This window comes from Otolemur garnettii, unplaced genomic scaffold (assembly GCF_000181295.1).
Source record: "Otolemur garnettii isolate 467f Iridium unplaced genomic scaffold, OtoGar3 scaffold00001, whole genome shotgun sequence".
NCBI classification, from domain to species: Eukaryota; Metazoa; Chordata; class Mammalia; order Primates; family Galagidae; genus Otolemur; species Otolemur garnettii.
The window spans coordinates 57,051,907-57,123,995 of NW_003852396.1; the positions used below are offsets into that span (position 1 = coordinate 57,051,907).

The following is a 72,089-nucleotide window of genomic DNA, read 5'->3' on the forward strand; positions in this document are numbered from 1 at the left end:
CTGTTAGGAGCTGACAATAGGCACTAGTTATCTATGCATGATGAACCGCCTCGCATCGAGTTGCTCTGTGGAAATGACTTGCTGTTTATATAAAGACTTACACACTGATCCTTAAGACTCAAAAGCTCTCTTTTATTTCTAAGGCTAAAAATCCCCATATTGCTTGAAATTGGTAATGACTTCTGGATAACTGAGAGCCGATTCCACTTACAGCCCCAGTGACATTTGGCTCAACCCTAATTCATGGTGCTGCCTTAAAGTCTAGAGGAGTGACTCACAGAACAGTAAAAACATACTCAAGGAAATTATGCTCTCAGTAGCTTACCACTAAAAAAGAACGGAATTGTATGTACTTGTTAAAAAATCTGAACAAACTCAAATTACCAACATTCTATTACACTAATTGATGTGACACCGGTCGTGACTGGATTAATGCTTTGGATTCTTTTCTCCCTCCTCGCCAGAAATAGCTTCTGATCAACATTTTCTATTGAATCGTTTCATGTCACAGACTTCATATATTGTCTTTGTCTGATTTTATACTTAACTCAAAAACATAGACATGATTTGAAGTTTCTACAGTCCATATATTGCCCTGCACAGAGCAGAGTCCAGGGTGTAAGGGAGAGAAATATAAAAGACACAGTCCCTGTTCTCAAAGAGGATTATCCATCAGGCTATGATCTCCTCTCCCCCATGCGTTACACAGTGTGATTGATACAAAGTTACATGAAAGCAAACACACAAGCCTTATGAATGTAAGCATACGCTTACAAGTAGCTTTGACACAAATTTCTCTTCTTTATTTTCTGCCTAGGAATCTACAGTCTCCTCTGTCCTAATATAACAATGAGAAAACAATATTCTGTACACATATTTGAATCAGCTTTTTTTATTGTCTTCAAATGCAGTCACTTAATTATAAAGCCACAGGCGCTGAATTTACAGTTGTACAGCTCTAGTAGATTTTGCGTCCTCACATCATAGAGCTAGGATACATACCTTGTTATAGCGTCAGAGCCAGCCATCTAAAATTTTTTTTTAATGGTGGACACAAGAGAAGCCCAAAAGATTATACACAACTCACAAATGGGCGATAGCGCACTCCAGTTCTTTATCCTGACTTCCTGTGACCAAGTCAGAAAAGCTCTTATGTATACGAGTAACAAGAAAATAAAACAGAGCAAAACAATAGACACCAACAACACAAAAACGGATACACAAGAATACAACACAGGTGCCCAGTGAATTTTATGTCACTATTTTTAAAATATAGTTTATAGTTGAATGAATCACTGGATAATTTGAATGTTTATATATTTTTACATCGGGCATCTAGTGAATCTCTTCTGATCTAACAAACTGAACATATAAACACATAAAAAAATCCTAATTGTTATCGTTGTTAATGATTTATTACACAATTCTAGACTATAATAAAAATCATGACTTAGATTTAATCTAAAATCCTTCATATGACCGAGAATTAAACAACAGCTTAACTTTGTAACAACAATGAAGGAAGTGTTTGTAATCAAAGTCGCAGTGTATTTCATCTCCGGAAAAGACTTTTAATGATTCTGTCAATTGTATGCAAATAGGAGTTTATGACTCTAAGCATAGCTTAACTGATTCACTGTAACAGGACCTCTATTAGGGAGAATCTGTTAGCAAGGCATTCGAGGAGTAATCAATCTGAACACTGAGCAGAGGCTTAAAGGAATAACGTTGCATTTATTTTTAGTACAATGCAGGTATTTCACTGGAATCTTGACCCAGTTACTCTGAGCTCAAAGCCTGAAAAGCAATTGTGATGCTGAAGAAAATAAAACCGCATTCGAAACAAAGAATTTATATAAGAATAGCCTTGACCAAAATTTAAGTACTTGACAACGGACACTAAACAAATCAGAGTGAAAAGACCATCTGTTGACAATGTAGTCGAGTGAAACTCAGTGCTTTATCAGAGACAGCAAATACACATTTCAACCCCTGTGGGGATATTTCCCTTCCCGTGCCCAGGACAGGCACTATGAAACTAATGTGTCGCTTTTTCTTATCAAGATCAGACCATATCCTTAGAATCTCTCTATAGACATCCCTATAAACACAGTACCCCCAAAATGTACACACACTTGAAGAGAAAAGGCTATTCTATTCTTGCCTGCCACCCAGTAATGCTAGCAATCATGAGATTAATGCCATCTTTTGAGTGAATATCATACGACACGTTGCTACTTGAACTTCAAAAAGCAACACATAGATATTTTGCTTACAGTGTGGATACATTTTTTGGCAAACCTGGTATATTAAGGGAAAAAAGAAGTGAAAAAACAAGCTTCATGTGTTACTCCAGCCATAAAGAATTCAAACCCCTTCTGAATCACTGATCAATCTTCATAGAGAAAGTCACTTAAATTTTTGTCCTAGGTTGGGTGCACAAGTGTTGAGACAGGTAAAGGGTTAAATGAATACGCCTAACCAAGCATTCTACGCAAGTATTTCCCATTCACAGTTATTGATTACAGAATAAAGTTGTAAAATTCTCCTACCAGGGACTTCTCAAAAGCCATGGACTATTTGAGGCAGGCACAGTGTCAAAGCACACAGCTATTTGTTATTTTGTTATGAATCTATGATTATATGTATATCAATCATAGTCAGGAAAATGTATAAGGAAAAATAAATAGAGTATAAGTAATATATGTAAGTCATATACAAATAATATGGCTTACATAGTAACTACTTACTGAGTTCCAACTTCCAGCGCCCTAAGGCAGGCATCCTCAAACTACGGCCCATGGGCCACATGTGACCCGCCTAGGACATTTATCCGGCCCGCCAGGTGTTTTTGCCGCCGCTGCCTGTCCTGCTGAGCAGCAGACTCGTCCCAGGGCCCACAGTCCGGCCCTCCAACAGTCTGAGAGACAGTGAACTGGCCCCCTGTTTAAAAACTTTGAGGACCTCTGCCCTAAGGGGAAGCCTCTCCAACCAGCTCACCTCCTGGCTCCAAGTGGCAGGGACCACCTTTAACACTTTTCATCTGGGAAGGCCTTTAGCCCACCTAAAGCTTTACCACTAAAAGTACAGGCCAACCCCCAGCAGCATCAGTATCACCTGGGAACTTGTTACAAATGCAAAATCTCCCCGTTCCCATTAAGAACAACTGAAGCGAATTCTGCAAATTAATCAAGATACCCAACGAATTTACAGGCACATTAAAGTGTTAGAAGCATTTACCTAGACCAGTGGTTCTCAACCTCCCTGATGCCGCGGCCCTTAATACAGTTCCTGTGGGTCGCGACCCACCGGTTGGCAATCCCTAATCTAGACCTAAAAGCTTAGATACAGGAGGTATTCCATAGAATTTTAGCCAAAAAAAAAAGAAAGAAAGAAAAGAAAAAGAAAACATTCAAAAATACTCATTTCTAATCCCATACGCAGCACTGACCAAATTCTGTTCTTTATAACAAAAATCAGGTAAGATGCCCTCCCAAAATATAAAAGGGAAGGGGGGAATTATGTTTTAAAATATGAGGAAGTCCACACATTATCCTCTTAGAAATTCACTATACACGTTAGCAGATTGTAGGCTTCAGAAAGTACCACCACAAAGAAACCAGTTTTCCTTTTTTCAATCTTTCCAGAATAATCACTTCTTTTTTTCAACTAACAATTGTTAACGGCCTATGGAAAGCCTCTGGGAAAACTGCTACAGACTATCATTTCCTCCAGCCGACAGAAGGGTGCAGCGCACAGAGGCCTCTATGACTTCATTCGTGGGATGCATGTGGTGTGGAGACTGAGGCAGCCTCAAATCCTTTTAGCATATCTGGTTAAAACTCAAAAAGTAAAAGCAGAATGAAAATCTTGGCCAGGGCCCCAGAATAACCTTATCAAAGTGAATTTTTGCTACAGCCTTCACAAGGCTCCTATATCTTTGCCTGGAGTCAAAGTACAGACAGATCCGGAGTTTGAAAATGACCCATTTCGATACAGCAGCACATCCTTAAAGAATGAGGAAAAAAGGATTTTGAGGCCCTCAACCCATGTTTTAGAGTTAGGAGTTCTTAGAGTGTATTGCTCCAGATGATGCACACACACTGAGAACAGGGTTCTGTCCTCATTGGTGAATATTTTTATGGATCCTCACTATGAATATAATTATTCTCTGAAAATTATAATCAGTTAATTAGTCCAATATAAGGTACCAGCCAACACTCAACTGGACTAACCATTCAGTACCACCCAGATCCATGTATTTAAAGAAAGCAGACAGAATAGGATGCAGGGTAAAACTACCACCGAATGAGAAACTGGGGGGAAAGTAGGAGGAAAAAACCATTCTGGGTTCCTTTTTTATTTTTTTGTAGAGACAAAGTTGCCCTTTGTCGCCCTAGGCAGAGTGCTGTGGTGTCACAGCACACAGCAACCTCCTGCTCTTAGTCTTAAGCGATCCTCTTGCTTCAGCCTCTGTAGTAGCTGGAACTACAGGCACCCGCCACAACGCCCAGCTATTTTTGGCTGCAGTTTGGCTGGGGTCAGGTTCCAACTGGCCACCCTCGTATATGGGGCTGGCGCCCTGCTCACTGAGCCACAGGCGCTGCCCCATTCTGGGTTCCTTTATTCCCTCCCTCCCCCTCCCCCACGCTAATACAAGTCAAAGCTTAATTATTTCGATCACATATATTCATCTCAAGTTCTCAGTTTCCACCTCATCTAAAAGATGTATCAAATGAGTTCCAGACTTTCACAAAGCCTCAATATTTTGTTGATTTTTACTTTTATCTTCTAGACAGTTAACCTAAAACCAAACCGCCACCTGTTGTTAAGTGTAGCAAGGGCCCCCAGGGAAACCCCCCCACACACACCTGCAATCCCTACATCACTAATCTCCCCACTCGGATGAGCCACACCTGATCGCCGGATCAAGCCCAGAGTCTTTTCCCTCCTTATAAACCGAACCTCTACTTGTCGGAGCCCAAATGCAGACAGGGACAAAATAATGCCCCAGGCTCCTTCGTAGAGAAGCAGATATTGCCTCTCTGAATATTCATCACCAAGATCTCAGAGATAGTGATTTTAGAGTAGAGAATTTCTTTAATGGGAATTAATTCTCAGCCAAGAATGAAGGAACAAGCCAAGCTGGCAAACAACTGCTTGATCCCACCAGACACAGAGCCCCCTTGTGTGTTTTATGAGGAAGGGACAACCACCCTAAAGACATTTTCCCACATCATCGACAGCTATGAGGAACTAGTAAGAACTCTTAATACCTTACACTCTAATCAGATTTACGCATCTGGGGCCAAAAGTTCAGGGATGCAATTTAAAGGATACTGAACATTTTTTTTTTTAAGACTAAAGCAGGAGAGAGTGTCCACTTATGTAATAGTAATATAGGCACAATAATTAACCAAGTTTGAGCCGTAATATATGCACATATACATACCTACGTGTATTTACACACAAACACACATAAACACATTAGATACATTAGGCCCCAGCATTATATATTATGTCACATAATATATTCCAAGTTTTGATTCAGAAAATATGGTCATTTGAACATCAGCAAGGGTATGAGAAATATTTTCAATAGAATTTGGTAAAGGTTATATGCTGTTGAAAGTAATTAAAGGGGAAATGCCACATGTGAACTCTCAATCTAGTTCAAGTTGTAAGTCACTAGAAGACAGAGACAGCAGCTCCAAATAGCTGCTCAGTAGCCTGTGCAAAATGAGTCAGTTTTCTAAATCAGGTCTGCAGAGGCCAATGAAGGTCACACCACTCTGAGGATGGGCCACGGCGCCGAGTCACACAGGTGGAGCCAGCTGTGTGAGCAACTGTCAGAGGCAGGACTTCCAGAACCACACAATCTAGAAGGGAAAAAATCATCTGACAATAGCCTTTTCTTTTCCCCCTCAGAAAGAAAACCTTGATTCCATGGGCCATGACTAATTCCCATCAAGAGCATCTCTAAAAATTAGCCTAGATGTCCGCAAACCAACCACATGAGATTAATCCAACCCATCTCTGTACCAGAAGTTATTTTGAGAAGAAACACGACTTGCCTCTTAAAACATAAATAAAATTATTCTATTTATATTACATATATCTTTGAGAAGCATCAAAGCACTAACAGAGAGTGCCCCTGCAGGAAAGGCAATGAACCCTTGATAACACTCAGGCATGGTTAAAAGTTACATTGAAAAGAGACAACACCATAAATCCCAAGCACTGGAATGTGGGAAATATGGCATAGGAGGTGAGGAAACAAGAGCATAAACCACAGGGCCCGGAGCTCTACAAGCCTAAATCCTCTTCCTTTTTTAACAGCCGGCTAAAATGCCATGAAAATGCTTCAAAGGGCCTTCTCGGATCCTTCCAACATAGTTCATCGCTGAACTCCAACAGCTTCTTATCTGAACGGCTCTCATCCCTCTTTTACCACTTTTGCCTTGTACTACAGTTATTTATAGACTTCTCATCATCCCTACTAGACTGGGAGCTCTTTGAAGAAGGAAACTAACATTTATGAAGCACTTGCTCTGTCCAGGCATTGTATTATATTTAGTGTTTTCACAGACATTACGTCAATCTAATCCTTAGAACATCCCTGGGAGGTGGGTGGGTCTCATTTTCCCACTTCTAGAGGTAAGGAAACAGGCTCGAGACGTAGCCGCTACATTCCCTGTTTTACAAAGGGCTAAAAATAGAGATAAGAATTAAAGTTCAATCTGAAGTTGATGACCTTTCTACTACAAACGGTTGTGTCTAATTCATCTTGGTATCCCCACCGTGGTTCTTCGAACACAAAAGGGACTCAACAAAACTTTGCTTACTGGGTTAAGTAATTCAAAAACGTCTAGTGAAAATGAAGGATCAGATTAGCTGCCCAGAAAATAAAACAGCACCAAAGTGACCAAATGTATACTCTATAGACTGTAAAAATTCAAACCATAAAAAGAGTAAAAAAAGAAAAAGGAAACAGAGGCAGTGAGCCAGTTTCTAATTTATTCTTGAGTTGGTTCCATAAAAATTACATAGATTGTACATAAGAACAGGCTGTTCTAATTGATGATAGCATCCTCGTACACAATGCTGATGAAACACAGAAAATCAAATGGTACCCAAAGTTTTCTCAACAGTTCATTAAATAGTCTATCTAAATAGACAATGGTACGGCTCTTAGAATGCTTTCTGTTCATTAAAATCAATCGTTTGCCTTTTTGTTCTTTCTGGGCAGCACCGGTGGCTCAAAGGAGTAGGGCGCTAGCCCCATATGCCAGAGGTAGCGGGTTCAAACCCAGCCTTGGCCAAAAAAAAAAAAGAAAAAGAAAGGTTCTTTCCAGCAGGACACATCTTTACAATCTTTACAATGACAAACTACAAAACACAACTAACACTATTTAAAGAATATCAAAATAGGGGCGGTGCCTGTGGCTCAAAGGAGTAGGGTGCCAGCCCCATATGCTGGAGGTGGTGGGTTCAAACCCAGCCCTGGCCAAAAAACTGCAAAAAAAAAAAAAAAAGAATATCAAAATAACAGTTCTAAATATATATTTGCAATAATTTAAAAAATAAATATAACCACAAGTTCAAAATTTGTGTGTTTTTCCCCTAAATAAGAGGCTCCCTAAAGCAATGCAATAAATGAGTTTAGCTAACTAAATTAGTTCTCTTTCCCCCATGGATTTTCCACAAGGATCTGTTTTAAAAGAAAAGGCAAGTCAGTGAATTTAAGATCCACATGGCACTGGGTATTCACTTTCATTAGCATATTTCACAACCTACCACCACTACCTGCTGCCATATCTTTCTCCTGCACAAGACTGCAACCTCATGGGTGGGGAGGCGTGTCTTCTTGATTTGTGTGCATCTCCATAACATTAAATATTTGTTGGCTCACTAAGGAGTGCCCATGGGTACTCTGTAAGAGTCTTTTGAATGACAGGCTAATAAATTCATTCCAAAGACTTTGACCTAAACGTACACTGAACCCAACAAAATGTCTCATTGGTGTCTCCGACACAGAACAGTGTTCTGCATACAGTGTAGACTCTAAATATTGATCAAAGACAATTAAGGAACAATTATACCATATGATATTAACAGTGTTTTAGAATTTCAAGATCAGTGACACTTATCAAATTATAACCATTTTACAACACCAGTAACTATCCATTAGCCCATCTGACGTATTAACATTTTCTCCCTACTGGAAGAGTCAATGCTAATGTGGTTGTAAAACCCATAAGGAACGGCAATTTTCTTTTGCTAATGCTTAAAGACAACTCACCCCAACCTATCGATACCTCTGTTGCTACTTCTCCCACTGCTCATTCACCCACCCACTTAGCCAACTGGTTCACCAGGGACCCAGCCTGTATTTAGAAACAGAAGTAGAACTGCCTAATTGTTATATCATCATGACTAAGCTAAAGTATGCTGTGATTCTGTGATTAGGTTAGCATGAGATGGAATGAGATAGAATCCCAGGAGCCTCACACAGTCAGTACAGTCAAAGCAAGTATGAGTAGGAGGGAGAAGATGCTATTGGGGTAGAAGATGAAGGTGCTTTGGGGGGGCTTAGTTTTTCAGAGAGGTGTGTGTGTGTACATGTGTGTGCACGCGCACATTTACAAACACAGTATATGTGTATATATACATACACACATATGTTTGTGTTCTATGTATATTATATCTGTGTGTATATATACATATATAACCTTTACATTGATTCAGTGGTCAAGTATAATGCTTTGGGAAAACATTTTAAGGAGATGCATTTGGCTAGAATTCTTTTAGGAAAGCAAACTGACTGATGCTACAAAGATCTTAAGGAAGCTTCTAAGAGAGAAATCCCACTGGGCCCAGTTCTAGGAACTTTGCCAGGGTATAGAATACAGAACTGGCTCCAACACTATCATTGAGATTTCTGTGTTAAGAAAGCAAAATTTCATAGGCAAGATGGTCAAAGCAGAGCTGAAAAAAGAATTTCTCTTTTGGCGCCCAATCCTTCCCTAGAGGATCTTTGTGGCTAAAGGGAGGATAGAGAGAGGGAAAAAGAGAGGGGGAGAGAGGTCAGGAGGGAGAAAAATGACAAAAAAATAGATGGAAAATGAGGAAGGAAGAAAACTAGAGGGAGAGAGGAGAGGAGAGAGGACTGGAAAGAAGATGGACCCACGGAACTTAAAAATGGGAATGTACCTAGATGTTAGTATTAGATTGAGGAGGCTAAGTTGGAAAATTTAAAAGAACTGTCTAACCTCACATTGCTCCTAACTTTAATAGCTATGCTGAGGTTGGCAGGAGCAAAACTGATCTTCCTAAATTTGCCTTAGTGGAGAGGCTGCTGCTCCCATAGTGAATGCAACTTCCAGCTCAGATGATTGTCACATTGGAAAAATTAATAAAACTCAGAAAGCTTTTTGAATTGGGAACATAGAAAACCTTTCATCTCAGTTATCAACTTTTATAACTAAAGTGCTCCTAAATGTCATGTACTGTTTCTTAGAATCAAGAAAGTGCCATGTTGAAAGACGGCTGGTCTGCTTAGATGTCAACGCTCTATAGGAATCCTCACCATTGCTACCATCACAGTGACAATGCATGGCCCAGAGTTTAAAAAGTGTCCTCTGAAGAAAAAAAAAAAATTATACACTCTTGATTAGAAGCAATTTACTTTGGAAAAGAAATCATTAAGAGCCCATATATTTTTAAAGTCATAAATAATTTACCTTAAATATTCATGTCTCTGTAAACTATTCTTCACAATTGGTTGTCTTGTAGTACATAGAGAAACTATATATCCAAATAATATAGTAAATGACAAAAATATAAATGAAATTTAGATTTAAGGACATGAAACAATTAGCAGGTGGAACTAAGAACAAGATTTAGTTAAAAAAATATTAAAAAAGAATAAATGAAATATTCATCAAGAGATAAAGGGATAAACAAAATGTGAGATATCTATGTAACTAAATACTACTCAGTAATGAAAGAAATGAAGGACTGACACGCACAGCAAGATGGATGAAGCGATAACGTCATGCTGAGTGAAAGCAGCCGGGAACAAAAGAGCTCATAGTACCTGATTCTACTTACACAAAATTCTACAAATTGCAAACTCATCTAGAAAGATACAATGAGGATTTCACTGGTTGCTGGATCCAGACATCAGATGAAAAACAGACAGAAAAGGAAACTTAGGAGATGACAGAATTCTGCATGTTGATTGGAATGGTGGATTTATGGGTATATATATTTGTCAAAATTCATTGAATTGTATATTGTTATATTTCAAAAAGATAATTTTATAAGAAAAAATAATAAAAAATAGGTTTTCATTCTGCTCTTGATATTTTTTCCAAGATAAATTAGCAAGCCATTTAAAATTCATAACCATAGTAGGATTAACAAGTTGAATTTTGTATGATGGGGCCTTTCTTCCCAGAGCTTCACCTGTCATTTCTGGTACTTCACACCTATTGTGGAAGCAGGAGGGTCAAATGTGATTGATCCCCACCGTCAAAAGGAAGGAGACAGGTACAGAAGACCTCATGAACAGGATAGACTTGCAGATGACTATAGTATAACCGATAAGCATTAAATGAAGAGAATTCTTATTCCTCTTTTGCTTTAGAATGTGATTATTCATATTTTATAATGATGTGAAAAGATTTACCTAAAGGTCCCATCAACTTGGTAAAGGATCCAAAACAAAAGTGTAAGTCTGGCAAGTTGTGGTTGACAAATATTCTACATTCCAAACTCCTTCAGATCCCTCAATCTTCATCCCCATCTGCTCTTTTTTGGAAATTTATTTTCTAACTTTAATATTAGCAACCACATCAATGGGCAAAGAGCATGCAAGAAATGCCCTGTAAATATGCCATATGTTTCTTTTAGAAAAGCTAAGCAAATGCTCAATAGGAAGAAAACACATGAGTTCATAAAGTAAATTTTGACTACCACTATCCTCTCTTATTAAACACAAACTTTATACAATTTATACCAAATTCTAGAAGTTGCAGATTCATCTATAGTGATAAAAATGAATGTCCCCTAGGAATCCCTGAAAACAGAACAATAAACTAAGTTACTCGGGCTAAGGAGTGGATATGCCTATTTCCTGGCTAATACGTATTTAGAAAATCATATTCATTCTAATTATTATTCAAAAACTTTATATATACCCAGAAAACACTAAAAGAACTCTGTTACATTGTGTATATAGAGAAGTGGTTCTGCAAGACATTTAACTGATGAAGGTAACCACATAAAAGGATTGTCTTTAGTTATCAATGAACCCTGATATTACCCAAAGCACTGACTTTACTGTCTAACAGCTATTTGGAAATGAAAAGGCAATTCTTGGGTATAAAATTTAAACATAACAAAGGAAGCATTCAAAACATTTTATGGATATAAACAAAGAATTTAGACTATTGAGCAATGGGAAAAAATAGACAGTTACATACATGTTGATACAGCCACAGCAATGGAAATAATTAAGCATAATTTATTACATGAGTGTGGATAGTAATGAAAACTTTTCTAATCAGATGGATTTATCTATTCCACCAGTTATACTTCCCAAACTTCCTGGAAGATTATTTGAAATTTGCTAATAGATAAGACTATCAGATGCATTTGGAAAGACATCTTTATACCATGAGGAGGGGAAAGAATATATTAATTCTCAAGTTATTTCTTTACAGGTACCTTAGACAAAAATCTGCTTCTTTTTCCTATGAGTATAACACATCTAGTATGAACATGGCTAGAGAAGCATCAGGTTTATCATAATTATTATGGATGTCAGCAATTAACCAATGTGAATACTCTGGAATCACCTGAAAATTTGTTACCAAATTGCTACTGCACTTAATAGATGCCAAGTTGAGTATATTTCAATTGGTCTGTAGGGTAGAAATTGTAGTATCAACTGTTTCATACTCATCATAGTAGAACTCATCTACTAGTTAGAGACATTCACATGGTCCACAAATAAAGAGAATCCAAATTAGGCATGCACTTCCTAATCAAATCCTACAGGAGATATGCTTTAAATTCATAAGAGGAAGCAATGTTCCTGGCTCAAGATTCAAGGCACAAACAGGTAGTAGAGACTTCTTAATGCAAAGAATTTTTCAAATAACTGTTGTTAACAATTACTAAAACCAATGAAGAATCACATAAAAATTTAACAAAAAGATATAATCATGCTTAATGTCAAATGCTCATCTATGACTAGTCAGGGGAGCCATAATTTAGCCAATAACACTGTGTCTGGGCCCTTAGACTAGGAAAGAATACCAAAAGAAACAGTGAATCTTTTATCTCTTAAAACTCACAATTTTCTCAGGAAGGAAAGAAATTTAAAAAGAAAAAACCAAAACAAAAATAAAAATAACTTTTAAATACATTTTATAAAAGACTATCTTCATGTATATACAAATCAAGAGTCCATAGATGTTTTGAGGTTCATCAGGGCAGAAGAGAGTTTTAAAAACAGGCTAAATTAAAATATTTTATCTTTTGTCCAGACATTCTTTTCATGTATGGGAATAGCTATTGCTAAAATATTTGTTTGGGGGGGTGGATTCTTCATGAAAAGAAATATGGCCACAAGCTGTTATAAAGTGAAGAAAATGGCCACAAATATTTTATAGCTTCTCTCATTGGAAAGGGAAACCTATTGCCCAATCCCTTGTTTGGATATTCGAACATTAACGGGAGCAAACAGAGGCTTAAGCCTGCATCTTGTTTACCCTCTCTTGCTGCTTTTGGAATCCACCTGCCATGTGAAGAAGCCCAAGCTATCCTTCTGGAACCTGGAGATAACATGCTTGGTCACTCTATCAATTTCCAGAAATGTGCTTGAGGCCATCTGGGACTAAGGAACCAGAAGACCTCCAAACTGCCCAACTAACTATAGCCACAAGGGATGCTCTAGTGATACCAGAAGAAGAATCACACCGCTGAACACAGCCGAAATTGATCACTTAGTAAACTCTACAGCATCAGATGCTACTAATCAATACAAACTCATTTTACAAGTTAACTGGCACAGCCATGCCAGTGCACAAAAATCAGCCCCAAACACACTCAATGAGGTCTCAAAAATAAAAGCCTTATTGATAATTCAGTTGTCTCACCTACCTAGTTTAAATGTTCTAATTTCTTTGTTTGCATATTTATTTTAAAACCTGAAATTCAGCTTCTGGCTTTCCTACCTCGTTATTGAAATGACTGACCTCTAAGACACCACAGTTATGGTTTAGGATACCAAGAACTCACTCTCTGACAAGACAAAGTACAATTAGAAGAACCGTAGTTAGCAAGCTGTCTACAGTATTATAAATTGATTCAAATATTTAAAAGGGAAAAAAACTGTTTATTTCTACAATGTCTCACTAGCATAAGAGGTGCCTTCAGCAATAATTGGAAATAGCTCTAATTGAATTGGATCAATGCCCTCAAACCATCAATGATAAGCAGATAATAAAAAACACAATAAAGACTTAAGAGCTCCGAGTTTAAAATAAGCAGAATTTTCAATAAAAGATTCCAGAAATCTTTTCAGGAGCGATGGAAAAAATGAGGTGAAAATATGCTTATAACAGTGATGCGAAAGAAACAAAATGATTATCTATTCTTTCCTTCCAGCTTTTTTTCATTAAAATGTTGAACCCAGGAAGCTGGTCAGGCAGAAATTACTCCTCAAGAGCAGGAATTATTATTCCCAGGAATATCCTGTATTCTTTCCAGTGACAATGCCAACAAGAATATAATGTTTTTTTCTCTATAAAACCTAGTAGTCTATGTAGCTCAATTATTTTACTTGGAGGCGGACTGGTACGATTTCATCTGAACAGTTAGTTTTAAGCTCTTCTTCTAAAATATCTTCCAATTCCAAGTAGGTGAAAAAAAAAAAAAGTGAGCAGAGGGTTTCCCATTTGTTACTTGTCCCTCAATATTGAAACATCAACTGAGAAAAAATTGAGATATTTTATTCTTTGAAGTGTGAAGAAAAGGAATTGAAAAAGGAGAAGGAAGAAGAAAATAAAGAGGAGAAATAGGAGAAACAGAACTGGAGATAAAACCTGTGTCCAGTTATTAAATATCCCTTCACGAAATAATTATAAAACTATTCCCAAACCCTACAGAGATAGGCAAGTCAGGACATTATGTTGTCTTAAGGACAAATCAAGGACTTGAGCAATGGCAGAGTTAAGAGGCAAGACCTTCAGCTACCAGAGAGAGAGGGGCATATAATTAACCTGAGGACTGTGAGCCAAGGGAAAAGGTACCGGGTTCTGCTTGCAGTAGGTGAACAGGAAACTAATACAATCCACTTTGTCATCAGCTATTCAAGCAACATTTATCATCTAAAACAATTTGCTATACGAATAGGCAAAGCTGAGGTCAACATATATGCATTACACTATGGATAACACTCAAATGATTAATGCCTACTAACCTAAAGAGAACAGCAAATAAAGTTATTTCTTGACCCACTAAAGTATTAATATAGCATATCATATTGTAAAAGAATGCAATGTCATTTAAAATTAAAATCCCTTTATTTTAAAATAAACAACTCTCTCTGGGAAGCCAGCCTGAAAAATAGTTTTAAGAAAAGAGTTTTAAATATTAACTTGACGAAGATATCCATCATAGTTTTATTTATAATAAATAAAAGTAAAGCAACATAGAAAATATTCCATATATGGGCATGACAAAAAAACAAACCTACGTACATTGACTGGCATAGAGAGTCATTGCCAAAAATAAAATAAAAATAAAAGCCACGTAGCATCACTAAGAAAAAGGTTATGAGATTATGTTCAGAGAAAAACACAATTCAGATTATAAATACAGTAGCCGCCCCCCATATCCTCAGGTTTGCTTTTCACATTTTTTTTTCAGTTCCCACAGTCAACTATGGTCCCAAAATAGGTGGGTACAGTACAATAAGATATTGAGAGAGAAAGAGAGAAACAGAGACAAATCACATTCACATCATTTTTGCTGTAGTATACTGTTATAATTGTTCTAATTTTATATTATGTTACCGTTGTTAATCTCTTACTGTGCCTAGTTTATAAATTAAACTAGGTACATATGTATAGGGGGAAAAATACATATATATGTTATGGTTCAGTACTATCAATAGTCTTAGACATCCCCTGGGATCCCAGAACATATCCTCAGATAGGGGTGACCTCAGTATGTATGATGTAGGATCAAGATGCAGTTAAAGAGAATCCAGAAAACCAAACTTATTTGCCACTTTTCTCTATGTTACACGTTGAAAACATAGTACAGTAATATTATAGTAAAAAACCACTTTCACTTCTTTGGCCTTAATTATAAGAACTGTTACTCCTTTTCACTATGAGTCCATCCCATCATGGTTATATGTGATCGTTATTATTGATAGTATTTATTGTATTACTATCATAAGTTTAACATACTTCAAGACTGCTTTTTAAAAAACATATATACTCAGCACTCTGAGAGGCCAAGGCGGGCAGATTGCTCAAGGTCAGGAGTTCAAGACCAGCCTGAGCAAGAGCAAGACCCCATCTCTAAAAAATAGCCTGGTGTTGTGATAGGAGCCTGTAGTACCAGCTACCTGGGAGGCTGAGGCAAGAGAATCACTTGAGCCCAGGAGTTTGAGGTTGCTGTGAGCTGTGACACCATAGCATTTACCCCCAGAGCAACTGAGTAAGGCTCTGCCTCAAAACATTTACATATATATATTATATATATATAATATATATATATATTATATATAAGCAACAATTTCACAGTGTTCACAGAAACAGTAAGTAAATAATTTAATCAGTGCCATCAATATAAAGGCATAATTCAAATGCTCCAAGAGCATCTTACAAATTGCTGCAGTGCATGGAGCACACCCCACTCCCTTGGGTCTCTCTTGGGCCTCAATCTAAGCCAGGCTGAGTCTAAGTTTATCTTTCAATAGCATGAATACAAAGAAGACTCTTTTCTCAGTCATATATGAGTCTCTTTTAAAACACTCCACCCAGAAAAGAATTATTCATTGACCACTTTATCCAGTGAAGGACTGTATGCCTTGATCTGAAGACAAACAAAAAAACCTAAGTCACCAAAACTATGAAAATGTACAACTGTTTCTTCAAAACACTCTCTGGCCACGCGATCTCCATTTTAAAACCAGAATAGAAAAAAAATTAAACTCTCTTCTCTGAGAATCTGAGAAATAATAAAATATATTTAAAACACTTTAAGCATAAATCCACATATATCCATGCTACTACAGTGATGGACGGTAGGAAGCTTTGTGACTGTCTGCCCACCAACCAGCTCTTAGCTAGCTAGCCATGTTTGCCCCCAGCTAGCTGTGTTTACCTCCTAGGCATCCCTGGAAATTAACAAATTATTAAAATGTGATGATATTAACAGGTTAATGATAAAAATTATAGGGTATTAGGTTTGTATTACAGTCACTAACACAAACACACAAAGGCAAATTTTACTTATTCATCATTAATCTAGCTTTGAACTTCTTGCTCCTGTTGCATGTTAATTAGAAAACCAAGAATTACCTATAATTAGGACTTGCTTATAAGGGTAGCAGTGCTGTCAAAATTACAATAAAAATATTTTATTCAAAAGCAAGACCCTCTACACTGCTATACTTTATCCCTAATTTTTCATTTGACCATTCGCTGGTAATTAACTGCTGGCAACTAAGGTAATTTAAAGATTAGAGCTATGGCAACGCTGAACTTCCTAGGAATATGTATATGTGTGTATATATATACATATATATATGTTAATTTGTTAATTTCCAGGGATGCTTAGGAGGGAATATATAGCTGTTATATATATATTTATGTCTACTTGTGTGTGTGTGTATATACTTTTTTATAAAATGGAATCACTTAAGTTGCCTGTACTTTCCATCAAATACCCACTCTGGGCTGCCTATAACACTGTCCTTGAATACCTGCCATGGAACTATCTTTCTGGTGAAAGTTTGATTATAAGAAGCTTTTAATACTATTCTATGGAGGCCAAGAGGTTTTCCTCTCCCTGCCAAATGCTCAGATTTTGACAAATAGTATGACTAGCCTGGAAGAAATATTTAGTAAAATAATGTATTTGAAATGTTTAAAAAGTAGAAAAATGGGATTAATGAGAAATTGCTTTAAATGGTCAGTAAAAAGACAAATGTCGTTTCACGTGCTAATTTCTGTAGGGGTCAACCTGCACAGATTATTCGTTCCTCCTGTTTTTAATATAAAGTGTCATACCTCTAATAGATGTAATTAATTAATAATTAGATAGGGCCAGGCAAACAATCCATTTGACTACAGAAAAAGTGAAACCTACTGCCAAATTACAAGATCAAGATCTAAAACAAAAGTTAAAGATAATTAGGGCAATATATTCATATTCAAGTGTGTCCAGAAAGAGGCATTTCCCCCGGAAAGCATAACTGCTATCCTAGGAAGGCAGACTTTCAAATTGTCAAACTCTATTCTGAGGACATCCATGGATCACCTCCTAGGGTATATCCTATGCTAGAAAAAAAGAGAACAGGGCCTAAACCGGAGTATTATATGACACAAATTTATTTAAAATCTCAGGAATGTAATCTACTTAGTGTAATATCATGTTTCCAAATTACATTTTTTGTTCAGGTGCAGAAAATTCTGGTTTTGATCATATATTTACAAATCATAGTTGTATATATTTATGGCATAGAAATGTTTTAATACAATATGGGATAATTAAATCAAGCTAATTAACCTATCCCTTCGAATATTTAAAATTTTTGTGATGAGAACAGTTGAAATTTACTCTTAGTGATACTAAAATTTACAGTACTCAGTTATTTACTGTATTCACCATGTTGTGCAATTGATCGCAAGAAAACATCAAATTTATTTCTCCTATTGGAGGTGTTGTTTCCTGTGACTATTACATATATTTTAAATCCATTTGGCTTTCATTATAGGACTTCTGAATGAATCACACAGAACATTTTGTTATCCATTACCTTTAGTCTCTTTCAGAAATTGTAAATAAACATGGGCCCGTCCATTTTTAATTTCCAGGGTGTAAAAATTGTGTAAGTCATTTCCTCCATCATAAGGCAATAATAATAATAAGCCACTCAGTTATTTCCCTAAAAACTTCAAATATTAATGATGTATCAGATAACAAAGGCTAAGGTACATTTTCAAGTTTGTGACTACTTTCCTGAAAACTTGTGAAGGGAAAATTGTTGTAAGCAATCAGATAAATGACGGTTTCATTGCATTTTTAATACACAGAAGGTCATATTTCTAAGGCACAAAGAACAGCGGCAGCTTACCAAAGTAAAAACTAAAAATTCCACAAGGTAATGGTTTTACAATTAAAAATACTTTCCTGACAAAATAGATAGCAATTGAAAAATGCCCAGATTTCCAGAGAATCCAGATGTGTTTCCATCTAATGGCTTTAATGAAGCAGAATTGAATCAAAGGCTTCATGATACCAGACAAGCAGCTCCGCTTTTTTTTTTTTTCCTTTTTTTCACTGACTCCACCAATTGTTTTGGCTTCCACTAGAAGCAGCTTCAATTAAAGATAATGGCTGTTTGGCTTGAATGAAGACTAAAAGCCAGGCCTCTCAAGTAAGTCCTGAAACACTCAGAAAACAAACAAGGCAATTCTTAAGATACATTGCACAGGAAAAGTCTGAGTTGTTCTTAAGAAATTAACACTAGTTGGAGAGAGCTTCAAATGTTAGTGGAATGCATTTCAAATGTTAAAGCCTTAACTCCAAGACAGGCGTCTCAGATATTGTCTTGAAAGAAATAGAAACCTGAACTAACATCTGTTGAATCTGATCATCGGAGACAGAAGGCACCTTAGAAAAATCCCTAAAGTTCACCTCACCTGCCCTGATGTGGCCACGTAAAGGATGCAATTCCCTTTGGCTTGCCTAGGTAGAAACACGCACAAAACAAACAACCAACAACAACAACAACAAAATATTTGTAAATGTACCATCAAGGGCACTCACATCTTCCCCCCACGAGACAGATATAGATGGGTATGCTTTTTTTAAAAAAAAAAAAAATGTTTTCGTGGAGAAAGAAGAGGAATCAGGGTCCTAAAAAAACTACTTCAAGATTTTTAAAAAATGATTATTGTTTACAGCTTCACAGATGTTTAATGTTTTCAGTTAAATTGGCTTCTCTTTCTCTTTCTCCTTCTCTCTGATTTATAATTTAATCATATGCTACTGAATAGAAGAAATAGAAATTCTATGGATGAAAAGGAGCAAATACTGTGTCTACAATCACCTCTGCTATTTTGCAAACACTGACTATTGTTCTTGCTCAAGCAAGAATCATAAAAAAAAAAAAAAAAATTGGCAAGCTGGATTCGGGTCCATTTACTATGCAGTTTATGCAGAAGCTCCTGCAGAAAACAAAACACGCAACAGAAAACAGGTAACATTTTTAAAAGTTATTATTAAAGGACCATTGCCTGGCAATTCACTCTCCAGCCACACATCCAGATTTTGAGGGGTAAAGGAAGGGAAGCCATAATAACAAGAAACAAAAATCCTGCCCTTTAGAAAAATGAATCTTTTCCTATCTCAAAAAAATCCTTCTACAGGGACCGTGATTCTCTGAAATGTGCGTATATTTAGAGACAGAGTACACAGAACAGCCCAGCCGCCCAGCATAAGCTTAACACACATCTGTTGAAAGAATAATTGGTGGAAAAAAGTCTGTGCACCCTTTTTGATTCTAATTTTAGCCCTGGGTAAGAAACCAACAAACAGCACCTGAATTAAATGTGTCACTTTCACAATACCCTACAGTTTTATAAATCTGCAAATGGCAATAATAAAACATTTCATCGTCTCTGAATTTCAACCCCTCCAGTCAGGGATGAAGTCAGTCGCGAAGGGACCGACCTAAAAATAGACTCTCTGGTGAGTGAGTGGACTGTAGCTTGCCTGCCTCTGTCAGCTCCCCTTGCCAGCAGTGAATGGAAAACTCAGGTGATGTCTCATTGCGTGTAGACATTTCCCCTTAAGCAAATAAATGTAGCAGCCAAAGCATAGCTTCAGTAGCTTAAGGATTCATGGAAAAAGCATCTTCAAAGTTGGTACATCGACAGCTTTGCCTAGGAACAGAAATCAGGATGCTGTATCAAACAACATGTTTGTAAAGCAAACAGGACTCAGAGCTGTTTGCCCTTAATTTTCTTGATTCAATTCCTAATAACAACAGTTGCATCAGAGCAGATTTTTGCTATTATACTCCCAGGTCGTTCCAGACTGGGGTTGTTTCCACACAGTAATAAAGCATCTGGGTGAAAAATGGAAAAAAAACGCAACTAATCATCCAGCTGTTTCTAAAATCCCAGCTGTTCAGTAATAGGCAGAAAATAGCATAATAACAGAACATAACAGACCTCCATGGCAGGTGATCATGGAAGCTTTCTGGGTACACACTGGCGTGACCTGATTTATAAAATGGGAAGACATTGACTTGAATCCCACAAAAAAAAAAAAAAAAAAAAAAAAGCTCTCTCCCTGAGAAATCTGTGTACAGGGGACTGCAGAAGCCTTCCCGATCTGGGCTTTTATTGAAGCAAAAGCGAGTGGGATGAGGTGGGGTGGAGAGAAAGGGGGAAAGCCAAGCATTTTACATGTCTATCTCTGCAGTTATAAAAATAAAAACCTTAGTAACTGGAGGAAGGGAGAGGGGGACTGAAGGAGGATCTAATAAGGAGATCAGTGGATGTTTTACTTTGACCAAGCTCCTGTTTGCCCTGAACTTGTATTAAACTCCTCTACTTCAAATTTCCTTCCAAAATCCTTGCAGGAAGGCAACCAAAATGTTACAGGTCGCGAGACTTTTCTCATCTCTCTTGCAGAGTTTATAATGCAACGACAGTTTTTCATAACTGATATGAGGAAAGAAATGTTTCCAGCATAGAATTTTCAGCTTGTTTTAGCAGGACTGAGAGGATTTACCCCCTGCTAGAGTAGACAGATCTCTCACTGTGATACCATGGACATACATACACTGCAATTCCTGAACAGAGCCACTCCCATCCGAAGATTCTACTCAGTCCCTTGAGTGAGTAAAAATAGTCTGGTGTCACAAGATGATTCACACCTTAAAATACTGTAGGTTGCCTCATCCTTATCTATCTAATCTAACCCTTCTTGTCTCCACTGTTTCTCACACTGCCTTGAAACCTGTGAAGTATGTGGATTCTAGTAGTGAAATGACACCTCTTCTCTCTGTGCAGCCACTAAATCAGCAAGGAGCCGATGACAGCAGAGTTCTAATGAGGTTGCAAAAATTTTATGATTTCTGCATTCTTCTGAGTTGGAGTTGCACACCAGCGATCACCAAACCCAGCACCTCACTCAGCTCTGTGTCAGGGACGTTCATTCCCAGGCTTCTACTCGTTGCTTAATTCCATCTGAGTTTTAATGCACTGCCTTGGTGACATTCGATATTAGAATCAGGATAATTCTCACCCTTTAAACTATAAGTACCCAAGTAGTAATCTCCTAAAGACATGAAAGAGCCCTGTGCTGAGGGGAAAGGTGAGTTGTGTCCTTAATGAGCCAGGCATCTTTAATTCTCAGCCGCAGTTTCATGGTTTTGTATACAAAACCCTGCCCTCAAAGACTAAGGGGGAAAGGAACATGTATACACACACACGCCAACTCTAAGAGATCAAGTCACTTTCCCGGGTTCTCTGGGATAACAAAAATTTAGTAGCATTATCAAATCAAAGAGTTTTTAGACTGATCTAGCTATGCTCACCATCAAATTAACAACTTCATGGAGGCATAACTCTTTGCCTCTTGCCTACCTCCCTCTCGCACCCACTTGGCACTGATGGTGCCTGTATCTTGTGGCTATTCCAAGAAAAGAAGCATTTTGCTAACTTCTCATTGGCTGAATCAAATCTAGAGGACATAGGTCAAGAGCTTTGAGAATACTTCCAAGAATTCAGAAAAAAACTTATTCCTAATATTCCTGCTCTGTTATTGAGATAGTAACCCATGGATGCTACGTGGGCATTTCCCTGCATGGGAATTCACATACACTGAAATCCCTTTCTAAACTGATTAAAAGCAAATGCTACAAAAAAAAAAGAAAGAAAGAAAGAAAGAACTATCAAACTGTGTTGTCATCCTCTAATCAGTTTGTAGCCACATCCTTTCACTTGGTTTACTAGAAGATGTCATATTTATAGGAAATCCACCAATTTAAATGTAAATGTGGAAAAGTCGGGGGGGGGAAAGAAGAAAAAATATAGGTGCCATTCTTTTCTCAAGAAATCTGAATAAATGAATCATTATTTATTGGATAAATCTTTCTTCAAATACATATTGCAATCTTCAACTCTCACTGATTTCTTAAAATATTTAACTAGGGATAGTCCTAATAAAATAGGCCAATACTTATAATTCCAAATTTTTTAAATCAAAAGTCATTTTAATAGTAAGTGGATCATCCTAAAATTAAAATCTTGCCCCGACAACCCTGACACCACCTAGGAGTGGCAAATTAATAAATAAATAAAAATCCTAATGCATTCCCGAAAGATTCCATCACCTCTTGATAGATTTCAATCCAGTGGGAGCTTCATTAATTATTTCCTACTCTGCCTCATAGCAAATGAAAGCCTCATTAGGATTATGATCCCCACCAATTGAGTGGAGAAAAAAAGGCTCACTCAGGTGCTATCAACACCATGAGTGTTCTTTGGGGAAATCATCATTCCATTCAGGTACAAGTGTACTAAGTTTATAAATAGCACAACATGCACCCTCCACGTTAACTAATGTGGCTACTATCGTGGGATAGCAGATAGTAGATAATAATGCCCTGCTGTCCAGGAGAGATGGTCTTTTCCAACTATTTACTGTTTTTTTGGTTTTTGGTTTTTTTTTAATGCAAGTGTCCTCAAAGGATAAGAGAGAGATTAGAACATTCACCAAAAGCAACAATAACCTGAAACTTTTTAATGCTGTAATTGAACCTGAGAGAATTAAGGAAATCACAAGTACAACAAAAATACAGAAAGATACTGGCTTTTGGTAAGTCTCTTTCTGCAGGACACAGATCTGCATGCCGTGTAGTCTAGCTTCCATGCTACATGCATCCTTTACATCCGGGGAATATTGTGCACGAAAAACAGCATCAACATGTGGCATATCCATAAAGCACATTCTCCTGGAAAGGAAACTCTATATACACTTTTACCCCCAGGGAATGTCTCAGAGCTTAGCTGTAGTGCTTTTGTGGTTATAAGGCACAAAACTCCTTTCTGAAGTGTAAAGAAAGGCTTTTTAATCCTCAAGTTTTACCATTTCTCCAAACACACACATTTGCCTACGAATGGAAATTACATACTTTCACAGCATTTCAAGAATTCTCTTTCCATATCTCAGACCATTCATTTTGCTTGTATATCTTTTGCCAGAATAATGGCAGAACATAAAGTACATAATATGTGAACACATCAATTATGTTACATATTCACATCATAATTATTTTGAAACAAATATAATTCTTTGGCTCAGAACTGGCATAGCTTTAGTCAATGTGCACAGGAACTATTTATTTAAATGCTTTGACTGATGTAAGAGGTGACCACCCTCTTGATAGGCAATAGCTTAAGAAACTGTAGATAAAAATCTCTTTACGCTCTTTGACTGAAAATAGCCCTTGGTCTATAGAATCATGAGAAAACAATCCAAATACATTTCCACATAATGCCAATAACTGGGGAAAAAAACAGCATGCTTTCTATATTTATCAGTTATTCTTAATAATTACTATTAAAACCTCTGCTAAGGTAAGTTGGTACTTCTATCATTCACACAAAATCTGAATTTGTATATACGCTGAGTAGCTTATTTCTGGTTTATGACATCCACAACAGTCACCTCTCAGTTATGATTACTAACAAATCCTCCATATTTAGCCAACATATGAGATAGGTTAAACAACACACTTGGCTTCCCAGTTGAGTTTGCTTGGCTTTCTAGTTGTGGTGTTTTTGTTGGTTTATTTGTTCTGTCTTGTTTTGCCTTTTTATGATTTTGTCTTTTGGAGACTGGCTATTGAACAGGAGAAAATGGGGTTAGGAATCTGAGTAAAGCCAGCCTCGGGTTTGAAACCAACTATAGATAAGCTAAAAACAGATCATTTGCAGGGGAGGAAGCAAGAGTTGACCATCTGCAAATCAGCTACCAAAAACATTTAGCTCCTGGGATTCTGAACACAAATTCTCCTTCTAAGACACCAAGACAACAAACGGATCAAAAACTGAACCTTAGGTCAGCAACCCCACAGCCAATGAATTTGGGAACATGCTTTCCAGATGACAGCAAGACTCCACATATACATTTTTTGTCTTAAACATCTCTTCTCTTCCCACAGACCTGAGAAGGGGATGCTTGACTCTCTTAGAGCTACTGTTCATCACATATGTGCCATGTTTTTTCAAAGCCACCAACTTATGCCCTGGAATTAATGTTTTTAGCTATAAATAAGGTGACCATATTTCTAAACCTCAAATTGAGCCATATTGGCATACTTTTACAAAGAAGATACTGTGAGAAATAGGGACTGCTATGGAAACAAAACCAAGCCAGAAATAAAACTCATATCGCAGTCCTCATCTTAATTTACTTTTCAGAAGAACACAGTCCCATTTACTGCAAAAATAGCTCTGCTTCCTTCAGCCTTGAACACAAACCATACTCAATCAACCTTCTTTCACAAAGAAATACTGATTTCCATACTAGAATACAGGATTGTCTTCTAACCTGTAGCTACGCTGGTCTGGAAAATCTTGTGCTTAGAGTCAAATTTCTTTTCAGGCAGGAAAACCAAGAGGTACCTGGCATCCACATCAAATGTCCCTTGCAGAATTCAGAATGACTTTTGGGTCAAGGAGATTTCCTGGAACAGGCCCCTTTGTCACTGAATGACACCCCGTAATCATTCTAAACTGTATCAGTAAAAAAAAGTAAAAAAAAAAAAAAAAAAAAAACATAAAGAGGATGTTACACTCTGCTCCCTGGACGTGAGTACATCACTACAGGTTCCCTTAAAAATATAAACTAGATCTACCTGTAGTTCCCACTTGACCTAGGACTAGCCACAAAAGATGCATCAGAATCCTGAAAACGAACAACAGTGGGGAACACCATTTCTGTTTGGAGGTGCGAGTGTTACTGTTCATGAGTCTAATGCAATTAGAAATAATTTTCCATTGGGTAATGTTGACTTAAAAAATGGGAAAATATATATTTTAGTGCACAGTATTTTCCTCAGGTGTTTCCTATTCATATACTGGGTTCTAGTTCAATGCAGGCTGAATGAAAAGATTTCCACAAAGCTTCAGGGATCCTATTTAAAACAAATTTGACAAGGAAAGCAGTAGCACTTGTAAAAATACTACAAGTGTCTCGGCACAAAATAAAGTAAGTTCCCCGGGATAGGTTGAAACAGAGTTTACTGACAAGACTGCACAATACCAAAGCAAGACATCAAAGTGTTTACTTACCAACTTTCACCAATGCATTCGGCTGGAGACTGAGGAGTTATGTTTCATTAAATGAATCCCTTCCCTTTAGAACAAACAGCTTCAAAATGCATCCTATTCATTCAGCTTAGTGCATGTTCTAAAAAAACTCAAACTCCCGGTCCTGCCAGGTTAGACGGTGAGATTGTTAAACTACCTGTCTCTTATTACTTAACTACAAAATTGAAGCTAGTACAGCTGGTGAGGTACCGAGGAAACATCAGGCTATCCTAATACTTTCTTCAACTCCACAGTGGAGTTTTGGTGCTGCAAGGAAACAGGTGAGAATGTAGCCCAATATCCTGGTTCTACACTAAAAAAATAAAAATCCTGATAATCAAGGAGATGACATGATTTACCCACATGGAACAAGCCCGCTCTCTTGGCTCCCTAGACCAGTGTCAGCCCTCTAGCACCCACCGGCTCCCTTTTACAGAAATTTTACAAATATATTTATTTTCCCACTCTTCCCCACAACTGTTACAGGTAACTGTTTCCTTGCCAAGTGTTTGCAAGAGAAAACAATACATCCACCTTGAAAAGATCCTGATTAGAATGACCCTCAAACAGTGTGCTTTTGGTCAGATTTGTTATTATCTGAAAGGCAACAAAACAATGCCAGATCCCTGGAATTCAGACCTCTATAGGGAGTCACTTCTCTTTTATCTTATAACCAAATATGTCCGGTGGTCTCTAAGAAGACGCAGTTGCCTAAATTAGTTACAGATGGCCCCTGGAAGCACATACTTATGTATGAAATTTTCACAAATGGTTCTATAGCCCTCTACCTAGCTCTGTCTTGGAAAAATGCTATAAATCCACAGCTGCCCTGGACGTCCCACTGTACAAGTTCTCTGTAAGAGAGGCGTATCATAAAGAAGTGTCCCTATACACATCTTAAGGGCTTAAAAGCGTCTTTCTCAGCCTGGGATCATGATCCCAACACCCCCAAATAAATGCATTTTACGGGGGGAAAATATGCACTTAGAGACAATCTACTAATACTTGTTTTAAAAGTTCATGACGTCACACTTATTGACTTTCTTACCCTAAGAAAAACTTGTTAAATAAAGGCAAGCCCTAGGAGGTCCAAACTGCATTTGCTGGATTCTCATAATTATGAATACAACATGTATCATCAATTCAATGATATCTATATATATATATATATAACTTTCCAGTTTTTAAAAAAGAGGTATCATAGAAACAGTAAAATACAGTACATTTTCCTTTCCAAACATAGCCAAATGATTGCTATTGCTATTATAGAAAGTTCAATAAACCCCTTCTGCTAGAAAACCCTTAAATTCTATTAAGATAGAATCTTACTTAGCTGGCTATATCATAAGATACATGGTACCTTGTTCAGGGTCAACTTTTTACACCATGACATACTCAGTCTACTGATGAGAGACTATCTTGTGTCTGTACATCAACGTCTTGTAAGGACCTCAAAGTTAAAGAAATTACCCATCACTCTTTACAGCATCTGACTAAGTAGATGTATGCTCATGGCTTCTTAATTCCTTTTTCTCTCAGAGAAAGATTAGACCATTAAGACATAATGTCAGGCATTTTTATGGAACTCAACATTTCAGAGTTTTTGCATATTCTCCTTTGCTTTCCATGACTCTGTAAAGTAACATACTTTCTGTGCTGGCTTTTTTACTAATGAAGAAATGTGGATACAGAGGTGTTAACGTGACTTTTCTAAAGAAATGGTGACCAGCCTAAATAGCCTCCCCCCGGGTCTAAGGCTTATTGCATTTTTGCCCAAAATCCGAAATATGTTAAAATGCTATCTTTGAAGTCATATTCTAAGACAGCATTTTCTGGTTTTGTCATTCGCTACTGTCCACGATTGATCATTGATCTTTGGTTTTCACATTTAAAAAAAAAAAAAAAAAAAAAAAACTCCTGTTTGCTGTGTTTTGTTCTCCAAATGGTGTTCCAGAAAAGTGTTTCTCTATAAATTGTGGGGAAAGGGTGGAAAGAAGGGCATAGCTTTACTTTTAACCCTAATGTTGGGTTTACTTGGAGTTTTAAATAACGTTAAAGGAGAGGTAAGATTCATATAATTATTAAATGATGGCCTGGGTTTAAAAAAAAAAAAAAAAAAAGCTTGAGAAAGGCCATTCTAAGTCATTTTCTCTGTTGGTTTGTTTTTGGTTCATAATTGTCAGAGTTCATTATGGGCAGGAATAGTCTATATGCAGTATTTGTTTTTCCAGAGCTCAGGAAAACCATTTTATAAAGAACAAAAGTTAAACATGGGAGAGTCATCCTCTTATGTATTCCAAGTTTTCTAGTCTATATCTCATCATGACTTCATAGAGCAAAGCCCATCGCTAGTTGTTACCTCATACCCTAGAACATCTTGTCATGAGTTAAACGCATTATATGTGTCATAAATTCCTTTTATGATAGTGATGTTGAAACCACATGTTTTGACACAATTCTCTCTTACATCCATTTAGTAAATAGAATGCTAAAATCTGAGGTAAATCCACACTCTGTTCTTCTGTAGCTGTACAAAACAATAAACTGAATAAATCTAGCATAATTTATGTTGTACATTTAATGGAAAAATCTTAAGCCATAATCATTGTAGCTGTTGGGCATCTTCTTCAAAATCTCTCAGTGCATGCATTAACTTTGGTTAAATTATTCTGGAGTTAAAAGGCAGGAGAATATTTAAAATAGTATGGTTTCCGAAGCATTATTTTAACAGACCAATTTCAAAAGATTCAGGTGCTAAATTTGACTTCATAGTCCCTTTGTAGATCAGTTACTTAGATCGTAAAAGAGGAGAGAATCATGTGCTGTGATCTGCGTGGTCATTAGTCTCACACAATGAAAGGAAGAGAACAATAAAATAAGACTAAAAAAAAATCATTCTTCCAATGATTGTCATTGAACTGTTACATTAGTAAACATTCACAGTATGAAGTCTCTTTCAATCTCCAGTATATAAAGTAGTGCAAAAGAAAAAAAAAAAAACTCCAGTCCTGTTACCTGTGAAACAAAATTAGTTACATTTTGTCTGACTTCATTTCTTCTATAACGTTAGACATTTGCTGTCAAATCTTCCCCAAATTAATAATAAAATATAATCAATTTCTAAAGGCCCTTGCAGCCTTTTTAAAAGTTAATTTCCAGTTAAAAATAAACTTTAATTAAATCCAAGATAAAACTGTGACCTATATTCTATTAAATAATTTACTTTCTTTTTTTTTCTACACAGTAATTCTTACAATTTTTTTTTTAAAAAACCACTACAGAGTCCAAAGACATTGGAGATGCTATTAAAGCACTGATAAAACAAACTGCTCAAATTCATGAGTTCTTACATAGTAAATACTTCAAAATGCCAACTTTTCCCGTCACTGCACAATTATTAACAAGGTTGACAATTAACTTACACGTACTCTCTCTCTCTCTCTCACACACACACACACACACATTCCCTCCATGGAACCATCATTACTGTTACCATCTTTTCCATTAATGTGCAAAATTCTTGCATTCTAATAAAAAATATAAAGATAGATTTGCTCCTATATAAGCCTCCCTCTTCTCCAGGATGTATCATTTATTTGATATGTAATACAAGTTTAGTAACAAGTATGCCTCGTATAACCATTAAGTGGTATACTACTGTATGCATTGGACTCATTTGCATATTTCATTTTCATAACTGCACTCTCTATGCATAAATATATTTGGAGATGCTGGGGGGGTGCAGTGGCGGGTGGAGAAAGCAATTCACACATCAGTCTCCACAGCCTTTGCGTTAGAACAGTTGTTTTTGTCTGTCTCACTCTCATCTCCCTTTCCCTGACACTTCTCTTCCTTTGCACACAGAGATTCCTTAACTCCTTCTTCCATCTCTAGATACTCTGACTTGTCCCCCAGGGAAGAGGAAGTAGAGCTCCGAAATTTCTTGAGCAAATTAGAAGGGAGGTATGGGCAACTGACTGCGTTCTGCGTCAGCTGTGTCTGTTCCTCATTTTCAGTCTCTCTGTGGTAGAAATAGTTAAAGTTAGAGACAATCACTGGCACTGGCAAAGCAATGGTTAAGACACCAGCAATGGCACACAGGGACCCCACAATCTTGCCCCCCACGGTGATGGGCTTCATGTCCCCATAGCCCACAGTTGTCATCGTCACCACGGCCCACCAAAATGCATCTGGGATGCTTTGGAAATGGGTAGTGGGTTCATCGGCCTCTGCAAAATACACGGCGCTGGAAAAGAGGATGACCCCGATGAAGAGGAAGAAGATGAGGAGGCCCAGTTCCCGCATGCTGGCTCTGAGGGTGTGGCCCAGGATCTGCAGGCCCTTGGAGTGCCTGGAGAGTTTGAAGATCCGGAACACTCGGACCAGGCGGATGATCCTGAGGATGGCAAAGGACATGGCCTGCTGCTGCTGACCGCTGCCACCCCCCTGCTGCTGGGCCAGATCCGTGCCCAGCGTGATGAAGTAAGGCAAAATGGAGACAATGTCAATGATGTTCATGATGTTTTTGAAGAAGAGGGCTTGGCTGGGACACGCAAAGCAGCGAACCACAAACTCAAAGGAAAACCAGACAATACAGACCGTCTCCACGATGAAGAAGGGGTCATTGAAAATCGTGTGCCCTGAGTTCTCCAGGTGGGGTGCCGAGGTGTCGTTCAACAACCCACTGTGCCCACCAGCACTCAGTGCCATGATGAGATCCCTGTCGTCCCTAAACTCAGGCAAGGTTTCCAGGCAGAAGATGACAATAGAGATTAAGATGACCAGTACGGACACAATGGCTATGCCCCTTGCCGGACTGGAGCTCTCTGGATATTCAAAGAGGAGCCAAATCTGCTTTTTAAATTCGTTCTCAGGCAGGGCCCTGTCCTCCTCCTCTCTCACGAAGCCCTCATCCTCCCGAAACTTGAGCAGGGCCTCCTCCCCCAGCTGATAAAACTTCACCTCCTCAGTGAAGATGTCGAAGGGGACGTTGACCGGCCTCTTCAGGCGGCCGCCCGACTGGTAATAATACAAGATGGCATCAAAGCTGGGCCGGTTCCTGTCAAAAAAATACTCATTGCGCAAAGGGTCAAAGTACTGAGTCCTCTTCTCAGGGTCCCCCAACAAAGTCTCTGGAAACTGGGCCAGGGTTTTCATCTGCGTCTCAAAGCGCAGGCCTGACACATTGATCACCACGCGCTCACAGCAGTCACTGTAGCGGACAGAACTGTAGCCGCCGCCGCCCGCGTCGTCCTGGGGCAGCAGGTCGGTGTAGGAACATTCATCGCCGTGGTCATCCTCGCTGTAGTAAAACCTTCCCTCCTCTTCCTCCTCCTCCTCCTCGTCCTCCTCCTCCTCCTCCTCGCTCAGCTCCCGCAGGATCTTCTCCTCCGAGCCGCTGGGCATCAGGTCGGAGCAGTGGGGGAAGCCGCCCTGCCGGTGGTGGGCTTTCTTCTTCTCCGGCCGCTGCCGCCGCCGCCTCCGACTGCCCCGGCTGCTCTGAGGGTCGTGGGAGGTGCAGGCCCCCCGGGACTGATGGTGGTGGTGGGAGCCCCCCCCAGGCCCCCCACTGCCTTCCACGGCAGCCGTGGCAGCCGCGACGGCGGCGGCCGCCGCCGCCCGGGAGTGAGCCAGCCTCTCCCGCTCCCGGGCCCGGGCCTGGGCCGCGTACCCGTAAGGCATGTGACTGTTGCACCCTGAGCTCTCCGCACTCACCATCGCCACCTCCATGGTGGTAGTGTTCGGGAAAGGCTGGTTCCAGTTGTCGAAGAAGAAGAAAGGAAAATAGGGCAGCTTCTTTGCTCACCAAATTAAGGTAAGTGTGGAACCCTTAAGCAGATTGCTTGGAAGACTAAGGATATTTTCAGTCCGACTTTGCATTTTCTGTTTTTAAATCAGCACGCCCCATGCTCTCTCTTCTCAGGGATTCAACATTGCTCTCCAGAGACAAGCAGCCCAGCACCCCCGAGCCCGAGTCAGACGATGTGGGGGTCTCCCAGACACCTGGGTTTTAGAGTAGGTGTTGAAATTGGGAAATATGTCTGAGACGTGGTTGCTGAGGATGCTGCAAGATTCAAAGGCGGCAGGTGTCTGACAGCCAGCGCTTGTGCCTAGAAATATATTTTTCTGCCATGGAAACTGGCCAAAGCTGAGTCCATTAAATTTAAATAAAATGTAAATATGCCTTTAGTCTTAGCACTTGCCTTCTAGAGACGGCTTGACCCATGTTGAGATGTGGTTCGAAGTACACACAGCCATTGCTGCTCAGAGTCTCTCAGGATGATCCTCCAGTCTCTCAAAGGCTTCCTGGACCCAGGGGCAATGCCCAGCTACGGACAGAGGCAAAGACCCTGGGAGGTAAAGAAGGTGCTAGAGGAGGTGTCAGCAGAAGCACAACCAGCTCTGAGGTCTCCATAGAAATCAAGGCAATGCAGAGCATCCTTCGGCTAAAATCATGCAGAAGAAGCACTGCACCTGGAAAGGGATTGAGAACAAGCACAGGAGAAAAATAAAAAGAGGAAACAGATCATATCAAGGCAACTGAGCATTTTAGTTCACACATCCTTCCTTCTCTTGCCTTTAAGCAAATCAGATAACACAAGAGCCACCGCACCTTTTCCAGAGGATGAGGCAGGCTATTCTTACATCTCCTTCTCCCTGGGCAGCCTTCTTGCCTCTTCTTTGGTTATGATTTCAGCTCAGTTTACTTTCATGGCAACTCAGTTATTTTTCCTCTTTCCACTCTGGGTGGAAATGGGCCTTGTTTCTATCTTCCCCGTCACCGAGGCCAGATCTTAATCCTCACTGTCACTCTCCTCGCTCCATAATCATAACGAAGTTAATTTACAGCTGCCTCCGTCGTTCATTTATTTCAAGACATTTAAAAAAAAAATTGCTATCACAAAATGTTTCTGAATTTCTACCCCTCTCTCTCTTAACTCGGGGTTGTGGAAGTCAGCAAAACCAGGTTGGTTGGTTTGTTGTTTGAATACAGAATCTACTACTTAAACAAGCCTTCAGACAGTCTATGAAGTGTGGACAGTAATACAACATCCCTCTTCCCATATTTGTAAGTATTAAATGAGATAATGGGTGTTGCACAGAACGAATGGCAATAGACACTGGCTGCTCTGCGTAACATGACAGAACCCTACGTTTTTATTGTTTATCTACCCAGCCCCAAATGTTTACGGCCTTATGTCACTGTCAGAAACAGAGGAAAGACAGAACATGAGGACATTCAGGACACTGTGAGACTCACCAACGGCCTGTGTTAGGTTGGCATTGCCTGACTCCCTGAAGCATGTCCCTATTGTTTTTCTGTCCTCTGGATTCCTGAACACTCCCAACCACCCACAGCCTAAGAGCTAATCCTAGTTCCTACATCTCTAATAATCATCTCTCTTTGCAATTCCTCCCTGGTCACACTGTTCTCAAGGGACTATCTTCTTATTTTTTGAGTCCCAGTTTGTATGAACTTCATTAGACTCCTTCCCCCATAATTTAATCGACATCTCCCATACCTTTCCCTGTCTCCTCTCTTTCTCTCTCGCTCTTCCTGCCCATCTTTATTTCCTATCTCCCACTTCCTGATCACATGTCCCTTGCAGCCCCAATCTATTCCCACTGTCACCCACCTGGGAATCCTAGCCCTTCTGCATCCCTAGTCTACTCTCCCGAGGTCTAACTAATTCATGTCCTCAGCCAGGACCTATAAAAACCCCTACCCCAATCTCCTGTCTCCTCTTGTTTCTTCATTTCCTCTGTCCAACATAACTTCCAAGAACGCAGGGAGTGACCCAGAGAAATGGAGAGGATGGTGACAGTCAGAATTCAGAGCAGCTACCAGTTTCTATTACTAGAAGCACTTGGAAAGCATCACGGAAAGGGCTTTCTGAAGCCATTAACAGGATTCAACCCTAGACCACCTGCTGCTCCTTGCTGATCATGTCAGCCTAGCAGCCTAAACAAAGTGAATTTTATGAGGTGACAATCATGGAACTGCAAACAGAGGGCTTCCCAGTTGGTTGTACACCCCTTGCCAATCACACACATTCTCCTATGTTCTCCTAGGGTAAGAGGGGAGCTGACTGAGAGACAAACTCCAGAAAACATGCCTCCCATGACATCCCCTTTCCTTTGCCTGAATCCTAGCATCATTTCACAGCCTGAAATGTTGACCCTCAGGGGGGTCTCTGCATTCCTACTTACAAAACCTGGAGTTATACTCAGTGGGAATCTTCAGGCCAACATCTTTTAAAGGTTTGCACAGGCCCAACAGCCTGAGAGTTTGCTCAGTTTCTTCCCCCAACTCCTCCCAAACAGTTATAAAACAGTATTTAAATAAAGCCCCCAGGGCAATCCAAGTGCCTGTGTATTTAAATAATGTACATACTCCCCCCTGCCCAACTGATTCCCAGAAGGAAATGAATTAGAGGATCTTCTAAATCACCACCAACTCCACAGGATATCTAGACCTACCCTTTTTTCTGCTCTACACCATATAAATTTGCATGTATTTATTTATTTAGGTTTGTCAGTTTTGCTTATCTAACTCCCTCATCCACCCTACAAAAAGCAAATTAACTCCTTTTAATTGGCCACCAGTTACCTCATTACCCCCCCCCCCATCAAGAAAGAAAAGAAGAAGAAAAGGAAAAAAAAAATCATTCCTCCTAGCAAACCAAACTGGTTTAACAATCTCTCTTCTTTCTCAAGGTATTTATGTTAGGAGAATCTACTCAAGCTGATTCTCAGGAGCCTCTACTGGAGAGATCTTTACAGGGAAATTCCCCTTCCTCTTTAACACAATTAAACTAATAGGATTTTGCAGGCTACCTATTCCCCAATCGATGCACCCCCAACCAACAGCTAAGCATCCTGCCCCTCCTCCTCTCATCATTCCCCCACCCCAACAACAAGGCTGTTTTCATCCCTCAGTGCTAATTCCCGCAACTGTGTTAGGGTGGTACCTGAACCTTATCTGAGAAAGAGAGAGAGAGAGAAAAAAAAACACAGAAAGAGAAACTGACATAGAGAGAGGGCAGCAGAAAGGCCAACACCGTGAGAAACATACACTTCAAGGCACGCCATTTACACAGCCCCTGTGTGTTGCTCAAATGCTTGGAAAATGCACGCAAATCCAAACGTTGGGAGAGGCAGCATTTCAGACCCGTTCACCAGCTGTTCCCAAAGGGATGGAACCTGTGAGGCTGGGATGAGGCAAAACGATGCTAAATCTTAGCCCCACCTCAAACGACATCTTTAATCGCGCCCTCGCCTCTAGCCCTAGGTTCCCGCTACAGCACCTTAGGTAGAGCGCACTCACCCCTTCCCCAGGGTCGGGAAAATAACAACTGTTGGCCCCCCAGAGCGCCGCGCAGCACCCGCACCTCCCTTCTCCCACCTCCTGGTTTATTTTTAACCGCCTTCCATTCATGCCCTTCTGTCACATTCCCGATATTATTTACCCCCTAAATGTCCACTGTTTCTTCTTAACATCGAAAAGAGGAGGGTGAAGGAAAGATAGGAAAGGTATCATACTCACCGTTCTCCGGTGGGGTGAAATACAAAAATAAAGAAAATTCCTCCGACTGGTTTGTTTTTCCCTCTCAAGCTTCAACAGCTGGAGGAGGGGAAGGATGATCTGGGGGGTTGGGGAGAGAGTGGTAAAAGGAATCACTCCGGTTTGGCAGGTGGAGGCTCCAAAATATCCAAAGAACAAGTTGTGTTCCTGGCCAGGGGGGCACAGTCTTCGCTGCTGGAGCCTGGGGCTGGGGATGGGGCGGCCCCAGGAAAGACCCCGGGACTTCTGGTTCCTCTGGAGTTCAGTACAGGCAGGCTTGCCTGGGAAAGGAAGTAAAGGTTCCCCCGAAAAGAAGCAAAATCCTAGACAGCAGCGATCACTTGTTAAGCCCGAATGCCTCCTCCAACATCCATCCTCTCGCTCTCCCGCTGGCTGCTGGAGCAGCACACGCCTCCCCTGGCCGCGACGCGCCGGGCGGGGGCGGGGCCAGGGCCGTGCCGAGGGTGTGGCGTTCCCCGCAGTAGCCGGGAGCGCCTCGCCGCGCTCGGGGCGGGTGCAGTCACGACGCCGCGACTCCCCGCCCCCCGGGAGGGCCCCTGGATCGCCGAGCCCCGGGAACTGTTCCAGGAGCTCTGGGCCATCGCCCCCAGAGGCGAGGAGCAAGTCCCAGAGAAGGGTCCCCTTTGGAGCAGTAATAGGGGTTCCGACGACAGCTTAGGAGACCCCAGGGGGCTTGGGAGGGAGGAGAAGTTCGACGGGTGGGGCAGTCCCCCAAACCGGGTCATAGGGGGCATCTTCTCTCTCTGACTCGCTTTCTCTACCTTTCCCCTGGCAGCCGGTCCTCCTCTCCCTCCCAAATTGGGTTTGTGGGGTTAGGGCCCCGGTACATCCCTGGCGAGGCAGCGGGGCGCGAGCGCTTCCTTCGCCAGGCTGCGGGTCCTCCTCCCTCCGTCTCCGCCCGAAGTTGATTGGCCTCTGGGGCGCACAGGGAACCGACTTCATCATGATTGCGACCCCTGTGAGGGGAGAGTTGCAAAAACTAGAATCAGACCCAGACTAGGGGCAGCGCACAGGAGGCAGAATCTCCGAGGGGTGGAGAGCGGGTGTGGGGGGGGGTGGTGAGTAGGTTTTGAAGGGCGGGCTGGTCGCTAGGGGCTTTGGAAGGAGGAGCCCTTCACGAACCTGTGATGGCAAAAAGAAATGCCACTGGGCGAGAGGTTTGACTCCGGGAGGTGTCGCTCGTCGTGGCCGGAACTCTACCCCTGGCACTTCCATTTAAAGCAAAAAAGTAATCGGGCGGGCAAGTGCTCCGGCAGAGGCGTCCCCACCTGGGGACGGAATCACAGGTTGCTTATTATGTGGCTGGTTTGTGAGATGCCTCAGGGCTTGGGTGTAAATATGCAGTTTCCACAAATCCACTAAAAGAAAGGTTAGCAGCAGTGGAAACGAAACGACATACACAGACGCTCAGGTGGTGACCAAGTAGGTCTCCGGACACTTCTTCTAGATCCCCAGACGGGCCAGTGGAGCGGTGGCGGCGCACGCCGGGACTGCTGGAGCAAAGACGACCGACCTTGGGCTGCCTGGTTGGCACCTGGGCGGCCAGTGTCGTCCTCAGCCAGCAGCTTTGTTCAAGGGCCCTATTGGGCCTCCTCCTTTTGTGGCGGTCAATTAATTATTAAAGGAAATATTCCCGAGCTGAATTATAGATATGCCCTGTGCTCGCACTCCCAACCACCGTTGGCACAGTGAAGGACGCCTGGAGGACTGCTTTGTGTTGCTGTTTGATTTTTCCTTTATCTTTTTAAATAACTAAAAAGAATTTGTTTTTTAATTACGATCGGTAAGAAGAAAAGAAAGACGAGGAGGGAAAACATTAAAAAAAAAAAAAAAAGAAAAAGAAAAAAGAACCTGGCGCGGGTCCTAATTTCCTAACTTCTTCTAGCTAGCGCGGGTTGAACTTCTGGCCTGGGTGTATTCACCCGTGATCCCCTGGCTCCAACCGTGGTGGAGGAACTGAGAGCAAGGTAGCTCCACGCTGGCTCCAGAGAGGCTCTTCGCCTTAATTCATTCCCTATTATAATTCATTCCAGCAAGTAGAGAGGGCGGATTTCTCCAAACGTGCAAACGTTCATGTGCGCTGGCACAGAACAGTCTCTGTACCTCCACAATGTGATGTAATCACTGTGCAGTTTCATCCCCCCCAGAAGCACGGAACTCCTATTTATGACTGGCTCATCAGAAGGATCTTTCTTGGGATGGCAAAAGGCGGGACTGAGGGCACAGGATCTTGGGACCAGTTTCCCAAAAGCAATTTGTAGATCAATCCGGAGCAGCTATGGAATGCTTTCAAGAAGATGAAAAATGAGATTGAATGATGTATTAACGATGACAGTTATATTGAGGCTTGGACGTTTTAATTGGATCATGTTAAAACTTTATGAATTAGACTTCCCTGTGCCATTTACTGTTTGTTCCTGTCATGGCCCTGAGAATATTAAAGTTTAACATGCCTAAGGACTTTTTAAATATTTGCATTTCTTAGGTATGAGGAATTTGAATTACTACAGCACAGGAAAAACTACTCTCATGAAAATATGTATTCATTCAAGTCATAGGAGTAATACTTATAGTAATAATACTCAATACTATATGGAGTAATATAAGGCAGGTCATATTAATTGAGTGTCCACCTAGTACCTGGCTCTGTACTAAGGTCTTTAAAAGTATACTAATTTTAACTAAACTCTTTATATGGTAGGTGCATTATTACCACTATTTCATAGGGAAGGAAATTAAGGCTTGCAGTAGTTAACTTGCCCATAGGTAACAGAGCTAATTATGTAGCATAACTAGAAAGAGGAAAAGAGAAGGAAAGAAAACTGGGAACAGCCCAGTTCCCCAAGGTGCCAATTGGTGCTTGGTCAGTCACCTCTGTCCTCTGGGCTGCTTAGTCCCATTTTCCAGAGGAAAGAAGGAATGTAAACATTGTCAATAACTAAGGCAAAATGCAAAGTTTTCTTAGTAATTATTCCCCCAGCAAATGACTTGATTCCAGCCTGGGAAGCAAGCAATGTAAAGTTAACCGGTATATTATTAAGAAAATGCCAGCAAAGATACAGAAATGAAAAGTATGCACACCCGTGTTCATCATTTGTACAAGGGTGCTAATTAGCTTTCTTGCTGTCTTTTGGAGGCAGCTTCTTAAACAGGTACTTGAGATCTTTTACAGCAATGGTTTTCAACCTTCCTAAGGCTGCAAGCCTTAATACAGTTCCTGTGGGTTGTGACCCACAGGTTGAGAACCGCTGCTTTACAGGTTTCAAGAATAAACTGCTTTTTCTGAGCAGGTCTATTTATTAGGAGAAGTGAAGGTTTCATTCTAGAGACACTATCCAGCTTTACAGAGGTCAGAGCAGCCAGAATAACCTAGTAAGAGCCTTCCATTTCTGGGTTCGTTGCTTCCCCAGACAGCCTTCTCACCATGTTTTGAGCAGGACCTGCACTGGCAGGGACTCAGTAGTTTGAGGCCTCCTTATCTGGTAGAGGCAGCACGCTATGACCACACTCTGCAATTAATTGATAACTTATCTTGAATTAATAATGTACTTTAAAATCTGATTTAAGTCTATTCAATAGGAAACCTGTTTTGAGAAATGGTCATTTCTAAAGGGCTGAGTTTTAAGTTTCCCTTTGGGGTAACTCTCATTCTAAGGCAATTGGGGGAGCTGATCTACCAGTCCTGAGTATCTTGACAACTTCACCAACTTAACTTCTTTTAAAAATCTGGTTCATTCTCTCGACTTTCCTAGAAGATTCAGGATGGCAAGAAGAGTGAAGTTTGGGCGTGTGTACCAAGGCTGCCTGACAACTCCTGAAGCCCAAACCTAGGAATGATTTCTTTTAGCAACCACTTGCAAACTCAAGTGTTTTTTTTTTTTTTCTTCTCATGTGTGGAAAACTTCTACCCAGCCTGTATACATGTCTATGAAAGCCAAAGATATTTGAACCCACCCTTAGGGAATGTCTGTGTCAAATCAGTTTGCCAATCTCAGGCATAGTTCCTGCTGTGCAGCACTGGGGTAGTTGGAGACAAGGCCAGTGGATGGGCCAGAGGACTGATTCGAAGGCAAATTTCACGTATGTGAGTTACCTGGTCCACTATGACCTTTTCAGTTTTATAGGAGATTTTGGATAAAATCCCTTAGTGAGTCTCTCCCATAATGCATTGCCCTCTGATGATTTTTCATTGGCTATGAAGGCAAGGTGGAGGGCTCTATTACAAGGACCAAAGTATCAACTTGTCCCTTCCATGCTGCCTGTTTGGTAGCTCTATCAGCTTGATTGTTTCTCTGGCTGATCAAAGAATTACTTTTCTGATGCCCTTTGCAGTTTGTAATAACTATTTAGGCAGGGAGCTGGACTGCTTCAAGAAGAGACTCAATCACCTCCTTATGTTTTATGGGGGAGCTTCTAGCAGTTAGCATTCCCCTCTCTTTCTTGACAGCTGCGTGAGCATGGAACACCAAGAATCCATTCTTAGAATCAGTATATATATTGAGCCTTTTTCCTTTCCCAAGCTGAAGAGCCCTAGCCAATGCTCCAAACTCTGCTTCTTGAGCTAAAGTGTTTGGGGGAAGTGTTTTTGCTTCTACAGTCTGGTTTGGACAAACAGTAGCATAACCTGCCCTCTGGAATCCATCCATTGTCTGTAAACCATTCTTCATCAGAGTTGTTTAAGGGGGAGTCCTGCTGATCCATTCAGACAAAATAGGTCTATTCTCTACATGGGTGTGCACCAATGTCTCAGGATGGGCCTTGGAAGCAAAGTGGTAGGACTCAGAGTCTGACATACCTTTACAGTCAAATCTGGGGTGTCAAATCTGGGCTTGGGATTGAGTTAGTCTACCTCCAGTTACTTAATGGTTCCCCTTTATTTCCAGCACATTTCAGACCTGGTGAGGAGTATAAACCTCAAGGGGCTGGCCTAGTGTAAGTTTAGAGGGTTTTTTAACTAATAGGCCACTGGCTGCCACTGCTCCGAGGCAGCAAGGCCACCACTGAGCCACCAGGTCTAATCACTTTGAGAAATAAGCCACTGGCTTCTGGACAGGCCCTAGTTTCTGGACTAGAACCTATAGGGCTTGGCTCGACCTCTCGTGTGAAGAAAGAAATAAAATGTTTCTGTAAATCCAGGAGTCCCTGGGCAGGAGCCCACCAGCGCTCAGACTACGGGGTTTCATGGACTTGCTGGCAAGCCTCATCCCACTGAAACAGTTCCTTTTCTCCACCCCTGAGTGCATTATAAAGGCATTTGGCAGTGAGACCAAAGCTTAGCATCTGAATCCAGCAAAAGCAGCCCTTCCTGGGAATCCTTGCATCTCCCTTCTACTGCTGGGAACCAGTGATGAAGCAATGGCCTGCTTCTAGTCTGAGACAAACATTCTAGCTCCTGGAGTATTTATGCACCTCAGATACTAAACCTCTATGAGATCTGGGCCTTTGAGGAGGAGATCTTCTATGCCCAGTGAGCTAAAAAATTCAAGATCTTCATAGTGTTTTCTGAATCTTCACTGGCCATGAGCAAGTCATCAGCACACTGCAGTAATGGATCAGCAGGACTCCCCCTTAAGTAAGTTAGTCTAAGGTCTGAAGGTCTGCCACCAGGGTTCACCCAAAAGATGGGGGCTGTCTCACAAACCTGGGAGCAGCACAGTCCAAGTATACTAGGAAGTTTCTTGGATTTCTGGATCCCTCCATTCAAAAACAATAGACAAGTGGAATGTGGATGTAACAGTCTGTAAAAGAAAGCATCCTTTAGATCCAACATGGTGTAATATTGGCTGGACTCAGGAACCTGAGGAGAAACGTATACAGATTAGGGACTTTAATACAAATGGACACAACTGAATCATTTACTGCCCTGAGGTCCTGGGCAAAGCAACGTCCTCCACCTGACTTCTTCAGAGACAGGATTAAGGTGTTATTACAAGAGGACAGGCAAGGCTGGATTCATCCATGTTGTTGGAATTTTCCAGGAGGAGATGTGTTCCCTAGAAAGCTTCTAGCTTCAGAGGGTATTGGGGCTTGCATAGGTATGGTATCCTGAGCTTAAGTTTTACTCTAACAGGTTCAGCATTGATGGCCCATCCTGGAATGTCAGTGTCCCATACAAACTTGAACCCATATTTCTTTCAGGACAGGAGGATAATAAAAGGACCAAAAAATAGATTCCCTTTTCAGGGGCTTCCACAACCTGCAGGGTGTCCCCTCCGGAGATAAACAGAGGCTCCTAACTTGAATACAAGATATCAACATAGGAAAGGAAGGGGACACTAAGGGACATGTAGATTCAATTTTATATGTTAAAGGAAAGTTAGACTGTCTCACCTGGGGTTGGCTGTCTGTTCCCATCACCATGCAGTCAGCACTGGACAGAGGTCCAACAGGCTGGAGCAGCACAGCGTAGACAGCTCCAAGACCAAAAGGAAATCAGTTTTTTGACCTGTTACACTAAGAGTGGCCTGAAGTTCAGCAGTGGTGATAATGATGGAATCTTTCATGACGGGAGCCTGCTAGCACAAGGGCCCCCTCAGCAGGAGCAGGTAGCCTTCTCATCCAAGAGGCTAGCAAAACAAGGAGTGGGCTGGGGCGGCCTACTCCTCCCCAGCTTCCCAGAAAGGAGTAGACAATTCTTCTTCCCCTCCTTCCTCCAGTGTGTTCATCAGTTGGGCCCCAATCCTGCCAATGCCAGTTGGGGTTTAGTTACTCCTTGTCTGGGGTTCCTCTGCTGGCTAGGGTCACCTTGTGGTGGACTTGTAATTATGGTGGCCAAAAGCTGTGCCTTTGTTTTCATGCTCTTATGTTTTTCTTCCTTCTCCATCTAGTCCTGATTGTTAAAAAACCTTAAAAGCCTCCATTACCAATGCCACTTGAAGGATCTGGGGTCCAGCTCCCAGCTTGGGAAGCTTTGTCTGAATATTTAGCACTGCTTGGGTTAGAAGTGCACAGCCAGAAGTGTGTGACCTTCAGCAGTCTTTGGGTCATTGTTAGTATATTTTCTGAAAGCCTCAGAGAACCTATAAAGGTACATGGACAGATTTTTGTCTCTTTTCTGATTTAATCTCTCCCACTTTATCAGAGTTTACTGCCTTTGTTTTCTCATTTCCTCCAACATGCAATTAAAGAAATGGTTCATCCTTAACTGATCTCTCTCATCTTCATCAATCCCCGGGAGGTTTCACTTGGAGACTGCCTCACCGATGCCCGGACACAATGTGTGCAGGGTTAATCCCGCCTACTCATCTGCACACACTCTAACATTTCTTAAGAGTTGAGCCTCTATCAGGAGTACAACAGTGAGTCAACATCACAAGGACTACATCAAAGGAAAAGTTAGACCCAACTTGATAAATTGATTCCTCAACTTATCTGGATTTTCCAGGTAGATCCTTGCACTCTTAAGTCTGATACTGAAAAGGGCACATATGCCCAAACTGTCCCTCCAGTTTCATCCATCACCTCCCTAAGGGGAAAGCAGCTCCTCGGCTCCTGGGGAGGTGAAGCAGGGTGGTAGCTTATGGCCTGATTGAAGTCCCATCAGGGATAGCAGTGGGAATTCTTGGGGTAGAGGAAAGGGAAAGTCTCCCAGCTTTAGCTCCCTACAGCCATGGCTCAGAATAGGAAGGAATAAAGCCTGGTTGGTCAAAAGGGCCCACTACTCCCACCTGCTCTAGAAAGGTGTTGTGAGGACATGACCCAGGAAATCACAAGGGAAAGTGGCTCTTCTCTCAGCTGCTGTCCTCCCCAAAGACACAGACTCAGCAGGAGTCTCAAAGCTTGGAATCCTGGTATAATTTCATAAAGGCCTATACCTATGGGATTTCAATCCATTTACTGGCATTTCCGCAACACAAGTCCAATTGTAAAATGGCATTTTAAGTTAGGGTCCCCTTCTCAGGCCATTTTCCTTAGTCCTCTGGGGATTACTGGGACCAGGCTATTTTACAGAAGAATATAAGCTTCTGCCTTTCTAGATTATCCAATTTAAACTGATCCTAGTTACTGAGGATGCTTTTTAAGGGGAATCTGTTTGGGTGCCTGCAGCATTCCCCACCACCCAGCTGGTGTCCTATGATGGGGGGCCTAGGGAGGGTGGCTGAAGTCCTCACCCTTAATTGTCACAGAAATTGTAGTTGATGTTCCCAGTTCCACTCAGCCCCCTCTCTCAGGATCTCAGAAAAGGCTAAATAGGCCAAGGAAGAAAGAGGGAAAGTTTTCCAAGGGGAAGGCCCCATAGTTCTTACATTTCAAATCTTATTCCCCAATCTTCAAAATCTCCCAGCCTTTTTTATTTTATACCAGCTCCACATAGAACTGACTCTATACGCACATTCATCAACACTGACTCTGTAACATGAAATGAAACGATGAATTAGAGACACAAAAGGCGGGCAAAGGTGAATTGGTCCAAGAAGTAAAGCTTCTTCCTAAGAGTTGGGGAGGGTTGTTCATGTGTGCCATAAGGACCAGCCACAGAAGCGTGCTTTCTCTCAAACGCCTGGCAAACAGATTACAAGCATCAGAGCCCTATAGAGAAGACCAAAGTTGAGGAAGCACCAGGAGGTTTCAAAATCCAAGACAAAAACAGAAATCCAGATTACAGGCTAGTACCTCACTGACACAAGAACAAGGGAGAGCTCACTAGTTCAAAACCAAAAGGGTCAGCCGGCATCCCTCCAGCTGCCCACACAGGGGACTAAATGGGTGAACCACCAATGGGAATCACTCCTAGTATAAGGTGATCAGATGTCCTGCTTTTGGTGGGACAGTCCTGATTTTTAACAATTTGTCCTGCATCCCAAAGCATTTTTTAAAAGTCCTGACTTTTGGAAAGAATGCTTGACAAGCTAGGGAACAGCGGGACAATGGGAAGGGAATATACGGTTTTCAGCTGCTGAAAAGGTTAATGTAACTCCATTTGGGAATGAAGAGGTTAATGTAACTTCGATTGGAAATGAAAAGGCTAATGTAAATTCCCTACTCCCCTCCTGGGCAAGGTAGCCCAGAAGGACCAGTGCCCTACTCCTTCGAGCCACTGGTGCCACCCTATACATAATTATTTTTTTAATGTATTATATTTGTAAATTGTACTTATGTTGAAATTCAAAATATATATATTACAATACTATTTTTGCATTCTATGAAAATTTTTGTTGCTCCATATAGACCAAATTTTTAATTAAGAACACCCCCCACCCCATGCCCACCCCCATCAGTGATGTCCCGCTTTACCAATGTTAAAATCTGGTCACCTTATCCTAGTACCTAAATGTAATAGAAATGTAAACAAAAGCACAAAGAGCTAATCACCCAAATAGCAAGACTTAGCATAAGCCATAACCATGTATGAAGAGAAAGAGGAAAATTAGGGAAGATGGGGAAAGACAAGGAGAGAGTGAAGGAGAAAAAGAAAAAGAAGGCAGACCTGCCCGGGTTTGGACCCTAAGCATGGAGGCGCCGATGTCGTAAAGCCATGGTCCACAGCAGTCGTCTGTGTTCCAGCCTGGCACCAGGTCAGCCCCGTCTGTCCTGCATCCTCGGCAGCCTAGTCCCATCTGGGGTGGCACACCGTGTTACCAAGGCCCCTGGGTTCTTGTAACTTCCCCCAGGATAGGAATCAAGAGAGATAACCAGACATAGCCGCAAAGAATAAAGTTGATTTAGCTTGTGCACAAGGGAGCCTGCCCTGGGAAAGGGAAAGTCCGGGCTTCTCCCTGAGGATGGCGTGACTGGTTTTACAGGCTTTTTCTAAAGGGAAGGGTTATGTCAAAGCACGTATGCAAGGTGGATATTCTGGCGCCTGCGCAATAGCTTTATGTCCTTTTTCATGCATCATGTGTAACATTAACATTTTAAATCCTCACTCTGGGTGCGATTTTAATAATTTTTAATAATTCATTTTAATAGTAAATGAAGAAAAGCCTACTGTAAGTTGAAGCTTAAACCTAACCATGCCTGCAGGGGCTCCGGAAACATCGCTAACCCTCTAATGCAGGAACTTGTTGTTAACAAGTGTTTGGTCTCTTGCTTCTAACCAAGTAGAAATTCAGCAAGCCTCGACTTGAATAAGGGGATTCGGGCAAACCTGGGTTAGAGCAAGGGGCCTCTGCTCCCTTCCTCCGGACTATGACAAAGCAGGAAACCAGCCATAGGCCTCTCTCATAACTAAGCCTTAAACTTCTGAGTCTCTCCAGTGTCGACAGACTCCATGCTAGTGATGAGAATTCCACGGGGTATGGTTTAGACTACAAAGTAGTGGCTGCCACAGGTCTATAGACAGATTAGGAAACAAGGGGATTCATGCAATGATGGAGGTGTGATAAAGTGTTCCCATGCACAAATAATAAAGCAGCATCTAGTCTGGGGGAAGTAATCAAGAGTTCCCAAGGAAAGGGTGGGTAGTCTCAAAATTAGTGAGAATTGGAGCAGCTGCCATGGAAAATACATGGGCACGTGATGCCTAGGGTGGAACAGAAGCGACTGAGCTGGAGAAATAGGTTAGGTCCACCTGGAAATAGCATGCTCCTTTGCCGGCCTTGGCCCCATCCCTCTTTCGCCTTCTCTCTCTCTCTCTCTCTCTCTCTCACACACACACACACACACACACCTCTTTGCCAATTTATTTCTGTGTAAAAGAAACAAAAAATATTCCATTTCTCTCCTTGAAATTCTTTTAGGGATTTCTAGAAACTCATATAAATAAGCAGTAGCAGAAAATTTTTTTTCTTATGACCAAAAAACTATCTGTCTTAATCCACAAGCCCTCGTTTCTTTGGAGAAGAAAGAAAAATTATTTTCTTGCCTTTATTAGTCATCAGCTAGTCAAAATTCTTTAAGCTCTTCACAGCCCAAATATACCTATTACCACAATGAATTTATCCCCGGCTTTGAACCCTCTCAGTGGCGAGACAAATGTTCCAGGTCACACTATGAAGCTTTGGCTTACACAGAAAGGGGCAGAGGGCAGCAGGCCTGTGTTTGCGCAAAGCACCATAGGAGGCCATGTGGGACACAGACTGGTCCATTGTCAATGGTTTTGTTCTCTCTGAGGGCTGGACTGCAATGTTCTGTTTACTCTTCTCTCTCCCCACCAAGCCTGTGACACCTCACTGAAAATAGGCACTCCACCCTGGGCCACCGGGGCTGTTCTTGATCTGGAGATGAATGTGAATGAATAATGGAAGAGACTTCCCTTTGCCAAGATAGTTCATTGAATGTGTTTGGAGAGAATGAAAAGATGACCACTTTTTCCTCCTGCTTATCCTGGCCTCTCAGCCCATCTGATTTTAGTGTTCTGAAGTGATAGGAGGGTGAGAAAGACCTAGAGGATTCGGATCCATTTTTCCATTCCCAAATGTGTAGATGGAGACAGAGGAGCCCATAATTCCTTGTAAGCTGTGAGTCACTTAGCTATTTTTTTTCCTATAGCTGAATGATTCAATGACTGTTCACCACTGCTTCCCATGCCATCTCCTGCATATTGGTACTGATCAGATCTCAAGATATCAGAAAAGCATATTTGTTTCTTGTAACAGTAAGTGTCTCATTCCAAATGGGCTGCTGTAACAAAATGCCCTCAATAGGGTTGCTTATAAAAAAGAAATTTATTTTGCACAATTCTTGAGACTGAGAAGTCCAAGATCAAGATGCCAACAGATTCTGTGTCTGATGGAGACCCAGTTCCTAGTCCAGGAATAGTGCCTTCTCACTGGGTCCTACGTGTTGGAAAAGGCAAGGCCGGGGACTCTTTTATAAGAACACTAATTCCATCTGCTAATAATCCCTTCTCAAATGGTCCCCCCTCCTAATACCATCACTTTGGAGGTTACGATTTCAACATCAGAACTCAGGGTGGACACATTCAGCCCATAAGGAAACACCAACCCAGGAGAAAAGACTGACTCCTCCTTCACTGTCTGATCACAGCACTGTGCCAGGCACAGTGGGAGTAAGACATCTGCTGCCTGCCCTGTGTGGACACTTGCAGTCTAGACAGCACAAAATGAGTCAGTTCACTTGCATGGTAAGGCTCTGATAGCAGTAACACAGGGCACAGAGAGAAGTGGCACCTGATGGAAATTACAAAGAAAAGTCCTCAGGGCAGAAGGAGTCGCATGGCAAAGGCTTACCAAACAAGAATAGCATGGATGAGAGTAAGTAAAAATAAGCAGAGGATCTAACATGGAATAGGAAAGGGAGACAGTGGAGAGGGACTTCGATATGCCATGCTTAAGCTAGGCTTTATGAAAAAGCACTGCATGTGGGAATTCTCAACCCTTTTCCACCTCCACACACAGGACAGATGTAGTTCATAGGCACAACACACTCCCCTGGGCAAACTCAGATTAGCAGCTGCAACATTTACTAAATGGACTGAGTTGCAGGCGTTTCTGGGCCTCCTGGCTCCAATGACATCCCTTTCTCCTCCACTTTCGAATGCACTTCAGAAGCCAAGTGGGCGAGATTGAATTGGCCTCACCTTCAATCATCTCCGATCGAGTTTTCTAAATGCAAATCTGAAAAAGGTGCCCCATTTTAATTGAAGTAAGAGTATTTGCAAACAACTCACTGTTTTGTTTTGTTTTGTTTTTTCTTTTTTATTGAATGGTAACTATGTACATTAATGCACTTCTGGGGTACAGTGTGGTGTTTTCACACACAGCTCACTGTTAACACTGATATGGTGATGCCTCGTTGGGGTTGAGATCCACTCTGTCAGATATACTATAGAGAGGTAAAGTTGTTTGAGTTCTTTCCTCTGTTTTATTTATTTGTGGTTAGGAAATAGGGCAGTTGTGGAGACCTGCTGAAAATGAGTACCAACCTTGGGGCAGATAAAAGTCATCCATAGGCTTTTCTGCTGGCACCAATCAGGAGCAAACTTGGGACACAGGTGAATTGGGCAAGATTTAGATATGGAACTGTGTCTTAGTTCTACACACACTACTATCACCATACCTTCTGCAGTTACTCCTAGGAGTTCGTGTTCAAGAGTTTTCCCCAGTTACCTAATTGTAGGCCTTTTTCTTAAAAACGAGAAGTTATGATAAATGTCAAAAAAATATTTTCCAACATCTCTAAGGACTTTTTGAACACGGTCAATGACATTAGGACAGGGATTCTGTTCTCTTAAGTGTTGGCTCCTTCCCTCTGTCTACCATTTTGATTTTGATCAACATACTTCTCCTCCCAAAGACAAGTATCACCAAAGCTCACAGCTAGGCCCTGTTCTCTGGCATAACAGTGTTTTCATGCCTCTGGTAAGCCTCCAGAATCCCAGTGGCTTCTTCTTCATTAGACCAACATTTGTTCTGATTTGGTTAAGTCCCAGAAAAACCTCGTCCAGCAACTGTCTCTCAAAACAAGGACTGTACTTGTGAGAAGAGTGTTCCCATGTGGGAGAAATTTCTCCTGAATACAGATTAGTTAGAAAACCTACCCACAATTATCTCTGCTATTTGCTCACTTTTTTCCACTCCTGGCTAATGATAGAAACATAATTCTAGGGATTAGATAGCATATATGTTTTAAAAGAAAAAGCCAAAACAAACAAAGCTGAGAGTATGAGTGTCACCGGGATGCTAACTTATAATTTCTCCTCGTGGACTCCGGAGAACAGCACATAACACAGGGGTTTTATTTACACTTGAGGCTCCTCCAATTTATTTCTCACTCAGCCTCACAAATCAGGTTTCGCTCTGAGTGAGCACAGAAATCGTAGGCTATCATCTCTGAGGGTCTTATGGGGGTCCAAACACTGCCTGTTCCCTTTGGATGTTTTTTTAAGGAAAGAAGCCTTTTTCTGAAATCATATGCGGTTGTAACCCTTGAAAACAAATTTATAAATTTACGGAGAAATGTTAATGTAAGCCCTTGGAAAGAATATAAACATTTGACCAAAGCAATTACTCTTGAATTGCTTGAGGGTCTAGAGCAGAGGCCAGATCCCTGGAGGGGCTGCAGCATTATCTCTCTAGCCTCTCGGCTACAGAACCTCCAGCAAGACACTTAACCTTTGGACGCCTCAATTTTCTTATCTGTAAAAATGGAAACTACAGCATCAGTCCTGTTTCACAACATCATGAGTGTGGATCATATGAGAAAAGATATAGGAAAGTGTTATACAACTATAAAAATACAACATAAATATAAGACATCATTATTTTAAAGCAGTCACCATCTGTCATGGACTGAATGTTTGTGCCCACTCCCCCCAAATCCATATGTTGAAGTCCTAACTCCCAACGTGATGGGATTCAGAGATGGGGACCTCCGGGAGGTAATGAGAATTAAATGAGGTCAGGAGGCCTCATGCTGGGATCATTCCCCTTATAAGAAGAGATACCACTTTGGGGAGCACACAAAGAAAAGGTCACGTGAGGACACAGACGACGATAGCCACCTAAAAGCCAAGAGAAGAGTTCTCAGAATGAAATTTACTGTGTTGGTACCTTGATTTTGAACTTCTCCGCCTCCAGAACTGTGAGAAAATAGATTTCTCTTACTTCAGCCACCCAGTCTATGATACAGGTTAGACAATCGAAATCTGAAAATCTAAAGTTCAAAATGCTCCATAAACCAAAACTTCTGGAGCACTGACATGGCACTCAAAGGAAGTGGTCATTTCAGATTTTGGAGCTTTTGACTAGGGACGTTTAGCTAATAAATATAAATCAGATACTCTAAAATCTAAAAAAAAAAAAAAATCTCAAATTTAAAACACTTCTGGCCCTCAGCATTTTATCTAAGGATACTCAACCTGTATGTTGTCATTGTAGCCTAAGCTAAGGCACCATCAAATCTAGATAACAGATATAGAGGCTGTTCTTAGTAGCAAGTTTTGCTATCGTACCTGAAGCTCAACAACCCATGGGTTAGAAATGGTTCCCAAAGTTTCTCTCAGGCATTGACAGAATTATTAAGGTTTATAATTGACCTGCGAGTTGATAACATGGTAGTCAAACTTTCTTAGGCCTTCATAATCTAAATCAATTTAGTATTTTGGACAGTTTTTTGTTTTGTTTTGTTTTGTAAAATGTTTGTAGATAACATTAGCTTACATGTTCAGAATATTGTTAACAGTAGGATCATTTATTCATTCAACACAATGTAACTGAGCATGATGATAGAGTCAAATGGAGGGACCCGCCCAAATAGGATGTCCCCCTCAGGAAAGAGAGAATGTGCCCACCTCACCCTTCTGACCCCTTAAACCCCCTACCCACCTTAACCCATGTGCTGACTTTCTTCTCCAGCTCAGCTCACCCGGCACCCAGGTGGGAATAAAGGCTGATGTTGCCCGCACAGAACCTGGACTCCATTTTCCTTTCGTTCACATTTTGAAATAATCTTTTATTTTTGGTCTTTGACCTCTCACATCTGCTTTGTCTCAGGCATTCATCTAAGGACCAAGCAGTAATGATACCAAAGCCCTTCTTCTCAAATAAACAAGAACATTTCAGGCAACAATAAATGTTATGAGGAAAATAATACAGGATAATGGATTATTGGGGCAGGGAGTTGCAACTTTGTTTGGGTAGCTAAGAAGAAAGCTTCCTGAGGCAACCTTTGAGCTAAGGACTCAAGAAAGCTTGCCATGTGATGATCTGGGACAGAGAAAAGCAACACCCTGAGCCTGGGTAGGAGCCAATGTGGCTCAAAAGTTGAAGTTTTGGTAGTTAAGTAACAAAAGCTTCCCGCAAAGGAGCCTGGTGAACACATCGGATCCAACACACCAGGGTCCTAATACAATTTAATCCTATCACACCCTACCTAGTACATTCCAAGTCCAGATCCCAGAAATATCTCTCTCTCTCTCTCTCTCTCTTTTCCTTCTCTTAGCACCTAATTCAAGGCTTGTTCATTCTTAGTGTCTGGAAAAGGTTTGGACTGTGCCCCTAGGAGGTTAGAGAGAGAGAGTGGTGAGGAGGAGAGAGGAAAAGTGCTCGCTGTTCTACATCTGAATCCTGCTACATTTACATAAGAGGCTGTGATGATTGCTAACCCCAGGGGTCCTGGTTTGTAAAAGTAGTTAGCAGATTCCTTTCCTTTGTCTGGTGCAGCTTATACTTTGACAGGCAGGATGTACTACGCTCTGTTACAACTTCGGTTTCACTAAAGGTTCTTTTGGTAGCAAGGAACAGAAATCAGTTCAAGTTAGCCCATATATAACAGTGGTAAAGTTTTAGACCCTACAGGAATCCAGAAAAAAAGAGCCTAGGAACCAAAGACAAAAACAGATGATTAACCAGGTTTTTCCTTCTCTCTCTCTCACCTATCTACTCCTGCCTCCCTCCCTCTCTCTCTTTATCTTTCTTTCTCTCTCTTCCTCTCACCCGCCCTTCCTTGCCCTTCTCTATCTCCATTTCCTCCCCACTCTTTTCTCTCTCTGCCCTGGGTCCCTGCTTTCCCATGACCTCATGCATATGGGCCCATAGTGGCTGATTTAGCCCTATTGCTACATGACCTTGCATTCAATGGTCTTTTCCTTTCTTGCCTTAAAATTTCCAAAAGAAGAAATCTAATTAATTTAGCCCATCTTTTTGAACCAGGCCACTTAAATCCCAGGTTACCTGGTCAAGTCTCCTATGTCTCAAAGGAGAAACATTCAGCTGGGCCTGTGGGTGAGATGAAATTTTCTGAATAGGGACCAACACACATCCAGTGCATTAATTGTGACAGCAACATGCCTACTTGCATTAAGATCTTGGGAGACTCTTAATATTCATACTCATGTCAGCCCCTCTTGGTATCATTTTTAGCATGCTTAAAATTTGCACATTCCACAGAAGTTTATTTTACAATTGAGTTGCAACAGACTAGTATACAGTATTACCCTGAAATTCTGCAGTATTTTGTGAGGGTTTTTTTTTTTTCTGTAGCTAATAATTTCATTTTCAGAACGTAAACATTTTGTAGCCTCGTTAAAAATTTATAGGGACAAGAAACAAACCGAAATCCCTGAACAAAGAAGTAGCTCTTTGATCACTGGCAAGCACTTAAGTTTCTTGGCTTTTAAGGAATTACTAAATCAGCTCATTGGCAGATAAAGTCCAGATGAAAAATATCCTCCCTCACCTGTTTGTCTGTGCCAGGCTCTGAGCTGACGTCTGGGATTGCATCCTGTGTTTATGTTGTCTTCTATGTTGTGTGTAAGCTATACTGGGAAAGCTAATTATTAAACTCTGCAAATGCACCCAGAGGCTACTGTGAGCAATGCATCAAAAAAAAAAAATCTAAAAATAACTAAGTAATAAATAACCATTTGCAGATGGGAATTGTTCCTGCATTTTCTAAACAACAGCAGGTTTCTTTAAGACACTATATTTTTCCTGATATTTTTACTAGGTGTACGAAATCTTTCCCACTTCAACACAGATAATTTGAATAAGAATGTGATAAAATTGACTGGATAAAAATTAAAGTTATTTTTAAAGACAGAATCAAACCATGGCTTTTATCCTAGAATCATTTCACACACACACACACACACACACACACACACACACACCCCTTCTATGTTAATTATAAAAACCAAGGCAGTCATTTCTTTATCTTTTGAAATATGATGGGGGTACAAATGTTTTTGTTACATGGATGCCCTTCCCATGGGTCACTGCAGAAGTTTTGAGATCTATGTAAAATCTAAGTGGATGGAAACAAATGAAGCAACACTGAGAAGCTGAGCAAGTTGAAACAGGAAGGGGCTGGGCGGTGCCTGTGGCTCAGAGGAGTAGGGCGCCAGCCTCATATGGCAGAGGTGGCGGGTTCAAACCCAGCCCCAGCCAAAAACTGCAAAAAAAAAAAAAAAGGAAACATAAAGGAGCGAATCAGAAAAGACGCTACCGACAGTGTTTCTCAGTATTTCTTGAAGTTGAAATAATGGACCATAACACAGTCTGTCTCACAGTTTTCAAAGTGACCCACATATAATGCTGAAGTCGGAGCTTTTGGTGTGCCCATCACTGGGATAGTGTCCACTGTACCGAGCAGGTGAGTTTTTATCCCTCACACCCCTCCGCTCCCCAGTCCTCCCTTCCAATGTTCTGCATATCTCTTCCTGCCCGTGTGCACCTATCGTGTAGCTCCCACAGACTAGTGAGAATTTAGGTTTGGTTTTCCATTCCTGAGATACTTCACTTGGGATAATGGTCTTCAGTTACATCCATGTTGCTACAATAATACTATTTCATTCCTTTTATGATTGAGTAGTACTTCATGGATGGAGTACTAGGTATTTATGTAGTGCATGTTATTATACACACATCATATATAATACATACACTACATTTTCTTTAGCCTCTTGTGAATTGATGGGCATTTCGGTTGATTATGCATCTTCGCAATTGTGAATTGTGGTGAAATAAACAGTTGAGGGCACGTGTCTTTTTTGATAAATGACTTCTTTTTCTTTGGCTAGATACCCAGCAGAGAGATCACTGGATCGGATTATCATTTATTTCTCTGAGTAGTACTGCTCTCCATAGCAGTTATACTGCTTTGCAGCCCCGTAGACAGCATGTATGTGTTCTTTTATAGAACACTGTTCTACATGTGTTCATCTATAAGCTGCAGCTACTCTAGCCTCTATTAGTTTTTGACTTTTTAATATGGCCATTCTGACAAGAGGAAGGTGATATATCATTGTAGTTTTAATTCACATTTCCCTGATGTGAGCATTTTTTCACATTTCTTGTCCATTTGTCTATCTTTTGGGGGGAAACTTCTGTTCATGTCTTCTACTACATTTTTTAAAGACAGAGTCTTCTTCTGTTAGCCTAGGTAGAGGGTCATGGTGTCATCACTGCTCACAGCAACCTCAAACTCTTGGGCTAAAGAGATCCTCTTGCTTCAGCCTCCAAGTAACTGGGACTATAAGCCTGCATCATGCCTGTCTAGTTTTTCTATTTTTAGTAGAGATGGTATATGTGTGTGTGTGTGTGTCTGTCACTTTTGCTTAGGCTTATCTCAACTTCTGGCTCAAGCAATCCACCTGCCCCAACCTTCCAGAGTGCTAGGATTACAGGCAGGCATGAACCTCTGAGCCTGGCCTTTCTACTCACTTGTTGATGAGGTTGTTCATTTTTCTCTTGCCTATTTGTTTGAGTTCTTTGTAAACTGTGGAATATAGTTTGTGAATATTTTCTCCCATTCTGTAGATTGTCTATTCACTCTGACAGTTGTTTCCTTTGCTGTGCAGAAGCTTTTTAATTTAATTAAGTTCCATTTATTTAATTTTGTTGTTACTGTATTTGCCTTTGGGGTCTAAGTCATAAATTCTCTACCCAGGCTGAGACCTAGAAGGGTTTTTTTTCCCTTCATTTTCTTCTAGAATTTTTATGGTTTTGTGCCTTACATTTAAGCTTTTTATCCATCCTGAATTAATTTTTGTATATGGTGAGAGAGGGGTCCTGATTCATTCTTCTGCATGTGGCTATCCAGTTTTTCCAATACCATTTCTTGGCTAGGGCCTCATTTCCCCAGCTATGCGGCTTTATTTCTGGGAACTCTATTTTGTTCCATTGGTTCATGTTTCTCCTTATACTATGAATATCAGCACCATGCTATTTTGGTTGCCATAACCTTGCAATATAATTTGAAGTCAGATAATGTGATGCCTCCTGATTTGTTCTTTTTACTTAAGATTGTTTTAGCTATTTGGGCCCTTTTTGCTGTTGCTCCAAATTAAGTTTAGGATTATCTTTTCTAGGTCTGGGAAATAAGATGTTGGTATTCTGGTGGGGATTATGTTGAATCTGTAAATCACTTTGGGCAGTATGGATGTTTAAATGATGCTGATTCTGCCAATCCATGAACAAGGGATGTTTTTCCATTTGTGTCATAGAAGATTTCTTCCATCAGTGTTTTATAGTTCTCCTTGTAGAGATCTTCACTTCTTTGTTTAAGTATATTAGGTATTTGATTTTCTTTGTAGTTATTGTGAATGGTATTGGGCTCCTAATTTGACTGTCTGCTTGACAGTTATTAGTACACTAGTGGGTATCCTTTGTGCTGTTGAATGTATAATGTACTTTTGAGTATTTCCTGTAGGGCAGATCCAGGTATGGCAAATTCCTTTAGTGTTTGCTTGCCTGAAAAAGTGTCTATTTCTTTATCACTTATGAATCTTGATTCTTCAGGATATAAAGTTCTTAGCTGGCAGTTGTTCTATTTAAGATTAAAAATGAGGCCCAATCCTTCTGGCTTACAAGGTCTGCTGTTATTCTGCTGTGTTTTCCTTTATGGGCTGGTTGTTGCTTTTGTCTCATAGCTTATGGCATTTTCTCCTTCATTTTGACTTTGGTCAAGTTGATGACCATTTGTCCTGGAAATATCCTATTTGCCATGAATCCTCCTGGTGCTCAATGACCGTCTTGAATCTGGATACCTGAATCTCTGTGATACCAGAGAAGTTATCTTCAGTAATTCCTTTAAGTAGGTTTTCTATGATTTTTGGTATATCTTTTTCTCCCCAAGAAATACCTATAATTCATATTTTGGTTCATTTTACATAGTCCCAGATTTCTCTGAGTGCTCATTCTTCTTTATTCTTTTATTCTGCATCTGTGACCAACGGGGTTAGCACAAAAGCCTTTATTTCTCCTGCTAAGTCTAGGCTGTTGAAAATTTTCTGCTGTACTTTATAATTCTTTAAATGATTTTTTCGTTTCATTAAGTTCTGTTATATCTTATGTTGTCTATCTCATTAGTGAGTTTTTATATTTTTCACTCATGTCTTGAATTTTCTTTTTTTTCTTCTTCTTCGTTTTTGGCTACTTTATGTTGGTTTATCAACTTTCTCTTCAGTCTCATTCATGTTACTTGCCCTCTGTATTTTAGATTCCATATCTGACATGTTGATAATTTCCTTTTGGTTGAGCTCCGTTGCTATGAATATATTGTAATTTGGGGAGGAAATGTTGAACTAACTTGTTTTCTCATGTTGCTAGAATCCTTTTGCTGACTTCTTGTCATCTGAAATCTCTTCTCTGTGCTCAAGGCTGATAGGTTTGTAGGCTACTGTTTCTCCTTTGCTGGGAACTCTCCTACTTAGAAGAAAGATCACTAGATAGTGCTTTTGTGTCCTACTCCAGTGGATTGCCTGGGCAAGAGAGGGAAGATGCACTGAGAGACTGGATGAGGCTGTCTCCCTGTGGTTGTCATGGTCCAAGCTGATGCTGGGTGTAGTTATGTGACTACAGCTGGTGGCAGAGCATGTTCTGAGGCTTTGCCAAATGCTGAGGTGATCACCGCCTGATTACCACCACTGGATTTTAGCCAGTGCCTGAGCAGGTCATGGGAACTTGGCAGGTGCCTGGATGCATCAGGGGGCCTTGGCTAGCACCTGAGCAGGGTGCAGGACACAAGCGGGTCCCTTGACAGGTTGCAGGATCTTGTCAGGCACCTGGGAGATTGTGAGATCTTGGCAAGTACCTGAGTGCACTGTGGGACTGCCGCCAGGGTTAGGGCGGGTCACAGTTTATTGGTTCCTCTTTATCTGGGTTCCTATACAGATTGTGGGACCTTGTTGGGTACCTGTGCAGATCCATGGCAGGTCTCTGAACAGGTCAGGAGACTTGGTTGGTACTTGGACAGGTCACAGTACTGTGGCCAACAGCACGGTGGCTCATTTGGCCATAGTACCTGTGCCACCTGTGGCTGGCAGGGCCAAGAAGAGGTACAACACCCGCTGGGGAGTCATGGCAACTAGGGCTCTCCCTCCCCCAGGTGTGATGGGCAGCTGCTAAGGTGCTATTTAGGTGGCCGCAGCAGTGCTAGCGAGATGGTGAGATGGTGGTGGCAGATGCTGAGGGTCAGTGAGTCCCTGCTCTTCTCAGAACACCTGGGAGATGGCCATTGGAGGGATTTGGAGGACTGTTGGTGGGTGCATGGCACCCAGTCTTAGTGCATGTGAGAGTACTTGCCCTTTCTATTCCCTCTCTGGCTTCCCAGGGGTAATGGAGAGTTGGTTGCAGTGGAACCAACCGCTCTGCAGACTGGGTGCTCTGGAGCTGAGATAGCATATGACATCTGTTGCAGTGACCCTAAACCAGAAGCTGGTGGGACCCCACTGTGCCCTTTCTCTGGTACAGTGATGCTGCACACTCTCCAAGTAGCTCCCTGATCAGTCTGGAGGCCTACTTTGAGGGGGAGTTGCTTTGTACCTTAGATTGTCTGCTGAGGGAGTGTGGAATCCTAGAGATCTCTCTCCTGACTCTCCCCCATATGGATGCTTCCCCTCGGTACTCTCTGATCTCAATGCACAAATTGCCTTCCCTCTCTTTCACCCCTTTGGGTGTCTCCAGTCACCTCTGTCATAATTCACAATGTTCTCTCTGAGACAGTTCATCTGTAGGTGAACCTCTATGTACAACCTTCGATTCCATCCTGGAGAGTGGTGAGTACAAGATGCTTCTAGTCCATCATCTTGGCCTCCCAAGAGAGTCATTTCTGAGAAGCAGAGCATTTTAGCAATTAATTTAGAATATAACATTGCCAAAAGTTTAAGATCTACTCTTCAAAGGAATGTCTTCATTTTTTGGTTCTATTTGTTCAAGTTCATTCAGAGAGTTAAAAATGGGGGGAGGGACAAATTAGACCTGAAAAGTTCTTCATGGCCTGAGAATATGTGTCAGAAATATGTAGGTGAGTAAGGTTCAGAATTTGCAGTGAGACACTTACTGAAAAATGCAAGGAGGATTAAAGATTTTTAGCAGGGATGATGTGCTAACATGTACAAGATAGTTAAAATAATATTAAGTGACAAAGATGTAAGATCAACATGCATGTGAATGAGCTTGATATGTGATTATCTGAGAGAATTTCTTCTATCCATGGAGTTAGGACCCAAGCAAATTATTTGATGTAGTCTTTTGAGAGAGCTCTAGTTCACATGGTCTTTTGTTACCCATAATGTATATGTAGTTAGTGGTCTGCCTGTGTGCTTCCAACTCAGCTGAAATCCTTGTACTAATAACATTTAATAAAACAATTAATTTTTCTAGTCAAGATAGTGCATATCCATAAAGGATAGACCTTGGCTCTAGTTTTAAGCTAAATGAATCTATGATAGGCTCTTCTCTTCAACTCAGAGTTATTGAATATTTCATTTCTAAATTAAATGTGATGTATGAAAAGAATAATGTAATTCATTTATGTTGCTATATAGAATACAGATTAAAAGCACAGACTAAAATCAGAAAATACCCATTAATTACTTACTGTATGACCTTGGTTAAGTTTCTTAAAATGTCTAAATGTAACATCTTCATCTGCAAAATGAGAATGATGATATGGGACTTAGAATGTGGTTGTGAGAACTGGATGAGCTAAGTCATGGGAAGGACAAATTGCAGGGTGGCGCCTGTGGCTCAGCGGGTAGGGCGCTGGCCCCATATACCGAGGGTGGTGGGTTCAAATCTGCCCCGGCCAAACTGTAACAACAAAAAAAATAGCTAGGCATTGTGGTAGGCACCTGTAGTCCCAGCTACTCGGGAGGCTGAGGCAAGAGAATCACCTAAGCCCAGGGGTTGGAGGTTGCTGTGAGCTGTGTGACACCACCTCACTCTACCGAGGGTGATAAAGTGAGACTCTGTCTCTACAAAAAAAAGAAAAGAGAAAAACAAATTGCAAACAACAGTTGAGGAGAGGATTCTATTCAGGCTATTTCAATACAGAGAACACTTGTTAATAAGGAGAATCTCAAAGGAAAGAGGCAGGTGGCAAGGGAGTCACCCTGGAATCCCATAGTTGTTCTAGGAGTAAGAGGAAGGATGAAGTTAGTCTTAGCTTGGAGTGTGCAAGGGCAGGGTGGTCCTTTATGTGTTTTCTCCTGTGACTCTCTTCCGGGAACACAGGGCCTGATAAGCCTAACACAGCCAGTCTTTCCCTTTTGTACAAGACAAATGACCATCATTCATCACCGAAAAGGTCACAGGCAATTATAAACCTCCTGAGTGGGGTGAAGGAGGGTTGAAGACATAGTACCTCAATTACTCTTGTTGGCATTGTTCCTAAAAAACTAGTTGAACCATCTGTTGAAAGGTCATGGCAGAAGTCAGTTATTTTAGAGATCTGGAGTCAGGCATCTTAAAAGGGAGACACCTAAAAGTGGCGAAGAGAAATAGTAATATGATAAATTGCATGAAAATGTCAGTTGTTGAACCTGAATGTAAACTCGTTCAGTGGATTCTAAGAGGTTGGTTGCTGGAGGAAGTATTTTGTTTACATAATACTATTGGTTAAGTGTCTTGAAGCTCTTCTGCTAGGATGTGCATGTTTTTGGTGATGTTTTCCACGGTCTTAATTATCTCTCATATCCTTAGTAAAAAAAAAGCCTTGGTTTCCTTAAATAATCAAGGATATAATAAAGTCAGCATAAATCACAGAAGGTTTGTCTGTTAAGACCCAAACAGAATGCCTGTATTGAGGTAGATGACACACGAGGTAAAAATAACCATTTCTATTTCTTATTAAGAACAGACCAGGCTGGGTGGGGTGGATCATGCCTGTAATCCTAGCACTCTTGGAGGCTAAGGCAGAAGGATCACTGGAGGTCAAGAGTTCCAGATCAGCCTGAGCAATAGTGAAAACCTCATTTCTACTAAAAATAGAAAAAGTCAGCAGGCCTGGTGGTACATGCCTGTAGTCCTAGCTACTCAGGATGCTGAAGCAGGAGGATTGCTGGAGCCCAGGAGTTGGAGGCTGAGGCTGCAGTGAACTATGATGATGCCGTGGCACTCTAACCCAGGAAACACCTCAAGCCTCAGTCTTAAAAAAAAAAAAAAAATTAAAGCAGACCAATAATAAAATAAAGCCACTTAAAAATAGTAAACTTTGTTTTACAACAACACAATATTTGATAGCAAAGCTTTTTTTAATATAAATAAATCTTCAAACTTTAGCCAGCTTTGGCCATGACAAAATTTCTTTTCCACAAGTCTTTTATAAATCTTTATTGCCATATATATCACAGATCCAAGCTTCTTTGTAGCATATAAAAGTAAAAATCAAAAGTATATATCATTTCTAGGCCTTTTGGCGAAGATTAACTGTAGTGTTCCTATCGATTTAATATCTAATATATCCTCTATACAAAGACAATGTACTCAATGGACTTTTGGAGCAGGCTAATGGAATAGAAGCTTACTCCATCCACTTCACTCATCAACCTGGTATTGCAATACCTCCAGAAATACCACACCAAAACAAAAGGCACAAAACTTAAAATTATCATTAAGTAATTGATGTTTCAGTATTCTGTATTACTTGGAAATAATCTAGGAATCTAACGAATATCTCTTAAGTAATTCAGTTTAGTATCAATACAAGGTTTTCAGCTACCTAAAGATCTTTGAAGTTATTTTCAAGCTAGCATACTACAAACTATTAATGGCTGATGAAATAAAGTTTTCAAAATGATTATCCTGTGTTTTAAATACAAATTTACATTTTTATGACATAAATAGTAAGTAGAAGAAATATGAGCATATTTGCCAAGAAACTTGTATAAGTTTACAAACAACATACTAGAATGAAATGGAATAAAAATCTATGTGAATATTATAGTTAACACCAACAAATCAGAGAAAATACAGCTGTTTTCATTAAACTAAAATTAGTAAAGTTTCATTTGCAAAAGATTTTCCTAAATTATGGGCGCTTCCTAAAATACTTCTGAGTTGGTTTTTATGAGGATGTTTTTAAAACTTAACACATTGAAAGTCTTAGTAGTTCAATTTTCTTAATTTCTGGGAATTTTAGAAATGTTCAAGTTACATAAGCAATAATTTACCTCTAAACTAATCATGATAGACCTCTTTTAAGATACTTTATAATTAAATTTAGTAATACCATCTGGAGACAGGAAAATATTACACTCTTCTACAATGAGAGGTAAAAGCCTTTCTGAATTATAGATGTAAACATACACATAGAGAGAAAAAGCTTAGAGCATCAATTCTAAAACTTTAATTCTAGGTCTTGCATAAACCTAGAAATACAAACTCACTGGTTCATATCAAATAGCTATTCTCTTCCCAGTGGGTACAGGTTTTCCATTGTTTTAAACTCAAAATAGACACATAGACAAATACGAAAGACTAGCAAACTAGTCTCTGTCATGACGTACCCAACAAAGACCAGGTTATTCATTCATTTACAGAGATCACCAATGGGTCAGACCATACATAATACCACAGGAAGCCAACCCCCAAAATCAAGTAAGTGTTTTTTAAAAAATCAAAATCAGGCTGGGCATGGTGGCTCATGCCTGTAACCCTAGCACCCTGGGAGGCCAAGGCAGGAGGGTTGCTTGAGCTCAGGCGCTTGAGACCAGCCTCACCAAATCTCCCATCTGTAGCAAAAATAGAAAAAATTAGCTAAGGGTTGTGGCAGGCACCTGACATCCTAGCTTCTTGGGAGGCTGAGGCAGGAGGGTTGCTTCAGCTCAAGAATTTGAGGTTGCTTTGAGCTAGGTTAACACTATGGCACTCTAGCACAGGTAACAGAACAAGACTGTCTCAAAAAAAAAAAATCAAAATCAAAATCCAATCCTTATAGTGCTATCAGTGGACAAGAGCCCCATAATCTAAAATCAGAAGTCAGAATCACTACTGGGTCCTGGTTCCAGGAGACTTACCCAGGGTGGAGTGCACTGGGACTCCAAAAGGAGGCTGGTCTTATTCCAGTTATGGCACCAAACTGTGAGCAACTAATTACCAAACAAAGAGATTAATTTGGGGTGAGGAATAAGTAGTCTGATTTCAAAATTGTTCTTTTTTAAGCATCAAAGGAAGCAAGAAAAGCTTCATCATTCTCTATTAATGAAAAGATTTGTTATATAAAATTTGAATTCAGTCAAAATGTTGTACTTAAGGATCAGATAGGCCACAGGTTTCCTAAAGGCCACAGGTTCAGGAAGGGAGATGTTGGGGTATTTTAGAAGCAGGTAAGCAAGAGAGCCATGCAGGAGTTTGTGGAAGTCATGAGGATGAAAGGATGGAAGTGGGTCTCATCTCAAATTATAACATGTCACGATGATCCCTATAGGGTGGGAGGATTTCTTAACCACTGCTGCCTTTGCAGGAGCAAAGGACTCCAAGTGCTACGCTGTCACATTGTCAGTCATATAAACTGTTTGTTCATAAAGAACAAAGTATTGACAGTTATTGTTGGAGAGAGCAATAGACTTAGTACTCAGTAGCATACTTTCTACGTTCTATATTCTAATTGCCTAAGGTCAAATCCTGGGTCTGTCCTTTGGAGAGTCCTTTGTAATTGTCCCTATCTGACCTTGGGACAATTATATAATTTTTCTGATTCTTATTTATCTTACTGGTTCATCAGGCATTAAAACAGTGGCTGATGTGTGAAGATCAAATATAATAAAAATTAAAAATGCTAAGACCAAGTACCAGCACCTGGTGAGCTGGTATAAACAATGGTTAACTACTATCTTCATTTAGAAATAAACAAATGCCAGAAGAAAGTGGATGATTGTTTTATTCCTAAAATCTATTTGACAAAGTAAAGACTTTTATGGCACAACGACTCACTTTTTTATTTGCCAAGTCAGTTTGGTAATGCAGGTGGAAATTTTTGATAATTCTTAATATGATAACTAAACATTTTCATCACTTCCTTAAGATAGAGGGGAATTTTAAATGTTTCTTTAAAAAACTGTTTTCATTGCTAAGTAAATAAAAGTAATACCTAAGTAAAGAATTAAATAACAAACGAACACCAAATTCTAAGGCCAACAAAACGAAATGGTGTTTTTCTGAACTGTGTTAAAATCCTTAGTTCAGCTCTTTGCCATCTTAGCTATTATAAACTGAGATGGTTTCAGAAAATATATATATTTTTTAATTTTGCCATTTTCTTTTCCTTTAGTTGAGTAACATGAATGGCAAGAAAATCACACCAGATCATTGATTGTTGGTATGGATGTGGTTCTGTGAGGGCAGAAGGTTTGCCGTTGAAGAATACCAAGCAAAGTAGTCCTTGTAATTCTTGAGGAACCTCTAATGCAATTCTCTCCCTCTAAGCTTGGAAAGCTCTATCGCAGGCTCAATCTACAGCTTTCACTTCTCATTCTCCGACTCACGCTACTAATGCTACCTAATTTAATAATCTTTACAGTATGAAGAAGGAAAATTATTTATGTTATTTCCTTGACTCCAACCAGTGATGAGAACAGGCTTAAAAATAGGTAGGGAGATGGGGACGGTAAGATGACAGCAGTTGTTATCATTTTTAAGCTGAGTGTCTTAACCATTTACATCTGCACTGCAAAGGACTTTTTAGAGATATTACTTGCTTTCTATGTGGGATGAAACTAATAACCTTTGGCTACAGAACCATTCATCTAGCACACTGAAAAGTAAGACAGGACAAAACTTTCACTCATTCTAAGACTTACCAAAATAACAGGCAACTGTAGAAAACAGAAGTATAGACTTAAGAAGTTTCAAATCTATGCTCCATGCCCATAGCTCAGTGGTAACGGTGCCAGCCACATACACCAAGGGTGGTAGGTTCAAAACGGCCCAGGCCAACTAAACAACTGCAAAAAAAAAAAAAATAATAATAATAATAGCTGGGCACTGTTGCAGGTGCCTGTTGTCCCAGCTATTTGAGAGGCTGAGGCAAGAGAATCACTTAAGCCCAGGAGTTTGAGGTGGCTGTGAACTGTGAAGTCACAGCACTCTACTGAGGGCGATAGAGCAAGAGTCTGTCTAAAAAAAAGAAGTTTCAAATCTGCCTAAGTGCTTTGGAAGACAAGGCTAACCCTTAAGTGATATAGTAGTAAGTACATAACACAAGGTATAAGTTAGTGTATTCTCTAAGGTTAGATGGTCTTGGCTCAAAGTCTGAATACATCACTTATAGACTGTGGGCAAAGGACAACTACAAACTTAAGTTGCAGGTTTTGCAAGGTCATCTATCATCTTTCTTTGCAGGTCATATGTCACCTTGAAACACCTGGTAACCAGCACATATACCCTAGGTGAAAGAGCAGCTATTAATAAAAAGGATGACAAGGATAAGAACGTGTTGATAGAAAAATCAGAGCTGATCTTCACTGGTTCTCTTTAGACCAGTGTCTTTACCTTTGTGGACTGTGTCATGCTAATTGGACATGACACAGTCATGTGCACAAACCTAAAAAGTGAGAATACAGAAGCATATGCATGGCAGAACTGCTTTGAGGATTAAAAGAAAAAAGTTAAGTACAGTGGACTCTTTAAGCACACTGGTTTGGGCCGCACGGATCCACTCACACGCAGGAGCTTTTCAGTAAAGTTACAGCAGCAGTACCTGCGTCTGCCTCCCCTCCACCTCCCCCACATCTTCTGCTCCTGCCACCCCTGGATCAGCGAGACCTACACCCATTCTCCTTCCTCCTCTTCAGCCTACTCAATAGGAATACGATGAGATAAAGACTTGGATGATGAAACACTTCCACTTACATTTTTCTTAATAAGGTTTTATTTTTTCTAGTTTACTATAAGAATACAGCATGTAATACATATGACATACAACATACGTGCTAATGGACGGTTTATTCTATTACTAAGGTCAACAGTGGGATATTAGTAGTTAAGCTCAGGGGAAGACAAAAGTTATACATGGATTTTCTAATGCATAGGGGTTGGCACCCCTGATCCCCATGTTGTTTGAGGGTTAACTGTACTTAGCTCAGTTCCTGGCCCATAGTAAGCACTCTAGTGAAGGCTGTAGTAGTAGTGTAATATGTGTAGTAAATAATATAGATAATATATATACACACATAGTATTAAATAATTTACATATTAATATAATATATACTATGTTATATATACACACATATATACTATAACATATATACACACATAGTATTAAATAATTTATATATTACATACATGTTGCATGAACAACCCACAATTAGTGTATCTGACAGTGTATAATTAAATAGTACTTATGGTGATCAGATATAAATGTGGTAGCAAGTCAAAGGAAAGGAGAACCCTGGGGCTGTCAATAAAGAGGTTAATATTCTTTGTACCACGTCTGGCAAGCAGTCATCTCTCAATAAATGTTAGGTGCTTTTATTATCACCACTACTGATCATAGTAGACTTCATAAAGGAGGTTAAACTTGAGCTGAATCTCAAAGAATAAATATAAAAATCATAAAAGGGTCTCTCCTCTGAAAGCAACATCAGGAGAAAATTCACAGATGTGGAATTAGCATGATACACTCCACGAAGGTAAAGACACTGGGCTAGAGAGAACCAGTGAAGATCGGCTCTGATTTTTCTGTCGACACGTCCTCACCCTTATCATCCTCTTTACTAATAGCGGCTCTTTCACCTAGATTATGTGCTGGGTACCGTGTGTTGCAGGGTGACAGATGACCCGCAAAGAGTTTTGTCCAAGTTTTAATCCCCTGACTCTGGGAATACTGATTTATTTGGAAAAAAGGTCTTTGAAGAAGTAATTAAAGATCTCAAGATGAGGAGATCACTCTGCATTATGTGGTTGGATGCTGAGACTGATGACAAGTGTCTTTATTCCACGTAAGAGACACACAGCCAAACACACAGAGGAGAGGAGAATGTGACATGGTCACAGATGCCGAGGTTGGACAAGCCGAGATTGCTGACAACCCCCAGAAGCTGGGGAAGGCAAGAAACAGAATCTTCCCCAGAGCCTCTGGAGGGAATCGTTACCTTGATTCTTAAATTCTAGCCTCTAGAACTATGACAGAATGAATTTCCGATTTTCAGTGTAACCACTACAGTTGTGGCATATTTTACAGCAGCTATAGAAAATGAATACACTATGCCAAAGCCTTTCCTCATTTAACCTCAGACTTCCACACTTTGGTCATAGAGGTATTATTATTATCATCATTTACAAGTGCTGCAAGAATATATAGTGGATATATATAATGCAATCGAAAGGAAGGACCAGGGACAGCTTCTTAGGAAGAAATGTCCAAAGTATACTTGGTGGGATGGGTAGGCAACACAAGAACTGGGAGGTAGGACAAGCTGGTGGAAGGCCCAGATAGAAGGATAAGAAACTGAGCACTTTGGAGAGGCTGGATGACACTAGGGAACATGACAGCCTGGATAATGAGCTGACCAAGATGAACGGTTAGCCGAGGCCTAGGTGGGGTGGCCCCAAATCAGAGTCAGAAGAGAACAGCCCCAGGTGAGGCCATCCTTAGGAGATGTGAATGACAGGCAGAAGTCAGACTCCCTTTCCTTGTTTGATGAGACTATTATAGGCCAAATGTATAGTCCTCCAAAATTATTGTTAAAACTTATCCCCCAATGCGATGGTGTTCGGAGGTGAGGCCTTTGGAAAGTAATTGGTCATATGGGCAGAAACCTCATAATATGATAGTCCTTTTGTAAGAGATGCAGAGAATTCTCCCCCCTCCTGCCATGTGAGGAATCAGCAAGAATATGGTGGCTGCCTGTGAGCTGAGAAGTAGGCTTTCAACAGAGCCCAACCTGGCTGGCACCTTGATCTTGAACTTCCAGGGTCCAGACTATAATAAATACATTTCTTTTGTTTATATTTTACCCAGTTTCTCATATTTTGTTATAGCAGCCTGAGCTAAGACATAGCCAACCCACTAGGCTTTTGATAAATAATAGATAACCTGGATTATTGGAATTGTATGTGGGTATGGGAGGGGTAGGGAGAGAAAAACGGAGATAAAATGCACACGGCAATTGGCATAAGCTCTCCAGGATTTTGCAGAAACCAGGTGGTAGCCCCAAAAGAAAATCAATAACCACTGCTTCTATTTGTGGCTCTGTTTCCACAGAAACGTCTTTGTGGGTGAATTTGGAAGGCAGATTTACAATGCCAAAACAACTAGTTTAAAAAAGAGAGAGAAAATTTTAGTCAAATAAACTTTGTCTGTGGTAGTAACAAGTGTTTGAATTACTAAAATGTTTCCATTTAATGAAAACTGAATTTGGAGAGGGGTTATCAAATAAACCCAGCCGTGCTCCTGTAGGCACAATAATATTGAAGTCTGTGAGTAGTATTAGCTTTGGTGTATTTAGGATATGTGGATGGTGGCAGGAAAATGTTTGGTTGGCCTGTCAAATTTAACCTGTTTGCAAGGATAATGAAGATCACCAAACTCAGGGAGCTGTGCTAGTGAAGTTGTTCACCAACGCCGATTAAAAGGAAAAACAAAATCTCACTTTTGCTCTGTGTGTATTTAAATCTTACATGTCATGTGTGAACTAAAATAAAATTTTAAGCTCCCTCCCCAGCTAACTGAATGGACCCCCTCTTGGCCAAGGGGATACCCCAAAACTAAGTTGCTGGCCAAAAGAAGGGAGGTCAGACTTGCCTCTTTATGCCCCCCTCCCTTCTTGAATATTTCCTTTGTCCCTCACTAACAGGACTAAAGCTATGACAGACATAGCTTAAAGCACACTTACAGGGCCCAATGGACATATCAAATCGCTTGAGTCTGGTATCTGGCTCAGGCCTCTATCTGATTTACAGACCTCCATATCTTAACTTGAAGCATTCCAAGCCCTTAGACAAAGCTTCATTTCTTTAACCCAATTACAAATCAAAGAGTCTTTAAACCCACCTACAAGCCTATAAGCTCCCTGCTTTGAGATGTCCCACATTTGGGGGCCAAATCAAAGTAAGTCTTCCATGTATTGATTTATGGCCTTACGCGTATATCTCCCTGAAATGTACAAAACCAAACTGTACCCCGACCATGGCAAGTCCACTTGTTCACCCAGGTTTCCTGGGTGTGGTTCTAGCAAAGGTCTTCAATCTTGGCTAAACCTCTTTAAATTACAGGCAGTCCAAGGGTTATGAATGAGATAGGTTCTGCAGGATTGTTCTCAAGGTGAATTTATATACCTTAAGGAATAAGTACATTTACCTATTACCTGTGATAGCCTCCATTTATAAGTGCGAGTCGTATGTTGATCAGATATTTGTAACTTGAGGACTACTTGTATTTTACAAAGGTTGGTTTTTTTCATGGACAAGATGACACCCAGACATGAGGCTCAGAGAAGACTCAGGGCCCCCTGAAGGAGTAGCCCAAACTCAGTGCCAAGTACAGGCATAGCCCCATCTGCCCTGGCACATACAGCTCTGAGCTTCTTTTTAGGTCCTCCCAGACCTCCCATTCCTGGATTATTCTGAATTGTTGGTTCTTTTCCTAGGAATTTGTTGTTTACAATCCTGATTTTGATGTGGAGGTACATTCTAAAGGGGCTTCTTCACTGCCTCTTCTTCTCAAAATTAATCTCAATTGGCTTTTCTGCACATTTGTGGAAAAGGAAACTGAACTCTGTCTTGTTTGTAGATGAATGAGAGACTGAGTTCCTGGGCTCCAAAGAAAAAGGCATTTTTCTTCTCCCAGGTGACCGAGGGCCTGGGGCAATTCCTCAAGGTGTAAGTAGCCCTATCGGAACCCACCAACAAAATTAACTAAAAGAAGGCTCATCCAGGAAATGAATATAAGAGCTGATCAATCACTCAGCATTTTGACCCCCAAAGAGAGAAACTAAGACATAAAGGGTGGCAATGACTCAGTGAGGGAACCCTGTGGAGTCCCATCCCCAATCAGCACACACCGACCTGATGCACTAAAGCCTGGACTACAGGTTGATTGCATTTGTAAAAGGAAAACGGGAAACAAATCCTTTAAAATAAGCTAAGACAAGAACACCTCTACTTGTAATTATTTATGTAAATGGAAAGGTTCAAGGGCATGCTGGGTTCTCTAGGACTCTAGCTAGCCATGGCCAATTCTTATACACAAGTTTTTACCTGGAGAGCAAATTACATCTAGGAAAATTCAGAATTCAAATGGTCTACCTGCCATTGTAAAGTTAAAATGTTGCCCTATATCTGCTAACTGTTAATGAATGCTCAGATAACCTGATTGTGTATGTTATCTCTAATTGAAGCCTATCTGGATATCTTGCAGCCCATGAGTTTTAGCTAAAATGTGGACATTGAAAACTGATTTTACATGGAAGAAAAAAAGGGGGGAGAGGGAGGAAGAGGTCTTTAAAAATCAAATTGTCCTGAAAAGTGTTTACCCAAAACTTTGTCCACAGGCATAATTAGGTCACCTATCAGGACAACTAAAGTTTAACTACATGAACAAGTTCCAGTTTTGTCAGAAAAGAATTGGATTCAGTTGGTTTTGTTTGTTTGTTTGTTTGTTTGCAGTTTTTTTGGCCAGGGCTGGGTTTGAACCCACCACTTCAGCATATGGGGCCAGCACCCTACCCTTTTGAACCACAGGTGCCACCCAAGGATCTAGTTGTCTTTTATATACTGGTAAGTTTGTATTACTATCTCCTGGCTAGAGTTCTCAGGTAGAATCTATCGGAACTGTGTGTGTGTATGTTTGTGTGTGTGTGTGTGTGTGTGTGTGTGTGAGTTTATATGTTTAGTGTATGCTGATGTATGAGATGTTTGTGCCCACACGATTCCATACTGGTTTATAAATAAGGCAATACTCATTTATTAATTAAACAAACTCAAAGGCTTTCATCTGTTTATTTTAAAAAAGCATTATTGGTAAAATAAGAATACCATTGTATTCCAATATATTGATTTATGAGTTTACATGTAATTCCTGCCTCCCTGAAGTGTATAAAATCAAACTGTAACCCCACCACAGTTGTCAAGGGCTCAAGACCTCTTGGGCATGGATAGCTCTAGGCATGACCCTCAAACTTGGTTCCAAATAAACCTCTTGAAATTATTTTACAGAGTTTGGGTTCTTTTATGTTGACACATGCCATACGTGTTACAGGTACTCTGTTTGAAATTATCTGCCAGGAGAAGTATTTATACATGACCCTCTATCAAAGACCCAGTCTTTAGTAAAATGAATGATGTTATCAAACACAAAATGCTAAACATGTTCAGAATATTCATCATTAAAAAATAACCATTGATCTATCCCTTCCTCGAAAGGAAATTTGAGCCGCATTTATTAAAAGTGTGCTTTAACGCTGGATCTCAGATCTGGATCCATTTTTCCCAACTTTTAAGTTGCCCTGGACTCTGAAGGAGTGGTAAGCCTGCGAGAGGCTTAGGGGAGGGGAAGGAGGAGGAAGGTAATGTCAGTGGCCTCAGATGTGACATCTGTGGGAGACTTGAAGGAAAACAGAATAAGGAGTTAGGGAGTGATATATTCACAAGGAAATCTGATTCTTGCCATAATACACTACAATCTCTTTACATTACATAGTCTAAGCAAGCTCATTTGGTTCTTCCCTTGCTACATCTGATTCTTTCCTTTTTCTCACCTTGCACTATCTTTTCAGAAATGATAAATTGCCACCACCTTTACTCCCTTCCCTTGTAGAAACAGCCCCCCAGATTGAGTGGGCTTATACCAGGCCACTGGTATCTCTATTCTACATCACTCTAAAAGCCCTCTAATGGACCTTCTTGCTTCTATTCTAATCACTTAAATTCTTTCTCTACACTTCACAGTAACATCCCACTTAAATGACTTGCCCTGGAATTGAGAACAATGCCCAAACTCCTTTGCAGAAACCCAGACTTTTAAGTGACCAGACAATGCCTCCCTCTCCCACCTCAGCAATCCTCACTCTTATCACACAGACCAATCACGGAGGACTTTTGGCTCCTTGAATACACCCAGCTCTGTCCACCCTCTGGACCTCTGTCCTTGTGTTCCTTCTGCCTGGGAGGACTGATTCAGCTCTTTGCATGGCTAGTTTCTTCTTATTCTTCAGGTCACAGGACAAATGTCAGGGGCCTTTCTTGTCCATCTACTCTAAAGGGACTCCACCTCCACAGTGCCCCGTTTCACAATCTTCACGCCATTGATCATTATCTGAAATACTCATATTGATTACTTGTTCAATTTCCTAGAATGAAAGCTTTCTAAGTATAAGAAACTTTTCATTGCTCAGCCCCCAGAGCTCCATAAATGTTTAGTAAATATTTGCTAAATAAAAGGAAGAACTAAAAGGAGGAAGGAAGGAAAAGACTGCGGAACGACGAGAGGGATATACGTAGAAATGTCCATGTAGCCATCTGTAAGTAATCAGCAAACATCACCCTTCAGTCCCATCCGAGGAACATGGAACTAGATTAGTACCTTAAAAATATAATTAGAGAGACACCTGATATAAATTCTTTAAAACACATGATTTAATAAACTCAGTGATGACAGAAACTAATTCTAATGATTGCTCCTTCAATGCTGTAACTTAAGTGGGTAAAACCATTCATAGGTAAAGAGACTGGCCAGTTAAGAAGTAGCATTAGACAACAGATGCTGGGTTACTTAGCACAGTTCTTGCATGAAGGATCTGATAACTCTCAAAAACTATGAAAGGCTTTTATATCGTACCTTGTTATCAGCGGATTTTTCTAAATAGGCCCTTGGCTCTTCCATTTACGGTAAAATCGAATGAATGAGTCACCCGGCATTGGGTCCATATGCAATGTTTGATACTGTTCTGTGAGCCTTGGCGGTATATTTGCTTCCCCTTAATAATGACAGCAGCACTTTCTTTAGCTGCCAGCCAGCCATGCCTGCTAAGCCTTTATTTCCTTTGATTACAAAGCTCTCTTTCATTGCAGCTTCACATATGCATCTGATTTGGTCTCTGCCGTACATGGCTGCCAATGTGTGGAACCTGTTTGATCTTGATGAAACTATAGGGCTAGAGATGGAAATTTAAAAGAATCTCACAGACATTCTTCTTTTTCTCTTTCGACTGGGTAGGGTACCTTGGAGATAAAGAAGAATTATTTTCAGGTTGATTCCAAGAGAAAGCTTCAAGTGAACTCAACATCTAATAAAAG

General features: G+C 40.6%; 1 protein-coding gene and 1 non-coding gene across 2 annotated transcripts; one reads left to right on the top strand and one right to left on the bottom strand.

The window, feature by feature from the left end:
• Positions 1–28,393: 28,393 nt before the first annotated feature.
• KCNA4 (potassium voltage-gated channel subfamily A member 4) lies at positions 28,394–35,740 on the bottom strand. The gene is made up of 2 exons (XM_003781202.2): positions 35,194–35,740; positions 28,394–32,120 (listed from the first exon to the last, which is right to left on the bottom strand). Exon 2 carries the CDS (start codon positions 31,374–31,376, stop codon positions 29,412–29,414), a length of 1,965 nt encoding a protein of 654 aa, XP_003781250.1. The 5' UTR covers positions 31,377–32,120; positions 35,194–35,740; the 3' UTR covers positions 28,394–29,411.
• Positions 35,741–60,254: 24,514 nt separating this feature from the next.
• Positions 60,255–60,436, top strand: LOC111724762. Its single transcript, XR_002772997.1, has one exon. It is a non-coding gene; the product is annotated as a U2 spliceosomal RNA (small nuclear RNA).
• The last annotated feature ends 11,653 nt before the right edge of the window (positions 60,437–72,089 follow it).

Bases quoted from the DNA above. Each gene is read 5' to 3' on its own strand.
- KCNA4 (XM_003781202.2), bottom strand. From the start codon at position 31,376: ATGGAGGTGGCGATGGTGAGTGCGGAGAGCTCAGGGTGCAACAGTCAC.